The following is a 71,470-nucleotide window of genomic DNA, read 5'->3' on the forward strand; positions in this document are numbered from 1 at the left end:
TTTTTATTTCAGATTGCAATTACTACTTACAATCATCCATATTACTTGTATTTCACTATCTCTTCGCCGAACTAGTGCACCTATACATCTGATAAGTGTATTAGGTGTGTTGGGGACACAAGAGACTTCTTGTATCTTAATTGCAGGGTTGCTTGAGAGGACTATCTTTGACCTCTACCTCCCTGAGTTCGATAAACCTTGGGTGATTCACTTAAGGGAAACTTGCTGCTGTTCTACAAACCTCTGCTCTTGGAGGCCCAACACTGTCTACAGGAATAGAAGCGTGCGTAGACATCAGGCGTCAATTACACCCAAGTAGCTGACGCAGCACGGATCAAGCAAACTGAGCAATGGGACAAGAGAAGAAAATGTGGTTCACATCCCCTAACACCCCACAGAGGGTGCAAGCACCATTCGAAGGGCAATGACAGATTACGGCCTGCTGGCTCTAATGGAACTTGTCAAGCGCTAGATGCCAAGAGAAGATTTTAATCTTCAAAGGAACTTTTGTTTCCCACATGTCTTCAAATTGAGCTACCTTCGCGCCTTGTGAAAGATTAGAGTACATTGACTTGAGAGAGAATCTGCTCGAAGATTCCAAGTGCCAGGAAGTGTTATCACGCCCAGGACAAAGCTCCACATTGTTGACAAGATCCAACAAACCTCGCCACTGGAACATGCCCTCCTGGTCTAGCGAGCGATAGAAGCGGGTCTCCAGCTCAGAGTTATGCCAAGCGTTGGCCACCGAAATAGAATGGTTGTCACAAACAACAAAGAGGGGGGTAGGTGTCCTTGAGGGGGGCATTACTCAGCCACCAGTCCAGCCAAAAATTGGTACGTGCTCCATCCCTCACCTCATGCTTAGCCCCAACTTTAAAAAGGTGTTTAATCTTGTGAAGACTTTTCCAGAATTGGGAGCCCCCTTGACCAGTACCCGCAAACAGGTCAGAGGCGTTAGCTTTGTGATCACTTCTCCTTCTGAAGTGGGTGTGGAGGCTCTACCAAGACGAAGATAGCCACCTCGTTTTGGGCCCGAGCCTTCCCAGTAAAACTTTAATCTGTGGGCATCGAATATCGCATGAATCTCATCATGCAAGAGAAATAGCCCCATAGAAAACATCGGAAAGATGTCGAGGCAGGCACTAGAGAGAATAAGTCTTCCACCCGAGGATAATAATCTCCCGAGGCAGGGTTCTATCTTTTCTGCAAGTTTCCTCACCAAGAAAAACCACTGCTCAAGGGATAGATTTCTGTCCGAGATAGGCAAGCCCAGGTATATGAAGGGGAAGTCACCCAGCTTGCAGTTTAACTTGCTAGCTATCCGGATTTTAGCGGAGCTAGGCTAACCAAAAACAATGATCTCGCTTTTGTGGTAGTTGATTTTTAGTCCGAAGCACATAAGCACGAATTTCAGATTAGCAATGTCCATGAATGTGGGACTAGCCCATGAATGTGGCCCGCGGACGCATCAGCCGAAAGAGAGAGCCTCTCCAAAAAAACATTGAAACAGGGTAGGGTGCATAGCACCCTAAATTTTCTTTCAGCTCATAAACATTGTACAAATAGTATTACAGTTCCTGGTAGATGCAACCGTTGAACAACAATAGCTATTAGACATGCTAAGTTGCTATGAGTTGTGTTCCTACAAGAACAGATATGCAATGTTCGCGATGAATGCATTGCATGTTGTGCACATGCATTGCCTCTCCAATAAAATTGAAGAATAGAGGAGAGAGCGAGTCCCCTTGTCGGGTCCCCTTGTCTCACTCCTCGCTTGTTCCTAAAGATAGTCCAACTTCCCCATTTATCGAAATCGCAGTCTGGCCACCCGAGACCAGCTGCATAATGTGATGAATGTATCCTTCCTCAAAACCTTTGCAGCGGAGCACTTCAGCGAGGAAGTCCCAGTTCATTGTGTGCACTATCGTGGAAAAAGAACTATCTAAAGCTTGCAAATCGATACGAACCACCTCTCTGTGTTAGAATGGCGCGCTATTAATAGCCCGTTCCCATGAAGGGAGTAAAATTACATGATCCATGCATGTACTTATGTTTCTAAAACCACCCCTAATTAATTGTTTTTGGGTTGTACCAAGTCTGAAATCGAGTGGATTTATTTTTTGTCCCATATTTTTCTATTCTATTTTTTATTGGGAATCAGAATTAATCTTAGATAAATCTAAAGGTTATTTAGATTTCCTTATTTGTTTACTATATTTAGTGTAATTGTTATATGACACATGTTTTTTATGGGGAAACTATGTCCTCGAGCCGAGGTTTGAATTTTTTCATAATAGTACTCCTACTGACTTCGGCTTTAGTAATGAATAAATTTGCTTTGTTGAAATTCCTATAATGAGTAGAATTCGCTGATGCCGAGTAAACCAACTTTAAGATAGGATAAGATGCTCGATAAGGCATGAGATTCAGTATCATAACAATTTTCTCGTAGTAGTATCGCCAGCGATCTCATCAAGAACTCTTTATGCTTTGAAAACAAACATATTTATACGTTTTTGTGCTTTGAAAATTCGCTCAAACTTAGGTAAACGATCGGTTGGAATTTTCCTTACGAGTTTCCTTAGCCCACTTTTCTTCTTCTTTATCTTAGGGATATACTTTACTAGTTTGAAACTTGTCATAAAAAAGGTTATTTCCTGCCTATCTTTACATTGTTTCGAATCCTTTGTTTATTCAAAATCGGTATCTACATAAAACTAAGACATAAAGCGACTGAAAGAAAGGTTAGAAGATCTTGAGAAAAGGGATTTCCTGGGAAATCAAGAAGAAATCAGGAATGTTTCTTCCCAACTAGATGAGCTTCTGCTCAGGGAGGAAGTGATGTGGAAACAACGCTCGAGAGTACAGTGGCTTAGGGAGGGTGACAAGAACACAAAATTCTTTCACCGCAAAGCATCTGCCAGACACAAAAAGAATAGAATTCTGAGACTGAAAAGACCAGATGACTCTTTTGCTATTGATGAAGAGGAAATTCTATTCAGAACCCATTGTTTCTTTGAGAACCTATACTCGAAGGACCAGGAGATAGATCCAGAATCTCTACTCCAGTTTGTCGAACCAATGGTCACAGAAGACATGAATAGGCATCTTACTGCAGATTTCTCGGATGAGGAGATTGGCGATGCCCTGTTCCAAATTGGCCCGCTCAAAGCGCCTGGCCTTGATGGCCTTCCTGCTAGGTTCTTCCAAAGAAACTGGGCCCTTCTGAAAGCTGAAACATGTAGTGCGATCAAGAAGTTCTTCCAAGATGGTGTTTTGCCCGAGGGAATTAATATGACAAAAATTGTGCTCATTCCAAAGTCAAATGAAGCAGAGGACCTCAAAGAGTACAGGCCAATTTCTCTTTGCAATGTTATCTACAAGATCATCTCCAAGTGTCTGGTAAATAGACTGAGACCTTACCTACAACATCTCATCGATGAAACACAAAGCGCCTTTATTCCAGGGAGACTGATATCTGATAATGCTCTGATTGCCTTCGAGTGCTTCCATGCCATCCAGAGAAATAAGAAGCCTGGTGACTCTTATTGTGCTTATAAGATGGATCTCTCCAAAGCTTATGACAGAGTCGATTGGGGTTTTTTGAAAGGCCTTTTAACAAAGTGGGGTTTCGAGGACAGATGGGTGAGGTGGATCATGACCTGTGTCACAACAGTCAAGCTTTGTGTACAGGTGAATGGCAACCTGACCGATGAGATCACTCCTACCAGAGGACTGAGACAGGGGGACCCCCTCTCCCCCTATTTATTTCTGTTCATCGCTGATAGCCTCTCTAAAATGATCCGGAAGGCTGTGCACGATCAGAAACTGAAAGATCTCAAAATCTGCAGTATGTCCCCAAGGATTTCGCATCTTCTTTTCGCTGATGACTGTATGCTCTTCTTCAAAGCCGAGACTGAACAAGCTAAGACCATCAAATCAATTCTCACTTATTTTGAAAAGGGATCTGGCCAAGTACTGAGTGCAAATAAGTGCTCTATCTTGTTTGGTGAAAGCTGTCAAGAAAAAATCCAAGAAGAGGTGAGATTTGCTCTCCAAGTACAACGTACTGATTTTGAGGATAAGTACCTGGGTCTGCCTACTCCTGAAGGACGTATGAAAAAGGGGAAGTTTGAACCGTCAAAAGAGAGACTAAGAAAGAAGGTAAATAACTGGGCAGAGAAATAGATGTCTATGGGCGCCAAAGAAGAACTGATAAAATCAGTGGCGCAGGCTATCCCAAACCACGTGATGGGAGTTTTTAAGTTACCAGCAGGTTTCCATGACGACTACACTCGCTTGATAAGGAACTTCTGGTGGGGAGAGGATGAGAACAGAAGAAAAGTTCATTGGGAATCTTGGGATGTTCTAACCAAACCTAAGAACTTTGGCGGTGTAGGCTTCAGGGACCTCAAAATCCTCAACCAAGCTATGTTAGCCAGGCAATGTTGGAGGATCATAAAAAACCCAGAAAGCCTATGTGCCAGGCTGCTAAAGTCTATTTACTATCCAAGAGGAAACTTCCTGGACACTGTGTTTAGACAGGAAGCTTCTCCCTCATGGCGTGGTATCGAATTTGGGTTGGAACTGATCAAAGAGGGTCTAATCATGAGGATAGGCAATGGTGAGAAAACAAATTTGTGGCGAGATAATTGGCTACCAAGAGACTACAAGCTAAAAGCGAGGGCTGGTAGAACCAAGGATAGAATCAGAAAGGTTAGCCAACTCCTTATCCCAGGAACCAACATGTGGGATGAGGTGAAGGTTAGGAAGTGCTGCTACCCAGAGGACGCCGCTCTGATTCTGGACATAAATCTCCCAATCACAAATGTGATGATTTCCCAGCTTGGCACTACGAGAAAAACGGTATTTTCTCTGTTAAAAGTGCATATAAATTAGCCTACAACATCCATTATGATGTTAGGTGGCATGCTGGCTCAAGTGCAGCCACAGATAACTCAAGAAAGGTCTGGAAATCCATCTGGTCGACCCCGGTGCCCAACAAAATTAAAATCTTCGTGTGGAGAGCGGCACGGGATAACCTGGCAACTAGGAGAAACAAATTCAGAAGAACTTTGGAGCTTCAAAGTACATGCACTATATGTGGTATGGATGAGGAATCCAGCTACCATGCCACGATCGCCTGTACGAAGGCTAGAGCGTTGAGAGATAAGATGAGAGAGCACTGGGACTTGCCAAAGGAATTTTTATTCAGACCTACTGGTAAAGAGTGGCTGCTGGTTTTGTTGGATAACTGCAACATAAACCAAAGAACTCAAGTTCTGCTGTTGTTGTGGCGGGCCTAGCACCTCAGGTGTGATATTGTTCACAGGGAAGGAAATGAAAGTATTATGGGGTCTGCCTCCTTTCTCCTGAACTATGATTATCTTTTGTCAGACCAAAGTGGAATAGCAACAAATAACAAAGGTAAAGCAATCAGTAACCCTTTTGTGTTGACTAACCAGATTTACTCTACTATTCCCAGCAAAAGAGAAGAGAGTAGCAGGAAGTCCTGGATCCCTCCATCTGAAAATTCTATAAAGATCAGTGTTGATGCTGCGTTCGAGAAAGAGACGGGGGAAGCGGCCATTGGAGTAGCTGCTCGGGATCATAGTGGGGCTCTAGTCGCCGCGCTGAGCCAAACCACGAGCCGCTGCCAATCGGTGGAAGAAGCTGAAGCTAAGGCCTTGCTTGCTGGTCTACAGATGGGTATCGACCTCAACCTGAATGTGTCTGCCCTGGAGTCTGACTGTTTAGCTGTAGTTTCCGCAGTCAACGATCCTTCTCCCAACCGTTCTATTATTTGGAGCATCTACAAAGATATAAGCTCTGCTAGATCGATGATGTCTGGATGTCTAGTTTGTCACACTAGGAGAGAGTTTAATATGGTGGCCCATGAGCTTGCTAAAGCCGCTGCCATTTCTGGGGTTTGTAAGTTTTGGCTGGCAGATTTTCCGCCTGGTCTGGCTGAACTCGCCAAGTGCGATGCTGTAAACATTATACATGCTTAATATAAGAGCTTTCCCCCTCAAAAAAAAAAAAAAAAAAACTAAGACACCTATTTTTAGATGGTGGAAGTATCCTCACCCTCGTTGCTTGGTTATCCTTAATTCTATTCTCCCAATTTCTAATTGTTGCGTGAGCACGCTTTGGTCTTACAGGGTGCTCCCCTCTCTTGGCCGTCGGATCGCGATGGAGCGGTTCGAACGAAGCAGTGCAAGCCTCCAAATCAACGAGACTGCTTTTTCGTGTCCTTTCCCCTTTCATCGTTCTCAACAACCCCCCACCTCTCTTTCATCTGAGTCAACTTCCTCTCACTCCCTCGCTGATCTCCCCACTAAATCAGCCTCAGTGGCGGCGAGCGGATTGCCGGAAATCTACGGGGCGGAGCAGCCTCGCTGTCGCGGTCTGCCGTGAAGTTCCGGGGCGTTCCTCCTGGTGGGTAAATCGGCGGTGGGCTCCCGCATGATTCTCTTCGTCGGATGCGAAGATCTGCAGCTGCATCAAGCGGGGAGGCGGAGGAAGGGGTAGCTGGATTTGAGTTTGGCGCGATGGTGGTGAATCGGCGGCGGGGTTCGATCTGGTGGCGCGGTCGGTGCGTCTCTGCCCGCAAACTCCGGCCGTTGGGTCTCCTTTGAGGTACTAGCTTCAGCTTGTGTTCTTCAGCCGATTCAATTTGTTAAATCCCCCTGACCTTTACAGTTCCGGCACAACATCTAGGTCCCACTCGCCTCTGGTCAGCTCAGCTGGTCACTCCCTTACCTGCCTCTGGTTATGCCCGTGGTGTTTAGATTGGTACAATGCGGTACCATGCTGTGCGCAAGGACTAGGTTCTCAGGGCAATTTGATGGCATGTAGGACGTACCTAATTTTGTGGACGATTTTGAATCAAAACTAAGTAGTGCTCTTTAGGATCTGTGGAATCATATACTGAAATAAACTATTGACACTGGCTGTAGGATTCAGACTGCAAATTCCGCGTCGGATTCATGCACATGATACTTAGGGCATCTCCAGCGGCGCGGCGCAAACGGATGATGAGCGACCGTTTTCGTCCGCCGTGACCGGAAATGCGTCTGGGGCCTCTTCCAGCGGGGCGACGCAAAGTGACCGGACCGTCCGCGGAGACGCAAACCTGGCCCAAATATGCGCCTCGGATGCGTCTCCGCGGACGTCCGGAAACGTCCGCTCGTGTCTGGCGGACGTTTCGGCTGGCCCGCCTAGCAGCGACCCTGCGTCGATGTGTCTTCTCAAACGCGCCAGCGACTGCAAAGCTGCGTCGCTTCGGCACTCTGCGCCACGTTAATGGCGACGATGCCTCGGCTGCCAAGCGGCCGCCCACCTTCGCCAACCACGTTAATGGCGACGCCACGCGTCCCGCGGCCACCGCATGCCGCCGGCCTATATAAAGGGGGCGCGCCTTCTTCTTCCGCATCCAGACCTCCAAAGAAACCCTAGCCGCCACAAAGCTCGAGCGTAGCGTCGCCTAGGTGTTCCTGCGACGCAGCCAAGCCCGCGAGGAAGTCCATGGCCGGTCCTGGTGGCCGGCGAGGCGGTCGAGGCCGCGGCCCTGGGCGCCCCCGTGGCCGGGGCAAGGGCCGCCGTGGTGGAGCAGCTACGGCCCCACGCTCGCCGTCGTCTGCGCCCTCCTCGTCCTCGCAGGAGGAGCGCTGCTTCCAGTTCCTCCTCCGCATCGACGACGACCCACTCGCCATCAAGCGGCTACCGGACAAGTTCGTCGACGGCGTCGAGCCGGCGCACTTGCAGCTACGGGAGGCCAGCTGCAAGTTCTGCCGCTGGACCGTGGAGGTCTGATACGTCTCCGACGTATCGATAATTTCTTATGTTCCATGCCACATTATTGATGTTATCTACATGTTTTATGCACACTTTATGTCATATTCGTGCATTTTCTGGAACTAACCTATTAACAAGATGCCGAAGTGCCGATTCTTTGTTTCTGCTGTTTTTGGTTTCAGAAATCCTAGTAAGGAAATATTCTCGGAATTGGACGAAATCAAAGCCCAGGGGCCTATTTTTCCACGGAGCTTCCAGAAGACCGAAGAACACACGAAGTGGGGCCACGAGGTGGCGACACCACGTGGCGGCGCGGCCCGGGGGCCCGCGCCGCCTATGGTGTGGCCCCTCGTCGGCCCCCGACTCTGCCCTTCCGCCTACAAATAGCCTCCGTGACGAAACCCCAAGATCGAGAACCACGATACGGAAAACCTTCCGAGACGCCGCCGCCGCCGATCCCATCTCGGGGGATCCAGGAGATCGCCTCCGGCACCCTGCCGGAGAGGGGAATCATCTCCCGGAGGACTCTACGCCGCCATGGTCGCCTCCGGTGTGATGTGTGAGTAGTCTACCCCTGGACTATGGGTCCATAGCAGTAGCTAGATGGTTGTCTTCTCCCCATTGTGCTATCATTGTCGGATCTTGTGAGCTGCCTAACATGATCAAGATCATCTATCTGTAATTCTATATGTTGCGTTTGTTGGGATCCGATGAATAGAGAATACTTGTTATGTTGATTATCAAAGTTATGCTTATGTGTTGTTTATGATCTTGCATGCTCTCCGTTACTAGTAGATGCTCTGGCCAAGTAGATGCTTGTAACTCCAAGAGGGAGTACTTATGCTCGATAGTGGGTTCATGCCTGCATTGACACAGGACGGTGACGAAAGTTCTAAGGTTGTGTTGTCTTGTTGCCACTAGGGATAAAACATTGATGCTATGTCTAAGGATGTAGTTGTTGATTACATTACGCACCATACTTAATGCAATTGTCTGTTGCTTGCAACTTAATCTTTGGAGGGTTCGGATGATAACTTTGAAGGTGGACTTTTTAGGCATAGATGCGGTTGGATGCCGGTCTATGTACTTTGTCGTAATGCCCAATTAAATCTCACTATACTCATCATGATATGTATGTGCATTGTCATGCTCTCTTTATTTGTCAATTGCCCAACTGTAATTTGTTCACCCAACATGCTGTTCGTCTTATGGGAGAGACACCTCTAGTGAGCTGTGGACCCCGGTCCAATTCTCTTTCTTGAAATACAATCTACTGCAATACTTGTTCTACTGTTTTCTGCAAACAATCATCTTCCACACAATACGGTTAACTCTTTGTTACAGCAAGCCGGTGAGATTGACAACCTCACTGTTTCGTTGGGGCAAAGTACTTTGGTTGTGTTGTGCAGGTTCCACGTTGGCGCCGGAATCCCTGGTGTTGCGCCGCACTACATCTCGCCGCCATCAACCTTCAACGTGCTTCTTGGCTCCTCCTGGTTCGATAAACCTTGGTTTCTTTCTGAGGGAAAACTTGCTGCTGTGCGCATCATACCTTCCTCTTGGGGTTGCCCAACGAACGTGTGAAATACACGCCATCAAGCTCTTTTAAGGCGCCGTTGCCGGGGAACGAAGAAAAGTTACACCGCAAAGATTTTCAACTCCCACGTCAACAGCTCTTTTTCTGGCGCCGTTGCCGTGGAGATCAAGACACGCTGCAAGGGGAGTCTCCACTTCTCAATCTCTTTACTTTGTTTTTGTCTTGCTTAGTTTTATTTACTACTTTGTTTGCTGCACTAAATCAAAATACAAAAAAATTAGTTGCTAGTTTTACTTTACTTGCTATCTTGTTTGCTATATTGAAAACACAAAAAAAAATTAGTTTACTTGCATTTACTTTATCTAGTTTGCTTTATTTACTGTTGCTAAAATGGCCAACGCTGAAAATACTAAGTTGTGTGACTTCACAACCACAAATAATAATGATTTCTTATGCACACCTATTGCTCCACCTGCTACTACAGCAGAATTCTTTGAAATTAAACCTGCTTTACTTAATCTTGTTATGAACAATCAATTTTCTGGTGTTAGTTCTGATGATGCTGCTGCCCATCTTAATAATTTTGTTGAACTATGTGAAATGCAAAAATATAAAGATGTAGATGGTGATATTATTAAACTAAAATTGTTCCCTTTCTCATTAAGAGGAAGAGCTAAAGATTGGTTGCTATCTCTGCCTAAGAATAGTATTGATTCATGGACTAAATGCAAGGATGCTTTTATTGGTAGATATTATCCCCCTGCTAAAATTATATCTTTGAGGAGTAGCATAATGAATTTTAAACAATTAGATACTGAACATGTTGCTCAAGCTTGGGAAAGAATGAAATCTCTGGTTAAAAATTGCCCAACCCATGGACTGACTACTTGGATGATCATCCAAACCTTCTATGCAGGACTAAATTTTTCTTCACGGAATTTATTGGATTCAGCTGCTGGAGGTACCTTTATGTCCATCACTCTTGGTGAAGCAACAAAGCTTCTTGATAATATGATGATCAACTACTCTGAATGGCACACGGAGAGAGCTCCACAAGGTAAGAAGGTAAATTCAGAGAAGAAACCTCTTCCTTGAGTGATAAGATTGATGCTATTATGTCTATGCTTGTGAATGATAGGACTAATATTGATCCTAATAATGTTCCATTAGCTTCATTGGTTGCACAAGAAGAACATGTTGATGTAAACTTCATTAAAAATAATAATTTCAACAACAATGCTTACGGAACAATTCTAGTAACAACTATAGGCCATATCCTTATAATAATGGCAACGGCTATGGTAATTCTTATGGAAATTCTTACAACAATAATAGGAGCTCACCCCCTGGACTTGAAGCCATGCTTAAAGAATTTATTAGTACACAAACTGCTTTTAACAAATCTGTTGAAGAAAAGCTTGGGAAAATTGATATACTTGCTTCTAAAGTTGATAGTCTTGCTGCTGATGTTGATCTTTTGAAATCAAAAGTTTTGCCTAATGAGAATCATCATAATAAAATTGTTACTACAGCAAATGCCATTCAAGTTAGAATTAATGAGAATATAAGATTAATGGCTGAACTGCGTGCTAGGTGGGATAGAGAAGAAAATGAAAAACTAGCTAAAGAGAAGAATATAGCTAAAGTTTGGACTATTACCACCACTAGTAATGCTAATGCTACACATGTTGCTGCACCTTCTACTCATACTAATAAAAGAATTGGTGTTAGCAATGTTTCCACTTCTAATGCAAAGCGCGAAAAACTGCTGAAAGCTGCTAAAGCTACTGAAACTGCGTGATAAAGCTGCTGAAATTTTTTCCAACATTGGGGATGATGATCCCATTGCTTTAGATTATAATGGTTTGAATTTTGATGATTGCCACATCTCTGAAGTTATAAAGTTCTTGCAAAAACTTGCTAAAAGTCCTAATGCTAGTGCTATAAATTTGGCTTTCACGCATCATATTACAAATGCTCTCATAAAAGCTAGAGAAGAGAAACTAGAGCGTGAAGCCTCTATTCCTAAAAAGCTAGAGGATGGTTGGGAACCCATCATTAAGATGAAAGTTAAAGATTTTGATTGTAATGCTTTATGTGATCTTGGTGCAAGTATTTCTGTTATGCCTAAGAAAATTTATAATATGCTTGACTTGCCACCGCGAAAAATTGTTATTTGGATGTTAATCTTGCTGATCATTCTACAAAGAAACCTTTGGGTAAAGTTGATAATGTTCGCATTACCGTTAACAATAACCTTGTTCCTGTTGATTTTGTTGTCTTGGATATTGAATGCAATGCATCTTGTCCCATTATATTGGGAAGACCTTTTCTTGAACTGTTGGTGCTACCATTGATATGAAGGAAGGTAATATAAAATATCAATTTCCTCTCAAGAAAGGTATGGAACACTTCCCTAGAAAGAGAATGAAGGTACCTTTTGATTCTATTATGAGAACAAATTATGATGTTGACACTTCATCTCTTGATAATACTTGATACACACTTTCTGCGCCTAGCTGAAAGGCGTTAAAAAGCGCTTATGGGAGACAACCCATGTTTTTACCTACAGTACTTTGTTTTTATTTTGTGTCTTGGAAGTTGTTTACTACTTTAGCAACCTCTCCTTATCTTAGTTTTGTGTTTTGTTGTGCCAAGTTAAGCCGTTGATAGAAAAGTAAGTACTAGATTTGGATTACTGCACAGTTCCAGATTTCTTTGCTGTCACGAATCTGGGTCCACCTCCCTGTAGGTAGCTCAGAAAATTAAGCCAATTTACGTGCATGATCCTCAGATATGTATGCAACTTTCATTCAATTTGAGCATTTTCATTTGAGCAAGTCTGGTGCCATTTTAAAATTCGTCAATACGAACTGTTCTGTTTTGACAGATTCTGCCTTTTATTTCGCATTGCCTCTTTCGCTATGTTGGATGAATTTCTTTGATCCATTAATGTCCAGTAGCATTATGCAATGTCCAGAAGTGTTAAGAATGATTGTGTCACCTCTGAATATGTCAATTTATAATGTGCACTAACCCTCTAATGAGTTGTTTCGAGTTTGGTGTGGAGGAAGTTTTCAAGGATCAAGAGAGGAGTATGATGCAACATGATCAAGGAGAGTGAAAGCTCTAAGCTTGGGGATGCACCCGGTGGTTCACCCCTGCATATATCAAGAAGACTCAAGCGTCTAAGCTTGGGGATGCCCAAGGCATCCCCTTCTTCATCGACAACATTATCAGGTTCCTCCCCTGAAACTATATTTTTATTCCATCACATCTTATGTGCTTTTTCTTGGAGCGTCGGTTTGTTTTTGTTTTTGTTTTATTTGAATAAAATGGATCCTAGCATTCACTTTATGGGAGAGATACACGCTCCGCTGTAGCATATGGACAAGTATGTCCTTGGTTTCTACTCATAGTATTCATGGCGAAGTTTCTCCTTCGTTAAATTGTTATATGGTTGGAATTGGAAAATGATACATGTAGTAATTGCTATAAATGTCTTGGGTAATGTGATACTTGGCAATTGTTGTGCTCATGATTAAGCTCTTGCATCATATACTTTGCACCCATTAATGAAGAAATACATAGAGCATGCTAAAATTGGTTTGCATATTTGGTTTCTCTAAGGTCTAGATAATTTCTAGTATTGAGTTTGAACAACAAGGAAGACGGTGTAGAGTCTTATAATGTTTTCAATATGTCTTTTATGTGAGTTTTGCTGCACCGGTTCATCCTTGTGTTTGTTTCAAATAAGCCTTGCTAGCCTAAACCTTGTATCGAGAGGGAATACTTCTCATGCATCCAAAATACTTGAGCCAACCACTATGCCATTTGTGTCCACCATACCTACCTACTACATGGTATTTTCCAGCCATTCCAAAGTAAATTGCTTGAGTGCTACCTTTAAAATTCCATCATTCACCTATGCAATATATAGCTCATGGGACAAATAGCTTAAAAACTATTGTGGCATTGAATATGTAATTATGTACTTTATCTCTTATTAAGTTGCTTGTTGTGCGATAACCATGTTTACTGGGGAACGCCATCAACTCATTGTTGAATTTCATGTGAGTTGCTATGCATGTTCGTCTTGTCTGAAGTAAGGGCGATCTACTCTGAGTTGAATGGTTTGAGCATGCATATTGTGAGAGAAGAACATTGGGCCGCTAACTAAAGCCATGTTCCATGGTGGAAGTTTCAGTTTTGGACAAACATCCTCAAATCTCTAATGAGAAAAGAATTAATTGTTGTTGAATGCTTAAAGCATTAAAAGAGGAGTCCATTATCTGTTGTCTATGTTGTCCCGGTATGGATGTCTAAGTTGAGAATAATCAAAAGCGAGAAATCCAAATGCGAGCTTTCTCCTTAGACCTTTGTACAGGCGGCATAGAGGTACCCCTTTGTGATACTTGGTTAAAGCATATGTATTGCGGTGATAATCCAGGTAGTCCAAGCTAATTAGGACAAGGTGCGGGCACTATTAGTACACTATGCATGAGGCTTGCAACTTATAAGATATAATTTACATGATGCATATGCTTTATTACTACCGTTGACAAAATTGTTTCATGTTTTCAAAATCAAAGCTCTAGCACAAATATAGCAATCGATGCTTTTCCTCTATGAGGACCATTCTTTTACTTTCAATGTTGAGTCAGTTCACCTATTTCTCTCCACCTCAAGAAGCAAACACTTGTGTGAACTATGCATTGATTCCTACATACTTGCTTATTGCACTTATTATATTACTCTATGTTGACAATATCCATGAGATATACATGTTACAAGTTGAAAGCAACCGCTGAAACTTAATCTTCTTTTGTGTTGCTTCAATGCCTTTACTTTGAATTATTGCTTTATGAGTTAACTCTTATGCAAGACTTATTGATGCTTGTCTTGAAGTGCTATTCATGAAAAGTCTTTGCTATATGATTCACTTGTTTACTCATGTCATACACATTGTTTTGATCGCTGCATTCACTACATATGCTTTACAAATAGTATGATCAAGATTATGATGGCATGTCACTCCAGAAATTATCTGTGTTATCGTTTTACGCTTTCGGACGACGAGAACTAAGCTTGGGGATGCTGATACGTCTCGACGTATCGATAATTTCTTATGTTCCATGCCACATTATTGATGTTATCTACATGTTTTATGCACACTTTATGTCATATTCGTGCATTTTCGGAACTAACCTATTAACAAGATGCCGAAGTGCCGATTCTTTGTTTCTGCTGTTTTTGGTTTCAGAAATCCTAGTAAGGAAATATTCTCGGAATTGGACGAAATCAAAGCCCAGGGGCCTATTTTTCCACGGAGCTTCCAGAAGACCAAAGAACACACGAAGTGGGGCCACGAGGTGGCGACACCACGTGGCGGCGCGGCCCAGGGGGCCCGCGCCGCCCTATGGTGTGGCCCCTCGTGCGGCCCCGACTCGCCCTTCCGCCTACAAATAGCCTCCGTGACGAAAACCCCGCACCGAGAACCACGATACGGAAAACCTTCCCGAGAGACGCCGCCGCCGCCGATCCCATCTCGGGGGATCCAGGAGATCGCCTCCGGCACCCTGCCGGAGAGGGGAATCATCTCCGGAGGACTCTACGCCGCCATGGTCGCCTCCGGTGTGATGTGTGAGTAGTCTACCCCTGGACTATGGGTCCATAGCGTAGCTAGATGGTTGTCTTCTCCCCATTGTGCTATCATTGTCGGATCTTGTGAGCTGCCTAACATGATCAAGATCATCTATCTGTAATTCTATATGTTGCGTTTGTTGGGATCCGATGAATAGAGAATACTTGTTATGTTGATTATCAAAGTTATGCTTATGTGTTGTTTATGATCTTGCATGCTCTCCGTTACTAGTAGATGCTCTGGCCAAGTAGATGCTTGTAACTCCAAGAGGGAGTACTTATGCTCGATAGTGGGTTCATGCCTGCATTGACACAGGGACGATGTGAGAAAGTTCTAAGGTTGTGTTGTCTTGTTGCCACTAGGGATAAAACATTGATGCTATGTCTAAGGATGTAGTTGTTGATTACATTACGCACCATACTTAATGCAATTGTGCGTTGCTTGCAACTTAATATTTGGAGGGTTCGGATGATAACCTGAAGGTGGACTTTTTAGGCATAGATGCAGTTGGATGGCGGTCTATGTACTTTGTCGTAATGCCCAATTAAATCTCACTATACTCATCATGATATGTATGTGCATTGTCATGCTCTCTTTATTTGTCAATTGCCCAACTGTAATTTGTTCACCCAACATGCTGTTCGTCTTATGGGAGAGACACCTCTAGTGAACTGTGGACCCCGGTCCAATTCTCTTTACTGAAATACAATCTACTGCAATACTTGTTCTCTTGTTTTACGCAAACAATCATCTTCCACACAATACGGTTAACTCTTTGTTACAGCAAGCCGGTGAGATTGACAACCTCACTGTTTCGTTGGGGCAAAGTACTTTGGTTGTGTTGTGCAGGTTCCACGTTGGCGCCGGAATCCCTGGTGTTGCGCCGCACTACATCTCGCCGCCATCAACCTTCAACGTGCTTCTTGGCTCCTCCTGGTTCGATAAACCTTGGTTTCTTTCTGAGGGAAAACTTGCTGCTGTGCGCATCATACCTTCCTCTTGGGGTTGCCCAACGAACGTGTGAAATACACGCCATCAAGGTCCTGTTCGACGGGCAGGGCAAGATGTACCTGCACACGGGGTGGGACAAGTTCGCCCGCGACCTCGCGCTCGAGCCCGGCTGCCAGCTCACCTTCCTCTACGAGGGGGACGGCGAGATGATCGTCAAGGTGTTCGACGACACAACCTGCCACAGGCACTACCACACCGACGACTCCGGCTCCGACACCGATAGTTAGAACGTCGAGTGTTCTTTCTTTGCAGCGAATCTGGCTACCGGCCAGACGAAACCAGTAGTCGAGGTTTCTGTCTGTTCGCCTCATCGGTAGAACCAACAAGGGCACCATCTCCTCCCGCTGGATTTTCTAGTTTGGGTGATTGGGTGCCCTTGAATGTTCTTTCTTGGCAGCGAACATACGGAAATCAATACAACTGGCTTCTATTTTTAAATTTTTTATATTTGTATCGACCATGGTTCAAACTATGTGTTAGTTTGTGTAAACCATGTTCCTAACTATGTGTTAGTTTGTGTAAAATCATGTTTCAAAATGTAATGTAATACTTTGAAACTATGTTTAATTGAGAAAAGGGAAAAAAAGAAAGAAAAAATGCGTCGCCCCGCTGGAGCAGACCCCAGACGCAAACGGACGCGCGGGCAAAAACGGTCATTTTAGCGTCAGCAGCGCGACGCAAACGGACGCTCGCGGACATTAAAATGCGTCGCGCCGCTGGAGATGCCCTTATTACTACTTGATCTACTCTATTGCATATTGGTGATGTAGTTTTTTACTTCCAGATTAATAGAAGGGTCTAAATTTTGTTCCGTGGATGTAATTTTTGCAGACTAACTTTCCCCTCTTAATTTTTTTATTACTTTCAGATCAGTAGAAGGATGTATATTCTGTCCCTTAGATATAACTTTTTGCAGACTAATTATTGCCTCTTAAAATTTTCACTTCCAATTAGTAGAATGTAACTATGTTAATTTCTTCCTGTACTTTGGATGTAATTTTTCTCATTTTTTACATCCAGAACGTTCAGTTGATCAAGATGTAAAATACTAGTATATTTGTGATCTAAGTTTTTGTGATTTTGGATGCAATTTTTACGTTTTTCTTACATTCATCGCTGCAATTTTTACATCCTTAATTAGATCATAAAATAAGAGTATTAGTTTTTATTTACCAGGGATGTATTTTTTTGGAAAAAATACGTAGATGAAGTTTTGCATCTAACTCTCACGCGTTGGAACAGTTCGTGTTGTGCATAGTGTGCTTCGATTGCATGGGTTTGATTTGTCCCCACTTGCGAGCTGGAAATGTATCCCCGGGTCACGTTTCCTCTTCGAGTAATATGCCGCTTTCAGGGCTAGGACCATTTTCCTTTTCTAGATATAAATGCGTTCAAATAAGGAGGGCACTCCGTAAGACAATCTGGTGGTTGGGCACCGTGTAGCAGGATCCTTATATTCACAGAGGGCAAATTAAATATTTACCATCTACAGCCGCACCTAACCTCATCCACGCCTTGTTTTTTGAAGGAGGCAGTGTGTATTATAGCTTGCGACTCAATGCACGCTACTAGAAAATAGCTACACATGGCGCATACATTTTTACTACCCGTGGAGGAGCACCACTGATGCGCCACGACTAGTGCGCCACTTATAATTATTATTCGCCATGGGTACTATACATATTCATGGCGCACCATGTATATTTTCAAAATTTAAATTTTGGCAAAAAAAAAAGTTGATGTTTGAGCGAGCGGGCGACATGCTGTGTCCGGAGAGGAGGGAGTGCAGCGGCGAACAGTGAGGCCGAGTTCGAGTGGACCTCTCTGCACTCGATGCCGAGTTCTCCGAGGATGAAGGCTGGGCCGCGATCCGCTCCATGCCAGCTGACAAGTCTCTTGGGACAGACGGCTTCCCTTGGGCCTTCTATCAATCTTGATAGCCCGAGGTGAATCTCGGTCTGAACAGTAAAAGGTACGCCACTCTGAGCGTGTACCGAACCTGTAACCGCCATTGATGGCGTATTTGTTGCATCTGCATGCCCGAGGTGAATCATATCGCGTACGTGCACAGAGAGTGGTGCACAGTGTGACAAACCACGAAAGATCCAACGGCGAGAAACTTCTCCCAATCTCTCCACAAAAATCTAAGCCAAAAACTGTTGAAAGATCACAATCGCACGTGATCTGAGAATCATCAGCCCATTGTCTGATTTCAATTCAATCTTCATGTCCGATTAATCAGAAGGAATGATCTAATCCCCCACGATGTTGATGAACCCATGACCACGAGTGAGATGTACGCAAGGGCACGGGAGAAATACACCGCCCTTCGCTGCAGAGGAGAAAGTGTACCACACACCGGTGGTAATGGCAGCAGCGGTGGTGGTGGATCGGTAGAGTTTCCCTTCGCGGGTGATATCATCCACCGTGAGTGTGTACTATGTAGCCAAGTGATTGATGTTCTGATTGATTAAGAAGCAGATTCTTGTTCTTATTGATTGAGAAACGAGAATTTCTAAGTTTCCTTAGGCTTAGGACGAGTAAGGTTCAGATCCGATTGAGTTTTGTGCGGCGACTTAGTTGAAGAACTGTTAGAACTAGAGGTTCCAAATCAAAAAAAAAAAAAAATTGAAACTACCGTCTGCGAGGATTGGAGCATCGCCCCCCCCCCCCCCCCTCCCCACTGATGTGGTTCATTCATCTTCTAATCTCCACTGTTTGCGGCGATCTATCATTGCGGCGCTTCAACGAGGCTTGGTCCTCTATGGATCTGAGCACATGAACCAGCGACTGGCCATGTCATCTTTGTTTTCCTTCCTTGGACGTTGACTTTTCGATGAAGATAGAGTAGAGGAAGTAGTTGTTATCCTTCTGGATGTTACTACCCATATTGTTTTCCTAATCTAATAAAAATCAGATATTGCGTAAAAAAAGGAGTTCGTTGGATGAGGTGTTTTGGCACCCGGGAGCATATGCTCCTTGTTTTTAAAGTATCTTTTAAACACAGTTGAAAATGTTACGAACAAAAGATTAACATGTACATCTCGATATCATATGTGCTTAGAAAGTCGTTTCTCAGAAAAAGCGACAGTTTGTGTGTCGTCTTGAAAAAGAGAAAATTTGGTGTTTTCACTAGACATTTTTTTTTATCTTTTTTACATCAGACATAAAGAATATTAGTTTTCCGCAAAACTTGGCATGCATACATATAATGTTGATATATACGGGTCAATTTTTTAGTTAGATTTTTTTAGCAATGTTTTTCTACGTAGCAGGGCATATGCTCTCACTTTCAAAAGTAGATTTCCGGAGTTCGTGCTGCTTCAACCTGTTGCGGTAAAACCGCGTTCAATCACATAACTATATTCTACTATTCTCTGGCGCAGTGCAAGCTTTGACCCAGATTTAGGTTCCGTGGGACGCAAGGACATGCTCTCCAAATCGCGTTGCGAAGCCATTTTAAATAGTTATTAATGAATGCTCACTGAATCGCCTATAAGACCTATACTACGTCTTCAGAGGATTTACATTCCCATAAATCAAGAAGCTTTCCCGGAGCTGCGTGTCAATGGCGGGCCGCGGGCGACGACGGCGCAGCAACAAGCTCAAGACAGCGTCGACGAAGAGGAAGAGCGACATACTGCCGCCTGGGCCAACGAGCGTCCACCACATTCCCGATCACCTCCTCGAGCTGCTCCTCCTCCGCTTGGATTCTTCCCTCACCATCCTCCGCGCCGCCTTCACCTGCAAGCGCTGGCGCCGCATCGTCGCGGACACCGCTTTCCTGACCCGGTTCCGCTCCCTCCACGCGGCTCACGTCCCCGGCCACTACCACGTCGTCGACCCCTACCGCGAGAAGCTCACGCCCGATGAAAACAACCACGTCTTCGTGCCAAACCCCTCCACGGCCGGTGCCATCGACAGACGCCACTTCTCCCTCGATTTTCTCCCGGAACTCGTCGACTCCTCGTCCTGGGAGCTCGCCGACAGCCGCGGGGGGCTCCTCCTCCTCTACCGTTCGAGAAGAAACCGATCCTGGCGGTTCCGCTTCCCCGACCTCGTCGTCTGCGAGCCGCTCTCTCGGCGGTACCAGGGGATCGCCTACCCGCCGGAGATGCGCCTCCACCTCTGCTTCGGCGCGTTCCTGCTCGACGGCGCTTCCGTCGATGACACGGGTGGCTGCATCGGCATGTCCAACTTTCGCGTGATCGTCGCGGTCTACGAGTACGTCAATTATGTCCGTGGCGCTCCCCGCGCGTGCGTCTTCTCTTCCGGCGTCGACGGCGGCTGGAGCCTGGGGCAGAGCGCGGCCAGCGTCCCCCTCCCGGCGTTTGGCGTGCTCAACTTCGTTGGGCGCACTCGCTGGTCCTTCTACTGGGCGATGGAGCGCGACGGCGTCGTGCTCGCTCTGGACGATACCACCGCGGAGTTCTCGCTCGTCGCGTTCCCGGACGACGTCGTGGGGATGACGCACGAGTGGTCAACCTTCTGGGTCGTCGGCGGCGAAGACGGCGCGGTGCGGGTCGTCCGCGTGATCGACAGAGACCTCGTGGTCTTTGCGCGTCTCCAGGGCAGCGACGAGTGGGTGAAGGAGAAGCTTGTGAGGCTGCTCGAGGCGGCCTCGGGGCTGCCGGGACGCGACGAGACTGACTTCCAGCAGCCAGCCGTGATTGTTGCGGCGAACGACACGTCCGTCCTCCTGACACCGAGAGGGGAGACCTGGCTTTTCTCCGTCGAGCTCGACACGCAGGAGGCGGAGCGCACGCACGAGAGGAACAAGAACGCGGGACCGGCGTACCCGTACGAGCTTCCATGGCCACCGGCCTTGCACGCTTGCCCTGCTGCCGATCACCGGCGCCCAAGGAGATGCCGCTGATGTAGTGGTATTAAAATTTGTCCATGCAATGCATGTGTGCAGCTTGCTATTTTCGAAAAGCTGTTCGTTGCCATGTTACTTGCATGTGTCAAATCAAATAAAATAAATAAAATCCAGGGTGTTGGACTCATTGGCGGACCTAGGATTTTGATGATAAGGTACCACAAGAAATTTTGGTTCATACCAATTCAGCAAATAACTTCAAAATTTGCATTGCAAATCGGTATACACAATAAATAACATGTAATTGAAAGATTAAGTCGAAAACTAGTGTAAGAACATCTCCAGCCGCGTCCTTCAAAGCCTCTGCCAAAGGTTTTTGGGGCGCGCTGAACATTCTTTTCCGTTTCCAGCCGTGCGCTCCAAAGCCTCCTTCCGTCCAGCCCGGTCTAATACGGTGTCCAACCCCCCGAGCCCGTCCCCGGTCCACGGGGGACGCTCCGGGCACGCCGGATACAACAAAACGCGAGGTGGGGAGTGGCAGGCCCGACGTGTCATTGACACATTCAAGTTTAACCTGACCGTCGCCTACCTCGCGACGGAAGTTATTTGCGTGCAGTAATGGCGCAGTTTCCGCAGAGGCGCAGTGATGTGTCTTGTCGCGCTTATCTCTCTGTGCCGGCGTTAATGAGCTCCACCCCTCCCTCCGTCCTATAAAAAGGGGCGCTCTCGCATCATCCCTCACACATAAACCCTAGCGCCTCTATCTCCAACTCTAGCCATCACCATCTCAAAAGTCGAGAGCCTTTCCATGGCTGATAGAGGAAAAGGCCGTTGGCGATGGATCAAAATTCTGAGTGAGCGAGGATCCAATCGGTTGAGCAGGCAGAAAAAAGGAGTTGAGATTCCAGATTTAATCGGAAAAAAGAGACGTGCACGGCCTGTTAGAATTAATCTTTATTAGGTTACTCATTAGTCTACATACAGAAGCACAACTCGTCTCTGAGTGATGTTTCATTCGTATTAGAGCTACCAGTACTAGATGCTGAAAAATACTCCATGAGCTAGCTCGGTCTATGCCTATTGTGAGCCAAATACTGCATAAGCTAGCAGATTAGAGCTAGAGTGCATGAGCTAGCACAAGCAAGTGAGCTGGCCTCCGGGTATGCCATGGCATATACGGCAATACCCCGTAGGTTGGCTACTGTCAAGAAAGTAGATAACCAAATCAAACGGTTTCCGAAAAATCTCATCGTACAAATGAAAATACAACGGGTTCTACAAGGGAAATACTAGATATATATATCCTTTCTATTTTAAAATCTTCTTTTTCAAACTTTTCTTTCACGGGCATGTACTTGAGGAAAAAAGTCTATTTTAAACACTGAATTTGTAGATGTTCGGCAAATCTAACTTTCAACTCGAAATCTCTGTGGATTGTACCCTGAACTATACATGGCCATGGGAATCCCGGCCCGACCTGGCTCGGCCCGAATTTTGCATTCCTAAGCCAGCCCGAGCATGCCTATTGATCGGGTCTAGGCCGGAGATCTTGCCTAGATGGCTAGGACGGGACTGGGCCAGAGATCTTGGCTCGATGGCTAGGACGAACCTGAGCTTAAAATGTGCAATTAGGGAAGAGGCCTGATTGGAGGCCCAACGGGCTTTTGAAGTGATGGGACAGGTTTGGGCCTAAAAGTTAGGTCTGAATGAAATCCTGGAACTATTTGGGACACCGGAAAAGCATAAATCCTGACCAAGATTAGAGGCTACTCTCACTGACAATGGGGCACATGCACTTTGATAAGCTGGACGTGGATCCCACACATGTCATTTTCTTCCCCCTCTTTCTTCTTCCTCCGCGGTGCCCCTGCCTCTCCCGTATTGGCCCAAGCAACCTCGCGCGGTCGCTGATATGTGCATTTTACATCATCAATATTGCTACATATATGTTTAATTTTCATTGATGTTTGCCATCATACATTATTATTTATGCATTTCTAGTTAATTTCCGGAACTTTTTGTACAAAGTCCTTTTCATTGGTATTTAATTTATGGGAGGCAGGAAACCTCATTTTCGTATTTTATTATCAGAGACCTTCTGGAGACCTAAAAATCGAAGGAAAATACCTGATCATTTTTTCGTATTTTATTATTTTTGCATTGTTCTCCATGAATTCCATGCACATGCCCTCAACCTTTCTAGTCAATTAAACCGTAGCCCTACGCCTCAATCAGCGCTAACCATATTCATCATCGTGATATCATCACAAGCAAGCGTCCTCTCATCATTGGTCCATGCCATCCAGATGAATTCCGATGTCCCAAAATGTAGGATCAAAGATAGAAAGCAATGGGGAAAAAATCCCCTAATCCCTAACCCTAGATTCCATATTACACCACGGGGAACAAATTTTCGTGCAAACATCGCCGCTGTCACCGTCGAATGCCGCGATAGCCACAACTCATCTAGATCATCGATGCCGATATCGCCGTAGGTGCCACCTCCTCCACTAGCATAATCAGCAACACCACTCCCAACGCCGTGGCCTCCGCCTCCGCCGGGATCCGATGGCTCTTCCATCTCCGGAAACGAGCGGGAATTTTTGGGGGAGGTGGTGAAATGTGAGCGGTGCGGGTGGTTCGGACCGGCTATGTCTTAACCATCTGGATTGTAACGGAGGGGCAACGGCCGTTAGGCTGCGTGGCATCTGATAGTGGGGGCATTGCTGTTAAAATTGGATCGGTCGCCCGGTTTGCGCTATGTGTTGCTAGTTTCTCCAGAAGTGCTAGTTTTATTTTGTAAATATTAGGCAGCTAAATAAAAAAGGTAATAACTAACTAGTTACCTTAGCTTGAGATGTGGTAATTTTCTATGATTTAATTGTGTTTAACTGCCGCAGGTGTTAGGTAAGTATAGGTGGCACCACGTTCCGGCCGTAGCCATGCTTGAAGACGCAGCTCGCCTGCTCTACCCGGCGGCCGCGCCCACGCAACCAGAACACCGACGGCACCGAAAACCTGAATCTCACCGAAGCCGACGCAAAACCCCGGTATTGTCTCCGGTTTGAGGTCAATACCGGAGCGGCCCGGGAGGCGGGCGCGCGGGGCCCTGGCCTGACCACGACGGCCGCTGTTCCGGGCGGCGTCACCTCCCGGCGCATACGTGCCCCTCCTGCCTCCCATGACGTGTCAACGGCTACCGGCCGGGTGAAAGGGTCGGGCAAAAAAATCTCGTCCCACGCCCGAGGCGGCCCCACACGAGCCCCTCGCGCGGCACGTAGCAGTAGGTGGCCCCTCGCCGGCGAGCAACCCACGGAAACCGAGCGCGACGTGTCACGCTACCCAGGTTTACTTGGATACAAAAACAAAACAAAATGGCGACGCGAGGTCAAACTGCGTACGAGTCGTCGCCCGCTCTCCGCCCTGGGGGGCCAGGCCGCGGCACACGGCCGACAGCCAATGGGATCGCGGCACGCAGCACAGGTTCACCTTCGGAATCCGACGGCGTCGAGTCACACCCGACGGACGGACCCCCCGAGTTGGACCGGCAGCAGCACCAGAGAATTTTCCGCGAATTCCTTCCATCCGCCTAAACGGGACACGTCGCGGCGCGAGGGCCCGGTCGCTGTCGCGCATCGGTGCCCCGCCATTATTCAAACAAATCCGGCTCGTTCGGCGCGATTAGACTTTGATTGTCGGATTAGTTTACTGGTAACAAGGATTAGTGAGGTGCTACAGCGGCCGCTCGTCACGTGTCCCTTTGGGCGGGCGCGGGCGAGTGGGTGCACGTGTCGTGGTGCGCGCCGCGTGCCGCGCGCGACTCGTGGACGGCCAGGATGCAGCATCGGGCGGCATGTGTCGCGTGCGCCTGAGAGATGGCGACGCGCGCCATGGGCCATGGCGCCACGACACCTGCCCTTCATGGAGGAGACTCGGGAGGGGGAGGACTTTAAAATGAGGCAGCGCGCCCCACTTTCCTCCATTCCGATTCATCTTCTCTCGTAGTAGCTCACATCCAACAAGCAGCAGCGGCGGCAGTTTCAGAAGGAGGAGGTTTCTTGGTGTTGATGTCGATGGCGCAGGTGTGCTGCGACTCGGCCACGTCCGCGGTCGTGGTCGGGGCGGAGGCGGAGGCCAGGGCCAGGGCGCGGGCCGGGAGGCGCCGCCGAGCCGGAGACTCGGCCGCGAGGTGGAAGATCGCGTCCAAGGCTCCGGAAGGCGGGGAGGAGGCCACGCGGAAGCGGCGCGCGGCCGGGGGCGAGGTGGTGGCCGCCAAGCGCCACGGGTTCGCGTCGGTCGTCGGGCGGAGGCGGGAGATGGAGGACGCGGTCTCCGTGCGCGAGGCCTTCGCCGCGGCACCGGCCGCGGAGGACAAAGAGTCCGCCCAGCCGCGCGACTTCTACGGGGTGTTCGACGGGCACGGCTGCTCGCACGTGGCCGACGCGTGCCGGGACCGGATGCACGAGCTGGTGGCCGCGGACCTGCCCACCACCACCTCCGCCGACCCCTCCCCCTGGGCGGCCGCCATGGAGCGGAGCTTCGCGCGGATGGACGCGGAGGTAACCACCGCGGCCGCGCGCGCCGCCACCGCCAGCCCCAGCTGCCGCTGCGAGGCCAACAAGTGCGACCACGTGGGCTCCACGGCCGTGGTGGCCGTCGTCGAAGACCACCACATCATCCTCGCCAACTGCGGCGACTCGCGCGCCGTGCTCTGCCGCGACGGCGGCAAGCCCGTGCCGCTCTCCTCCGACCACAAGCCCGACCGGCCCGACGAGCTGGCCCGCATCGAGGCGGCCGGCGGGCGCGTCATCTTCTGGGAGGGCGCGCGGGTGCTCGGCGTGCTCGCCATGTCGCGCGCCATCGGGGACGGCTACCTCAAGCCCTTCGTGAACGCGATCCCCGAGGTGACGGTCACCGAGAGATCAGACGGCGACGAGTGCCTCATACTGGCAAGCGACGGGCTGTGGGACGTGGTCAGCAACGAGACCGCGTGCGAGGTGGCCGCGGCGTGCCTGCGCAGGGGCAGGGACCGCTGGTGCGCAGAGGCGGCAGCCATGCTCACCAAGCTGGCCCTCACCAAGAACAGCTCCGACAACATCTCCGTTGTCGTCGTCGATCTCAGGCGCAGGAATCACTCGTAGCGAGGGTCACTAAGCTCATGTGATCTCCATAGCAGAACAGTACTAGTAACAGTAGGATGAATCAAAATTAGCTCTAGCGATTCTACTGATTAATTTGTTTCCTCTTTACATTCTTTTCTTGTTTCCCCGCAACAAATTCTCCCTGAATCAACTTCAGTGGAGTACATAGATTATATAGGAGACTATTATGCTTTGCCTTCTGGAAAGAACTACAAAATCTTGGTGTAACCATAGTTGGATCATTGAAATCGAAATCGCAAGTTCATCAAAATTCAGACAAGTACTAGAGCCAGTCTGCCGATGCTTCAGTTCAGATCTACACTCTGTACTAGCATCGATTTGCATCAGATATTTTCTCACTTGGGAATGAAGGGATGATAGGTTCGAACAATTTGAGATCTCCAGCAGATCTGGTTAGCAGGATTCCATGTCTAGGACTATAGTAGCTAGGGAAACTAGGAGTTCTTGGTGTAACCGGAGCACCGAACATTCGAATACGGGCTTCAATATAAAATGAAGCGGAATCAAAGATATTTTTGACCAGAAGAAAAGGAGGCGAAGATCAAGAGGACAGATCCGGGACGGCTGCTTCGATTCCTCCCTCCCTACCCTTGCGTGAAGAAGAAAGGAGAAGGAAACGAGCATGGGATATTTCTTCTTCGCTTCATCTGGAAGCTCGACACCTGCCTGCCCAGCTGCGTCAAAACACACAACCCAGGACACCCTGCGCTGCGGTCCAGCCATTGTGTCCAGCTGGGGGGTTCTCGTCCCTCCCGGCAATGGACACCTCGACAAATTCTCTTTCAAAAGAAGAAAGAGTTTGTCGCTCACTGATTGAGGTGATCGATCGGAGCTGGCATAGAAAAATCGCCCACTCCAAACATCCGGTGCCGCGATTTTCGTCTCTTTTCTGCTTTATCATCGCTAATGGTGACAGCGGAGCAAGATGGAAGGAACCCGCTGCCAGCCCCCACCACCGTTCAACGTTTGGTGGGATATGTTCCACCTTCTTCCTCGTCCAGGTGTTCGTCCCAGAGGCATAACGTTTGGTGGCGCTGCGAGCGGTAGACAGACACAGCGGCAGGTTCGACACGCATCGGCTCTCCAGAAGGAAGGAGGATTGAGCGGTGTTGCTGCTGGTGGGCTGGTGGCGGGTGTGATCGGCCAACAGATCACCGAGATCTGGTCGTGGCCAGTATAGGAAAATTCCAACTTTCGACCTGGTTTTTGTTGTCCCCTTTTGGCTCTATGAGATTTCGCGGCAAAACACTTTCCGCGTCAGCTCTGCATGAAAAGTTTGTAGCTCCTCGATATGGCAAGACACGAGCGATCCAGAAAATGTGAATTCTGGACATCTTGAGACAGACGTGAAGAGAAAGGAAAACAAAACAAAAATGTGCGTTTGTACTATACGAAAAAACAAAACAAAAAGATGATGTCTGATCCCAGGTTCGAACTGGGGACCTTTAGTGTGTGAGACTAACGTGATAACCAACTACACCAACCAGACGTTTTGTTAGAATACGCAAAGAAAAGATAATTATACAATTTAACCTAGAACATTTAAGTGAGTTAACCCTTACGTGTCGTCCCGAATCCAGCCTTGCGCATTTCCACATATCCATTGTTCGACATGAGCTGTCCACGATGAGAAGCTGAGGTCCAGGTTCCTTTTTTTAATAGAACAAAGGGTACTCAGGGATGAGAAGGTCTACTTAAGATTGACTTGAACAAAAAATAAGCTGAGTATGAGTATGGGTGCCCTAATTGCTCGAGTGGTCAGTAGTTTTTTTTTTTTGAGACAGTGGATTTAGCTCGATAGCTTGAAAAACATTATTATGCTATATCTTAAAAGAAAATACGATATTGTTTTAATTTATATGTTTTTATGAGGTTTATTCCTTCTATATTATGCACGTGATTTAATTATGAAAAATACTGAAGGTTTTAATTTATTCCATTGCTATGCCATAGATGGGATTTTTCTTCCTTTTACATGCAAAACATATTGATTTTTTTGTATTTATCTTCGCTCATAATTTGCTCGAAATGGTTATGAGCTGAGCATGAACTATATTTTTACAGCTCAACCTTTAACTCGACTTGGTGTAAGTTTACTCGAATTAAAGTATGAGCTGAGCTAAGACTAGTCTAACTTGCTTGAACTCGGCTCTTTTGCGAGACATCCCCGATTTTATTAATAAAATCACATGCTACAAAGTTCAACCAACCCCGCAAAAAAAAAGTTGAACCAAGACACGCAGCCACCACAGGCATGAAAAAATAGTACTGCATGCCAAGCAGGCAATAGCAACCAAAATCCCGTTCACACCGAGAGAAAAAAGGAGAAACAAAAGGAAGAAACAGAAGTGGAAAAAAATGAAACTAAGGAAACTAACTAACTAAGCTTCGGCCTTCTCCTTTTGCCTGCACACTTTCTTCTTTTTCTTTCTTCACTTTTTCTTCCTAGACCCAGCGAAGAAGAGAGGTCTTTCTCCAAATGCCTTCAACTTCTTCTTTTTCCTATTTTCCTTTTTCCCTTCTCTTTTTTCCCTTTTCTTAAATTGTCCCAGCCTAGGAATCCACGGCGCCTAGTTTCTCTTGGCGTTGAACACCCATTGTTATTTTTTCCCAAGAGCTTAGCGTAGAGAATGAGCTGGTCCTTTGCATCCCGTGTCACTTGCAGAAAACTCCCACCACTGAAACAAATAGTAAATTCTGAAGATCGCATAGCAAGGCTCATCAGGCCATTTATTTTGGAAACAAGCTAGGTTCCTAGCTTTCCACTAGTGAGTGCACACGTGCACGGAAGATTCATAATTAACTGATTTATTTAAAATGCCACAAATTTCAGCACCTCTCATTTTCTTCTAAACCCTCTGAGCTAGATAGATATGCTTTGTTCAGTAGATTCAAATTGCTAGTTAATACCAAACGTGCAACTAACAACATTACAGATATATCTGTCAAGAGGGCATAAGCTGTGATATCATTTCATTGTTCCCATAGAACAAACATTTTGATACACATTTCCCCACTCTATGAAGTAAAACATCTCTAGTTAAAATTCTTTTCTTGAGCACCAATCAGATAAAGGTTTGGACTCTGAGTTGGATTTTTATTTCCCACATGAACTTATAAGGAACAATTCTTCGGTGCCACCAAGCTCTGCATATAAGGCCCAATTCTTTGGTGCCACCAACACCCAATGAACAAGATGGTTTGGAAAATTTGGGCCCCGCCAAAGATTAAATTATTCGCTTAGTTGGCTATTCAAAATAGGCTTTGCACGGCGGATAGGCTTGAGAGAAGGGGGCAGACAAATCTCAAGAAATGGCACCACACATGTTCTCACATTGTCGCCACACAAAAAGGCTTTGGGGTATGATCAAAGGTTGGATTGGGATTGAGTCTATCGACATCAACTCGTGGATGTCAGATCTTTCCATTCAAGCTTGGTGGGCAAGCATGTCGACCCATAACTCTCCAAACCGCAAGGCCATGGCCTCCATCACTATGCTCACTTCTTGGACTATTTGGAATGAAAGGAACGTGAGGGTCTTCCGAAATAAATCCGCCCCAACAACGATACTTCTTAAGGCAATCAAGGATGATGCAAGTCTTTGGGTGGCCGCGGGCGCCAAGCACTTGAGTGTTGTAACTTTGGGGGAGTAGTTGGCATTGTAAACCTTTTATCTTTGCTTTTGTCTTGTCAAGATACTTCTCCTTGTTTAATAAATGGTGACAAATCTTTTGTCCCGCTTTCTCTCTTTAAAAAATGGATTAGTCCTGCTACACTGCATTGCTAGGACAAAAGATTTAACATGGACTTTTACAAAGCTAGTTAATTCATAAACTAGTCTATCGGGCTTTTCAATTTCAGCCACCACACTCTTAAAGTTCCAACCATGTCTCTCCTAAACCTGAGTAGATTCACCCCGATTTTCAACCACATCCCCGACAGTAATTTTTTATTCATTGACACATTAAACAACCTTGGGACTTCTTTTTTAGCCAAATTTTTTTCTTAAAGAATCTTGGCAACACGAAGATTCAACAAACAAGTGATTACCTCAAAAATCCTATTTTCTTACCTTGATCCATGTTGGCATTAAATATGATGTCTTTATTCCTTTCTCTACCTCTTAATGCTTCTCCAGCGGCTCGATGCAAATAGACATAAAGTGACCGTTTGTGTTCGTGATACGTCCAAAACGTATCTACTTTCCCGAACACTTTTGCTATTGTTTTGCCTCTAATTTGTGTATTTTGGATGCAACTAACACGGACTAACGCTGTTTTCAGCAGAACTGTTCTGGTGTCTCGTTTTTGTGCAGAAATCCAACTTTCGGGAAAATCCTCGGAATTTATGCAGAAGACCCTATTTTCCCAGAATACTGACGGAGCCAGAAGGTCAAGTAAGGTGGAGGCCCGAGGGCCCCACACCATAAGGCGGCGCGGCCTAGGGGGGGCCGCGCGGCCCTATGGTGTGGCCCCCTCGGCCGGCCTCCGACGCCCTCCTTCGGACTATTTATCGGCCTCGACCTAAAAACGCACGGGGAGAAGTCGAAGTCGCCAGAAACCCTCCAGAACGCCGCCACATCGCGAAACTCCGTCGCGGGAGCCAGAAGTCTCCGTTCTGGCACTCCGCCGGGACGGGGAATTGGAGGAGATCATCGCCACCATCACCGCCAACGCCTCTACATCAACCAGCCATGTTTCCCCCATCCATGTGTGAGTAATTCCCCCGCTGTAGGCCGAAGGGGATGGTAGGGATTGGATGAGATTGGTCATGTAGTAGCATAAGATTGTTAGGGCATAGTGCCTAGTATCCGTAATTGGTACTTTGATGATATTGTTGCAACTTGTTATGCTTAATGCTTGTCACTAGGGCCCGAGTGCCATGATCTCAGATCTGAACATGTTATTATTTCATCATGATATTCATTATTTATTGATCTTACCTGCAAGTTGTATACACATGTCGCTGTCCGGAACCGATGGCCCCGAAGTGACAGAAATCGGGACAACCGGAGGGAATGGTAGCGATGTGAGGATCACATGTGTTCACGGAGTGTTAATGCTTTGCTCCGGTACTCTATTAAAAGGAGTACCTTAATATCCAGTAGTTTCCCTTGAGGCCTGGCTGCCACCAGCTGGTAGGACAAAAGATGTTGTGCAAGTTTCTCATTGCGAGCACGTACGACTATATATGGAACACATGCCTATTGATTGCTTTGTACTTGGACACCGTTTTATTATTATCTGCAAATGCCCTGCTATGATTGTTACATGAGTTTCTCTCATCCATGCAACGCCCGTTCATCCGTCCCCGTGCCTACAGTATTTTAATCCTGCTGTTTACTAAAATCACTACTGCTGTCTTTGTTACTCTGCTGCTGTTATTTCACTACTGCTACTGCTATAAAACTGTTACTACTGATAAACTCTTGCGAGCAAGTCTGTTTCCAGGTGCAGCTGAATTGACAACTCTGTTGTTAAGGCTTCCAAGTGTTCTTTGTCTCCCCTTGTGTCGAATCAATAAATTGGGTTATACTACCCGCGAAGACTGTTGCGATCCCCTATACTTGTGGGTCATCAAGACTATTTTTAAGGCGCCGTTCTTGCCGGGAGCATAGCTTTATTTGGAAGTTCACTTGGATTGATATTGTTCGCTGCAAATTCTCCATCATGGGTAAACCTCGCGATACTAAGGTCGCCATATTACCATCCACTACAAGAAAAGGTACAACTCTGAGTACCTCTGCTGCTCTTGATTCACCATCTGTGATTGATAAACTTGTTTCACCGCCACATGCTTCACATGCGGGTACTTCTGCTGAATCTGAAAACTCTCATAATATTGATAATATTTCTGCTGTGCTTGATGACAGTGGTTCATTGGGATCTTTTCTAGATGCTACAATTGCTAGGTCTAGACAAATTGAAAATACTGAAACTCCTAATGAAAATGCTACTACACCTGTTAATTCACCTGAACTTGATTATTTTAGTGATGATCCTGATGAAGATTATGTGGAGCTTAATGATGATTTTATTGAAAAATGCAATGCTACTACTGATGCAAGGAAAATTAAAAAGTTGCTTGCAGAACATGCTGTTAGATATAAACTGTCTCCTGATCCTAAGTTTGCCACCTCTCCTATAAACATTAAGGATAAAGATTATGATTTTTCTCTTGATCTATCTCATATAGCTATTGTTGAGAAAACACCCTTTTGTGGTACTGAAAAAGAAATTGCTGTTGAACACATGATTGAGTTATCTACTCTAAGTAGCTTATTTTTTGATGATGTCAAGATGCGTACTTACTTTGTTGCTAAAATCTTTCCATTCTCATTAAAGGATGACGCTAAAACTTGGTATAATAGTTTGCCACCTGATTCTATTAAAAGTCCAAAAGAATTGCTTGATGTTTTCTTCCGTAAATACTTTCCTGCTAGTGCTCAACATATTGCTTTGCAGAGAATTTATAATTTTGACCAGGAAGATGGAGAGAAATTGCCTGAGGCTTGGGCGAGATTTTGCTCTCTTATTAGAGCTCGGCCTGATCATGATTTGGAAAAGCATGATTTACTTGATATATTTTATAGTGGACTAACCATTGAGTCTAGGGCATACCTGGATAGTTGTGCTGGTTGTGTTTTCAGGAAAAGAACTCCAGACGACGCTGAAGAGTTATTGGCTAAAATAGGCCGGAATCATGATGATTGGACTACGCCTGAACCAACTCCAACGCCAATATTAAAGAAGAGGGGTATGATTAAATTAAATGATGAATATATGAGTGACATAGGCATCCCAAATGGGCCTGCCGAAGATGGTACCCGGGGTTTACTGGAGGCCCAATACCCGAAGAATAAGAAGATTCGGGAGCCCAAGATTTACTAAGGAAAGATAGAGTTGTAATAGGAAGTGTTGTTTGTAATCTGGCGGGACGAGTTAGAAAACGTCCCGGACTCTGTAAACTTGTATAGCACGAATCCCTCGGCTTCACCTCATATATAAGGGGGAGTCGAGGGACAAAAGAAAAAACCGAATCATTGTCTGCAAATCCTAGTTTTCACAATCGTCGAGTACTTTTCGGCTGAAACCTTCGAGATCTACTTACCCTCTACTTCTAACTAAACCCTAGCCTACAATCCATAGGCATTGACAAGTTAATCCCTTGTCAATTGGCGCCGTCTGTGGGAATTAGAGGCGTAAGGAGCTGATCTCGATGGCACGCTCAAGATCTTCGACATCGTCAACCGCAAGCAACACAATGGATCGAGGTAAACAGATCGCTACTGGTCTTGTCGATTTTGTTCCTCACCCACCCTCCCGTTTGGATGCATATGCGTATCTGGCGGAGCCCATGGAGATGACGTTCGGAAGGTTCCACTTTCGCGTCGAGAAGGAAGGATCGTATCGTGTCGAAATTCCGATTTCGTCGGGATCATCAGTGGCCGATTCCGATTTTTCAAGTTATGCATCGTCAAACGAGTCAGGAGAAGAAGAAACCTCGGCGACACGCTACGTCAGTATCAGAGCAAGAGAGAAACTCGCCAAGATCTTCAACGACATATCGTTTGAGTCATCTGCGGACTCGTATATAAGCGATGGCTCAAGCGATGTCGACGATCATGACTTCATCGACAAATCTCTCACAGTGGGCAAGGTCTTCATCAATCTCAACGATGATGTCACCAAACCCAACATAGATCTGAGTACAAGGTATCATCAGATTTACGCCATTGAAGGTCAAGAGGAGACATACGAGGCTTTCGACGGTTTGGGAAATCCATACGTCGATCCCTCCAATCTGCGACAAGGCTTGGGCAACAAATACGTCGGGCCGAGCCGCGAGATAGAGTTCAACTTTCACAAGCAGCGTGGGACGAGCTGCGAGAGCTATGAACGGCACGAACCAATGGCTACCACAGCCACACCGGAAGAATTGCAAGCATATCAATATAGGCTCGCACGAGCTGCCAGGGAATTGGAAAAACAGACGGCTGAGTTGAACAGGAGAAAGGAGGCAGCTTACGCATCCGGCGGAGAAGGGCAGATCTAAGTCGACAATCTAGAACTACGGGTGATAGCCATCGGGAGGCGCGGAACAGAGCAAGATCAAGGCTGCAACACATACCCGAGGCGAGAAAGAGAACACTTGGTTCAAAACCTCGACATGTCCTTTATGTCGATAGATACAAGAGGAAACATCATCCCTAAGACACCAGAGGCTGGGTATATGGCGACACATGCTTTTATCCTTGCATCTAAACCACCTCCGGGTGACCCAAGGGAAACACTGTACAATATGGCGGTAGCAGGAGTTGGAGCTATGGGGACAGCGTTTATATCAACGCCTCCCGAAGGAGTGGCAAGGCAAAATAGTCCGCGACCCGCAGACAACAGCGGCGGCTTTGAAGGGCCAAGTGGAGCAAGAGACACGGCAGCACAAGCAAGAGTCGACAGAGCGCGGCAAAGCAGAAGGGATCATCGGCAATCCCCAGAACTTAACGACGAAGATATGTGCGGCTTACCATGCTTCACGAGGAGAGTCCGAAACGCGAGTCCCCTCGGGATTCAAGTTACCCGATAATTTCAAGAAATTCGACGGCCTTCAAGATCCGGAGGATTGGCTAGTCGACTATCTGGAGACGGTGAAGGCGACAGAGGAACTAGGGCAACAGCCATGCAAAGCATCCAGTGCACACGAGTGGTGCCGCACGATCATGGATAAAGAAACTCGCTCCAGGATCCATCGACAGTGGGAAAGTTTCGAGGACGTGTTCGTCAAGAACTTCAGATCCACGTGCAAAAACCCGCATCGTTAGAGGAGTTGAGAGCGTGTCGACAAAAGCCGGATGAGCCAATGAGAAAGTACATCCAGAGGTGGAATATCATCAAAAACTCGGCAGAAAACATATCTGACGAGAGAGCAATAGATGCGTTTGTCGCAGGAGTCAGGCGTGGAGACTTTGTCGAGGATTTGGGAAGGACCAATCCAAGGACAGTATCCGCGTTGATGGAGATAGCAAATAAATGGGCAGATGGAGAAGACGCTGTCCACAACAAACGACACAGGTCGCCAGAGGAGGACCGTGGTCGAAACTATCAACCGAGGCGAAGATTTCCTCGGACGTACCAGAACTACGACGCCCAGGGACAAATTTCGGCAGGTTTTCGGACAAATACAGGAGGCAACGAGAGATGATTACCGGAGAAGCGGTGAACGAGCGAGGTGATAATAGGGATGATTCACGCAACAGGCAAAATAGTGGGCCGAGGTTTCCAAGACCTTTCGTGTCCCCCGAGGAAATGCTGAACGGACCGTGCCGGATGCACTTCTTCCTCGACGACAACGGGAAAAGACGGTCGGGGCACTGCAGAAAGACTGTCGAAATTTTCAGGCAATGTTCGGATACGCGAGAAAATGCTCACGCTCGAGCAGCACGAGAGAAACCCTCGGGAGCCTAGGAGCGAGATTCATCTACCGCCACCTCCCGCGATTACAGAGGACAATCGACACCAGCTAAGAATAGCGGCAGCACCTGCACCACCACCCTATGTTGATCCTAACTCCAACGGAGCAGTGTTGATGATTCAGAAGGGAAGGCCGTCCAATAGAGCTCAAAAAGTAATCTCACGACAGGTGTTTATGGCAGAGAAAATGCCTCCACCAACAATTGAGTACCTTAATTGGTCGGGACAAGATATCGGCTTCACAATAGCAGATCATCCGCAGCAAGTTCCTCGACCAGGGGTGGCCAGCACTTATTCTCGCCAAAGAAGCATTATCGCAGGATTTGATGTCTCTCGAGTGTTCATAGACGGCGGCAGCAGCTTGAACCTCATGTATGCAGATACATTGAGGAAGATGAACATATCCTTAGCAAACTTGAAACCAACAGACACAAGGTTCCACGGCATCACACCAGAGAAACCAAGTTATCCATTGGGAAAAATCAATCTCGATGTTCAATTTGGGACCCGAGAAAATTATAGAATCGAGAAGCTCGAATTTGAAGTCGTGGATTTTCCATCACAATACCACGCTGTTGGGACGACCAGCATATGCTAGATTTATGGCAGTACCACACTATACATACCTGTTGTGGAGGTTGCCCGGACCAAGAGGACCAATCACAGTCAAGGGAAGCTTTGCCTTAGCCGATAAGTGCGACAAGGATTTTCACGAGTTGGCGTAAACTTTCGGGATGCAAGCCGAGTACTTGGCGTCAAAAAGCATGACTGATTACGACGTATTGCCAGACGTTGGAAGGGCAAATAAAGAATCAACTTTCAACACAGAGAAAAATTCTAAGGAGGTGCAGATTCACCCGACAGATCCAAAAAGACGACATCTATCGCAAACGATATGGATATCGCATAGGAAAGCGCGCTCGTCAAGTTCCTCCGTGAGAAGCTGGAAAATCTTTGCATGGTGTCCACCGACATGCCAGAGTACCCAGGGAACTTGCCGAGCACCACCTAAATTTGGATCCAACAGTGAAACCAATCGAGACAACCTTTGCGGCGTTTTTGAACCAAACCGCAAAGCCATGCTTTCGAGAAATAAATCGACTCGAAGAAGCTGGTTTTATCAGAGAAATATCTCTGAAGCCACATGGGTAGCTAACCCAGTGATGGTGCCGAAGAAAAACACGACAGTCCTTCGCATGTGCGTCGACTTTACGTGTCTCAATAAACATTGTCCTAAGGATCACTTTCCCCTCCCAAGGATCGATCAAATTATCGACTCCACGGCAGGTTGCGAACGTCTTTCCTTCTTGGATGCATACTCTGGTTATAACCAGATCAGATTAAAAGAAGATGATGAAGCCAAGACAGCGTTTATTACACCTTACGGCGTGTTTTGCTACAAGACAATGCCCTTTGGTCTAAAAATGCGGGAGCAACATATCGAGAGGATGATGCGAAGTGTTTAGCAACACGGATCGGGAAAAACGTGCAAGTATACATCGATGATGTCGTCATAACATCAAAAAAGGGGACAACGTTGATCGAGGATCTCAAAGAAACTTTTGACAACCTCGACAAATTCTGCCTCAAACTGAACCCGACGAAGTGTTCTTTTGGCGTCCCGGGAGAACTTACGGGGTTTCTAGTTTCGGCAAGAGGGATTGAAGCAAATCCCGACAAAATACAAGCCATAGTAACAATGAGAAAGCCAACAAAGTTGAAAGAAATACAGCAGCTAATCGGGCGAGTCGCAGCTTTGAGCAGGTTCGTCGCCGAGGTTAGGAGAAAAAGCGTTACCATTTTATGCGCTGATAAAACAAGGAGATAAATTCCGGTGGAACGAAGAGGCCGACAGAGCTTTCGAGGATCTGAAGCGAAAAATCTCGACACCACCAATCTGGTGGCTCCAAAGGAAAAGGAACCTCTCCTGTTATATATCGCAGCCACGCCCCAAGTGGTTAGCACGGTATTAGTTGTCGAAAGAGAAGAAGAAGGGAAAATCCATGGAGTGCGGCGGCCGGTATACTTCGTGAGCGAAGTCTTGTCACCTTCAAAACAAAGGTACCCTCGGTACCAAAAACTAGCATATGGAGTGTTCACGACAACACGAAAATTGCGCCACTATTTTTCGGCACACCCGATCATAGTGGTCAATGAAGCTCCCTTATCAAATATCTTGAATAACCCGAAGCTACGGGTCGTGTCTCCCTTTGGGGAATAGAACTTTCCCTCGGGACATCACGTATGAAAAAGAAAAGCAATAAAGTCGCAAATCTTTGCCGGACTTCATCGCAGAATGGATGGAGTTGCAAAATACGGGACCTCCAGATTTATCGAGAACTTGGACCATGAACTTTGATGGGTCCAAGAGACTAGAAGGAGCTGGCGCAGGAGTAGTACTCACATCACCTGAAGGCGACAAATTAAAGTACATCCTCCGGATGACGTTCCTTAACGCATCTAACAATGAAGCAGAATATGAGGCTCTCATACACGGGATGAAGATGGCAAAAGCCTGCGGAGCAACTCGATTAAAAATCTTTGGCGACTCACGAGTTGGTGGCTCAGCAAGTTATGAACCAATGTGATGCAATCAATGATAGCATGATGGCATACAAGGAGGTGTACAACGAGCTTGAGAAGTTATTCGATGGATGCGAAGTAAATCATATTAGCAGGTTGAGCAACGACGAAGCCGACGTTCTTGCAAACATCGGGTCACGGTGCCTTCCAATCCCGCCGGTGTATTACGGGAAGAGATAACGAGAGAGATCCACTAAGCCAACAAAGTCAAAAAAGAAGGAGAAGAAACCCTCGGGGGCTGCCAAGGAAAAACAAGAGGACGAAGAAGAAGATCAGGACTTGGTCATGGTGATACAGATACCGTGGATGCAGCCGTACATATCATACATCATGAGGAAAGAAATACCCGATGATCCAGTTGAAGCAAGGCGAGTAATTCGACGCTCCAAAGCTTTTACGGTGGTCAAGGGGGAATTGTATAAGCGAAGTATTTCAGGCGTTTTGCAAAGGTGCGTTACACCCGAAGAAGGAAGAATAATCTGAAGGATGTACACGAAGGAATATGTGGCCACCACGCAAGTAGTCGAGCTATCGCAGCCAAGGTTTTTCGGGCAGGATTCTACTGGTTGACAGCAATCGAGGACGCCAAGGACATAGTAAGAACTTGCGACGCATGTCAAAGGTTCGCCGCAAAACCTCACTCTCCAGCAGCAGAGCTAGCACCAATACCATTGTCTTGGCCCTTTGCTCAATGGGGACTTGATATGGTGGGTAAGTTACACAAATCCTGGCCAGGAGGAAAGGAGTACATGCTAGTAGTGTCGATAAGTTTACAAAGTGGATAGAAGCGGCCGATAAATTCACCGGATGGAGCATCCGCGATAAAATTCGTAAAAGGCCTCGTCTTCAGATTTGGAGTGCCCCACGGCATCGTCACGTACAACGGCGATAACTTCACATCCCATGAATTCAAAGATTATTGCGAAGAGGTGGGTATCAAGCTGAACTTTGCGTCAATTGCACATCCTCAAACCAATGGGCAAGTCGAGAAAGCCAATGGCATCATCTGCAATGGTATCAAGAAGCGCTTGTTAGGACCACTGGAAAAAGCTCGACATACCTGGCCAGAAGAACTACCAAGCGTGTTGTGGAGCATCCGAACAACACCAAAAACAGCAACGCAGAAACTCCGTTTTCCTGGTTCATGGAGCAGAGGCAGTACTACCAATCGAGATAGAGCACAACTCTCCACGTGTCGCTGAATATGATGAAGAAACGTCGAGAAGAGTGCTAGAAGACGACGTCGACGCACTTGATGAAGCTCGAGATGAAGTATTATCTCGGGTAACCAAATATCAACAGGACTTGAAGAATTACCACAGTCGACGTTTGCGGCCAAGATCTTTTCAGGTGGGAGACCTAGTTCTTCGGCTCACGCAAAAAAGTCATGAAAAACTCGAGTCACCATGGCTTGGCCCTTACATTGTCACGGAAGTAATTGGAGGAGGAGCATACAGAATAAAGGACAAGAAGACAGGGGTGGAGGAGCCAAACCCCTGGAACGTGGCGCAACTTAGGCGTTTCTACGCCTAGAGTCAAAATATAGTCTTTGTAAAGCTTCAATGTACTGAAACGCCCGCGAGTTTTCAGACGCACTCTTTTCCTTTTTCGGGGCACCGAGTGGGGCCGGAGAAGGTTTTTAATGAGGCGGGCTCGCGGTGCTGCAATATAATAAAGATAGTGACAATATAACTTTTCTTCTTTATCGACATGACCAAAGTCTTCGCTCCGACGAATTTCAATATAGTTCATCGACAAAAGGAAAAACTTGCCTTGGTATTCAAATACCTCGTGAGTCAACAAAAATACAAAATAGTACTCAATAAAAAGCTTGGGGCTCATATTCGCCTTAAATATATAAATGCCTTGGTTCAAAACCTCGCAAGTATACAAATATAGTAAAGAGTCACCGAAACACTCGGGGGCTAAACAAACAGAGAAATATAATGATTGCTTTACAATATAGTCATGGATTGCAAAGAAAAAATATCTACAAGAAGAAAATAACTAGTCTTGATTCAATATGTCATCAAGAGTAACCCTGTTTTCCTCAGGAGCAGCACCAAGAAAATCGGCATAATGGCCATCGGCAAAAAAGTCGGCATCCATCCGAAGTAGGTCCTCAATCATTTCTTCGGCTATAGGCGTAACCTTCGTGTTAATCCTGTCAACACCAACTCTCCGACGTTTTACTTTTTGGTGAACCTTTTCGACAACCTGGGTAAGGTCAAGCTCGAGTGGCAGATTCGGAGCATGATAAGAGCAACCGCGCCAGCTACCAGTTGAGCTCTGACAAAATCATGGATACTGCGAGCATCCCTGAACCTTTCCATCAAGTCAGGAAGAGTTTTTGGCTGGACGTTCCGAGGAAACATGGAGTTGTAAACCATGGACAAAGTCTTGGTGCAGAAGTCAAGAAAATCGCGAGTTTGAGAGGCGCGATCTTGAAATCTGACAATTTGGCGGGTCCTCTCTGGGGTAGCCCAAAACAAAGAACCATGGTCCAGGGAAAGATTAACAAGGAGGGTTGTCCTAGCATTTACCCTCTCCTCCTCGGCAGCAGCATCAGTAAAGGCACCTATCAAAACAAAGAAGTGGAAACCTCTAAGAAACAATAGCATGAAGATAAAGAATATCAGCGGATGAAACAGGCATACCCGACATATCTGCACTGGCTTCATTCATTAATTCGAGCATGAAATTTTCTCGGGTAGTTGCCTTTTCAGCCTCGGAAGCGGCAATTTCCTTAGCAGCCACGGCTTCGTGAGATTGTTGAAGAGCAATTTTTTCGGCTTCAGATGACTTACGAGATTGCTCCATCATCACAAGTGTTTGCTTCTTCGCATACCGAAGTTCTTGCCGAAGTTCATCCAGTTCTTGCGACAAGGTATCGTCGGCAGTGCGATATCGACAAAAGCTCTCCTCGCACGAGAAGAAGGCGATACATTGGAAGGAGCGGAAGTTGGAGTATAGTTATCAAATATCAACTGAAATTTAGACAAGACAACATCAAATGACAGATAGAGTTTTTCATTAATTTCTTGGAATAATTACAAGGGCACTACAGTGGAGCTAAGGAAATGAATGTCGCCAAAACAACTACTTTGGCAACAAAAGCAAAAGAAACAGAAAAAGAAACAAGGAGGCATGCAACTAGACCTCCGGCCTCGAGGAGCTAGGAGTCGAAGCTGGCTTGATCCCCAGATACGCCAAGATCTTCTTCGTGTTGGGCTTGGCTGCCTTGATCAGCGACCTCCATCTCGAATGCTCTACCTGGCTGGTGTCGCCAACCTTCATCCAATCAAGCGTTTGTTGGCTGTCAGCAACCAGGGCAACAAGATTTCGACAAAGAACCTTCATATTCTCTCGACGCATCTTCAATCCCAGGTCTTCCGACGAATTGAAAAGCTTGGCAAGGGCAAGGAAAGTCGAAGGTTCCTCTTTCTTCGGGAAGAAGTAGGGGAATAACGCCGACAAACTCGCACTGGCATTGGCCACGCCTTCACGAATTTCGCGCCCATGGAACTCCAGAAGAGAAAGTGCATCAAGGAGAGGGTCATTGACGGGATTCTCCAGATCAAAATCTTGGTTTGTTTGGGCTGCCACACAAAACAAAGAACCATTAGTCAAAAACCAAGAAACAGGAAGTACAATAGAAGGGGTTGATGATATTACTCAGCGTACGTCGACTTTGCGACTTCAGACGCTTGATGATCTCTTGTTCACGCACAGTTTGTGCAGTTTTCTGCTCATCTAAGGCAGATTCGGCATCTTTGAGCCTTCTCTGCAGTTCCTCGACACTAGCAGCTTTCACCTTGGCTTCATCAACCTCGGCCTTGGCTTTGCTAGCAGCAAGTTCAGCTTTCTTGCGAGCCGCCTCACTTTGCTCGAGTTTTTGAGCAAATGCGTCGATACGTTCGTTGGCCTCTGAAAGTTTTTCTGTCGAGATATGAAAAAGAAAGAAAAGAAAGATCAAAAAATAGCGACGAGCAACAGGAATAGAAAGTCAGTGCAAAATAGCAAGTATAAAAGTCGTTACCTTCGGCTCTGGCGGCATATTCACGGTACCCAATAAATTGGGACCCGATGCGGAGAAGATCCTTGATCATAGGCTGTTCAGCGTGAACACAGTAAGAGAAACATCGGCATGAAAAAGAGAAAAGGTGTGGAAAAATAAAATAAGGAAAATATAGATGTCGACAGACTTACATCATCTAAAAGCAGAGTCGACGAACTGCCCAACTGAGGGGCAGAATCAACAATCTTTTCAACCCTTGCCCTTTTTGGTGAAGGGACACGGGGGCTTGATGGCGGAGTAGTGGTGACGACGTCTTGTTGAGGAGGCGACGTTTCTTCTCCTTCAACTAGCGTGTCTGAGGCAAGTACAGTACGTGATGTGCTTGTTCGAGGAGCCACGTCAGTAACTGGTACTTCTTCCTCCTCATCACTGATTGATCAAAAAATCAGCAGTATAAAAAGCACGACAAGATAAATATTTCGAGTACAAAAATATAGCGAGATAGGTGACTTACGAGCTGATGAGGGATTCAACATAAGGATCGTAAGCTGCCCTCGGATTAGAAGGACCAGCTTCTTCAGCCTTAGAAGTGCCAGAATCCTCGGCATCATGCCTTTTCCTTTTGTTCTTTGGGGAAAGCGCAGGAGGAAGGGATTGCGTCGATTCACTGGCCTCAGATTCAACTTCCTTTTCATGGGAAGCCGCAGATTTGTGGGAACCCGCGACTTCACTTTCAGGAATAGAAGAACCTGGGGTATCTTCGGCAACGATGCCCCGTTCTTCGACTTCTCCATCCTCAGGAAGAGGAGGAAGGGAAGTCATAGTAGGATGGTTCTGCAAGAAAACAGCGACAAAAGAAAAATTAGAGTAACACAAATACAATGAGATGCAGGGCAAATTCGGAACAAGATAGAAACTCGAGAAGGCAAAATACCTCGGGGAGAGGATTGGCGGAGCTGTATGGTTCCACGCGACAAGCGGAAGGAATAGGATCCTTTTTTGCCAAGCGGGAAACTCTTCGGATCAACTTCTCCAAGTCCTTTGCAGAAAGATCGTCGGAGATTCTATTGGCGTCGTTTTCACCAGAATACGTCCAGAGGGGATTTTTGCGAGCCTGAAGAGGCTGCACCCTAATCCTAAGGAAGTAGGCAGTGATTTGAACACCAGACAGTTCTTTGCCTCGAGTGTTTTGCAGCTGATGGATACGAGACATGAGTGCCTCTGTCGCCTTTTTCTCTTCTTCAGAAACTTCGGCATCCCAGGAGCGGCGGCGTTGGATTCTGGCACTTCCGTCGAAAGGAACTATGTTGTGTTCAACGGAGTTGGCGCTTTCTTCGTGAATGTAGAGCCACTTTTTGCGCCATCCTTGGACAGAATCAGGAAATTTGACGTCGAAATAATCGACATCAGTACGAACACAGATAACAACGCCACCTATGTTATAAGTGACGTTGTGGGAGCCATTGCGGCGGAGGCAGAAAATGCGTTTCCACAGAACCCAATTGGGAGGGATTCCGAGGAAACATTCGCAAAGCGTGATGAAAATAGAAATGTGAAGGATGGAATTAGGGGTCAACTGATGCAGTTGAATCCCATAAACGAAAAGAAGGCCGCGGAGGAAATCGTGGATTGGGGTCGAAAGGCCGCGGATTAAGTGATCAACAAAACTAACCCGATACTCCATTGGAGGCTTGGGGTAGCTTTCTTCGCTGGGGAAGCGGATGGCGTCCTCCTTCTTCATGAGGCCAAGCCTCTTCAGCATGTTGGTGTCCTGGTTGGAGATTTTGGATCTCTCCCACTCAAGATCCTCGGCAGCCATCTTGGATTCCGGAGTGCTGTGGCGAGTGAGTCGCGTGCGCGGTGGCATCAACGGCAATGGGCAGAGTAAGGTCTGTGAGTGCGGAAGCTTGGAGAGATTCGGGCGCAGGAGAAGTTTTGCGAAGGGGAACAGATGAGCGGCGCAAGCGAGGGGATGAACGGAGGTTGAAGAAAGGTTTATATAAGAATCGGGTGAAGCAGCGTGCCGTTGGATGGAGAAATCGTGTGGTGAGAATAGATTTTCTAGAAACAAGGGTAAAAAGGTATTTTTACTGAGATAGGCGTTACCGTACGTGCGCCAGAAAAAGTGGAGGACGTGTGTCCCCCACTTGCACGACGTGTCAACGTGGTGGGAGCAATGGACCCACAGGGCAGAAAAATCATGACTACTCGTCAAGGATGAAGTAAATTTGATTAAGGGAAGAATGTCGACAAGAAAAATAAAAAGAAGATTGGCGACAGCAAGAATTATTCAATAATTCGGGAGCTTTTGATCAAAAACAAGTTTTTGCCCAAACGCTCGGGGGCTACTTCGGACAAAAGTAAATTTCCGAGTATGACAAATATAGAAATTATGGGAGCCTACAACCTAGCACAAAGTCCTTGGCTGTAGCCTCGGGGCTACTTCCCATCGGAGCGCTGTTCGCGCACCCGAGAGATAAAAAAAAAGAGAGAAGAAGAAAGAGATCATATTGGGAAGTAATGAAAATATAGCGACAAGGTGGACTAAAATGTTGAGCCTACAACCAAGCACAAGTTCTTGGTTGAAGCCTCGGGGGCTACTCCCATCGGGAACGCTGTTCGCGTGCCCGATGAAATTAACAAAAATAGAAAAACAAGAGAGTATATTTCGAGTTATAATTAACTCTACATATACTCCCATCGGGAGAACAATATAAGTCATATGTGACTCGATAAAATGTGCCATTCCAACAGCCGGAAAAGCACTCGACAATATATTCTCAGAACGCCGAAGTTGCGATCAATTTCTGAATGCCGCAAATTTGCGAAGGTAAGACCCCAGATCCGTTCACTGGGCGTGGCATCGCCAAAGATCTGCGTCACATTTTTATCCGTATCAACAGATACGAAGAAAATCCTAACGGACGCGTTAGGTACCCGATAAATTTGACTCGGGACTCGACTGTAATGGTAAGACCTTAAGCGGCACCTGTCGACGTTTACACCAGTATCCCGAGATCATGTCCGGGGACGTGATTTTGAAGTAGGTTTTTGCGGATTGCCACTAGAGCAGTTAACTAGTACCTGATCCGTCAGATGAACTAGCCCCAATTACCAGTATCCCTGTACAATATAGAATTTTATGTGAGGAAATATAAAAGGTTAAAGCTTTCGAGTAAAAATAAACAATGGAGATTTTCCCTGACTCTACGATTCAAGCAAAATCTCGGGGGCTACTGACATAGGCATCCCAAATGGGCCTGCCGAAGATGGTACCCGGGGTTTACTGGAGGCCCAATACCCGAAGAATAAGAAGATTCGGGAGCCCAAGATTTACTAAGGAAAGATAGAGTTGTAATAGGAAGTGTTGTTTGTAATCTGGCGGGACGAGTTAGAAAACGTCCCGGACTCTGTAAACTTGTATAGCACGAATCCCTCGGCTTCACCTCATATATAAGGGGGAGTCGAGGGACAAAAGAAAAAACCGAATCATTGTCTGCAAATCCTAGTTTTCACAATCGTCGAGTACTTTTCGGCTGAAACCTTCGAGATCTACTTACCCTCTACTTCTAACTAAACCCTAGCCTACAATCCATAGGCATTGACAAGTTAATCCCTTGTCAATGAGGGAAGCCAAGAAGTCTCTCAAGGAGAAAGGTATTAAATCTGAAGATGTGAAGAATCTTCCTCCTATAGAAGATATATGTGAGATAATTCCCCCTTCATCCATGATTGAGGTAAACTCCCTTCAACGCTTTACTAGGGAAGATATTCCGTATTCGAAACCTCCTGCACAATGCTTAGATGAGTTTGATAATTATATTGTTAAGCAAGAAAATTTTTAATATGAGAGTAGAGAATCATTTAATGGAAAATTCTCGAGCTATTAGTGAATTGCATGATATTGTAGAGAGAACCTCCAATGATGTTAAGATGCTTGTTAAACATTTTCATATGGTTCAACCTCAAATTGATCAACTCACTAAAGTGCAAAATGACTTGTTGGGGAATAATTGTAAAGAGAAACATACTTATGAAGTAACAACTAGAGGTGGTGTTTCTACCCAGGATCCTCTATATCCTGAAGGGCATCCCAAAAGAATTGAACAAGATTCTCAACGCATTGAACCTAGTGCTCCTTCTAAGAAGAAAAAGAAGAAGAAACATAAAAATGTTGTAGAATCCTCTGAACCTGCTAATGATCCTAATAGTATTTCTATTTCTGATGCTGAAACTGAAAGTGGTAATGAACATGATAAAGATAATGATAAGAATGATGCTTCTGATAAAGAAGATGTTGAAGAAGAACCTGAAAAGCATGCTAAAAACAAAAAGTATACTAAAGAAGATTTTATTGCTGAGAAACATGGTAATGAAAGAGAACCTTGGGTTCAAAAGCAAATGCCCTTTCCTGCTAAGAAACTAAAATCAAAGGAAGAAGAACACTATAATAAATTTTGCGATTGGATGAAACCTTTATTCTTGCAAATCCCTTTGACTGATGCTATTAAATTGCCTCCTTATTCAAAGTATATGAAGGATATTGTTACTAACAAAAGGAAAATCCCCAATGAGGAAATTTCCACTATGCTTGCTAATTACTCATTCAATGGCAAAGTGCCAAAGAAATTGGGTGACCCAGGTATACCTACAATTCCTTGTTCTATTAAGAATAATTATGTTAAAACTGCTCTATGTGACTTGGGAGCCGGTGTTAGTGTTATGCCTTTTTCTCTTTATAAGAGACTTTACTTAGATAAGTTGATACCTACTGATATATCTTTGCAAATGGCTGATAAATCTACTGCTATTCCTGTTGGTATATGTGAGGATGTTCCTGTTCAAGTTACTACTAACTGCTTGATATTAACTGATTTTGTTGTGTTGGAAATGCCTGAAGATGATAATATGTCTATTATTCTTGGGAGACCTTTTCTTAACACCGCAGGGGCTGTTATTGATTGCAATAAAGGAAAGGTTACTTTTAATGTTGATGATAAGGAGCATACCGTCTATTTCCCCAAGAAGATTGATAAAGTATGTGGAGTCAATACTATTTTTAATGTGAGAACTATCAAAGTGGGAACTATTGATTGTCCTATATATGAGCCTAAAGAAGAATATCAAACTCTCGTGATTGGATCCATATCAATACGATTCAAGGTAACATGATTGATTTGAGGTTTATTTCTTCTTATGCTATGTAAAATTTATTTGGTGGCAAGACTTGATCAACCTTGTTAACAAATACCTTTTATATGCATAGAGGAGGTAAACAACATATCTTTCTTCCTCCACTTGCTCTAGTTGCTGTAGCATTTTTAATTTGCAAAGTTCCTTAGTTAATTGGAGATTTCAAAAAATTTCCTGGCCAGTAATAATAAACTTAATACCCAGAAATGTGCATTTTTCAAAGTTTTCAAAAATTTACAAAAATTATACCGTTGGTCCTATTTTTCGAAGAGGCACCTGGGAGCACCAGAGGATGACCTGTGGGGCACCCCAGGGTGCCACACCACAGGCCGGCGCGGCCAAGGAGGGGGGCGCGCCACCCTGTGGTGTGGGCCCCTCCTTGCCCCACTATCTCATCCCTTTCTCCTAGCATCTTCTCTCTCCCGAAAAAACTCGAACCAGGTTCCTCTCACTCGCGTTTTTGCTCAAGAGCTCAGGATTTTTCGATCTCTTTGCTCAGCCCAGATTTCTGTCTGAAATTTGGCACATTTGCTCTCCGGTATGTGACTCCTCCGCCTATCCAAGTAGAATTTTGTTTGGTTGAGTATATCTTGAATATTTTGCTGCTGTAGGTAACATGTTTAGTGAGCTTGCATGCTTGTTCTAAGTTGTATAAACTAGTTTTGATGCATGATTAGTACTCTAGCAAGTTCCTATAGTAGTTCCCCTTGATTATATGTCACCAAATCAAATTTTTATATTGTTTGTTGAAAATTTCAGAAAAGAGATGAAGAAGTTCAACTTTGGAGAGTTGTTCAAGAAAGGAACAACCAGCACCGGGAGGCCTTCTAGGGCCGCCACCCGGCTTAGGCGATCGTACAATGAGGATGTCATCGCGCCTAGCTTCGCGCCCGAAGAAGACAGTGGGGCTCCTAATGCTTCATCTTTTCCATGCTATGATTTTCTCAGAAATGCAGGGATATTGGATGATTTCTTCACCCTTGTCAATAGGGCGGGCTTAACCACCTACGTGGAAGACGAAAGGGAGCAATACTATATGCTCACCAAAATTTTCGTCGAGAGCTTCAGGTTCAACAACACGCAATACGAGCCGACAGTTGCATTCAAGATCTATGGTAATCCTGTTACTATGGAATTGGAAGATTTTTGTCGTGCATTGGATATTGCCCCTGTAGGTACATCAAGTAGGATTGATGACAACCCCCGGGACTTGTTGGAGCTCTATCGAGGGATCACCGATGATGATTGTCGCACCATTCAGCGTGGCAAGATAAGGAACATTCAACTCCCCGCCATTAAGTATTTTGCATATTACATTGCTACTAGCATTCTTGGTAGGGAGAACACTAGCAATATTTCTAGTTACCATCTTGCTTTCTTGAATATTGCACTTACTGGTCGGACATCTTATCACCTTGGTTCTCTTATTGCTCGCCGCCTGACTAATAGGGGGCCTATTTTTGGAGGAACTATTGCACTGCGCGTTTTAACATATTTAAGACTTCCTCTTGATCCTAATGATGTGCCATTGACCCCTAGGAGACTCGATATTGCTGCTATGAAGAGTCATCATTTTGTTACCGCTGATTCTACTTTAGATAATATGGTCTATAGAATGTTGTTTGCTGACGGGGATGAGAAGGAAATCCCTCTTCCCCAACCAGGTTTGTTCAGTATTGACAGGCAATCATGGTCGTGCACTAAGGAGGAGGTGGATGAACATATGAAGATACAAGACTTCCACCAGCAGCATGACTCCGAGGACGCCGAGGCCTCCCACGACTACACCGTCACGTATCCGGGTGCTTCTTCTAGCACATACCCGGAATATGATCCATCTTCGTCATACTACGGAGATACTACCTCATGATCTCGATGGGATTGAACTCCACTTAGGCCAAAAGCCTAAGTTTGGGGGGAGGTATACCGGCATCACTCATTCTTTGCATATTATGATTGCTGGATACTTGTACATATTTGTTTTGTTCGTTTGAGTGGTTTTCTAATGAGAGGGAGATGATATTTGGGGAAGTGCTGCCTGAAAACAGATTCTGGACTGTTACTATAAAAATTCGTGCGCACAGCCAGAACGTTATTTTGAGCTGCCAATTTTTGTGCAGGTTCCCCAGGTTATTATCTAACTTTCATTAGTTGAACACTTTTCGAGCTGAGCAACGTAAGATTTTTGTAAAAATCGATTTCTGTACTGTTGTCAGGTTTTGGCAGATTTCTGCCATCTCGCTTTTCTGTGATTCTTTTAGTTTGCTATTTCTTGTTTTTGCTTTGTTTCTCTCCTAAAACATAAAAAGACCAAAAATATTTCTGTTATTTCTCTTCACCATTTGTTTGCTTTGGTTTCTTGCATTTGTTTCGCTTTATTTGCTATTGCCAGTTTGCTATAAGAAAACCCAAAAAGATTTTGCTTTGTTTGTTTGTTTCCTTTTGTTCTTGTTTGTAATTCGAAAACACCAAAAATATTTGCTGTTCTTCTTTGGTTTGTAAAGTTCATTATGAGTTCAATGGTCTTCGGTGGCTGGAGCGTGGTTTTCATTTCATATTATCCAAGCTACACAAGTGAAAAGGCAATAATGACGATCTACGACAATCTGATTGTGGTGAGAGGCTGGTATGAACTCTATTTGTTTTCATTTTTGTACATATACTCATCCATGTGAGCATGCTTAGTTGGTTCATGTGAAGTATATGTTACTTGAGAAAGTCTAGTAGTTCATGATCTCTCATGTTTAGCTCCAATTTATTAATATGAGTAGCATGTCATGGATGTTTGCTTGCATTGTTTTACTCATAAGTAAGTATGGCATTGTGGTATCCTCCTCTGAATAATTCATTTATATCGACTTGGCACATGCTCACGCATGCATATGACTGAACCAAAGTCAATTAAGCCTCGATGATTTATATTGCTTCAGAGTTCTTGTATCACTTTTATGCCTCCGTTAATTTATTTTGCCGCAAGCATGATTATGACGATTCTTTGCTCTCTTGATTTGTCGCTCCCTAGTCTTTTGCTAGCCTTCACTTGTACTGAGCGGGAACGCTGCTCGTGCTTCCAAACACCTGAAAACCAAGTTGTTCCAAAGTGTCCACCATAAATACCTATGCATGGCATTTCAAACCATTCCAAGTAAATTCTCATGCGCTACCTTTAAAATCTTCAAAATGCTTCTCAGTTTGTGTTTATGTTTCATAGCTCATGAGGAAGTATGTGGTGTTTAGCTTTCAACCTTGTCATTTACTTTTGACGGACTCTCATATGGACTAGTGGCACATCCGCTTGTCCAATAACTTTGCAAAAAGAGCTGGCAATGGGATTCCCAGTCCCAAATTAATTAACTTAAATAGACACTCCCCCATGGTTTGTGATTGTTGGACGGCACCCGAAGGATTCGGTTAGCCATGGCTTGTGTAAGCAAAGGTTGGGGGGAGTGTCATCATCATAATAAAACTAAAATAAAAAGGCACTCCTTCATGGTATGAGATTGTTGGCAGGCACCCGAGGATTCGGTTAGCCATGGTTTGTGTAAGAAAGGTTGGAAGGAGTGCCACATAAACATGCAAATAATTCATGGGAGCCGCTCTTGAAAGTCCGGTTGGCAAGGTAGTTAGTGTACCCATTACCATTCGTTGACAACGACAAACACCTCTCAAAATGATTTTACTCCTGATTTCAAAAATGAAAAGCTCTAGCGCATGTTAATCCCTGCTTCCCTCTGCGAAGGGTCAACCTTTTACTTTTATGTTGTGTCTCCATTATTTCTTTGAGCACTATCTTGAGATCACAACTGTCATTCTTAGTATAATATGCTTGTCTCAAAATATGATTGATTGTGGTATAACTTTGATGCTTTTATCTTTGACAATCACTACTTCTAGTCTTTCTATGAACTCCAGAGGTGCCTGGGCATTTATGTTTTGCCAATCAAATACGGGCAAGCGAGATACCACTTTATCATGCTCTCTTATGAACATTGCAATCCTGCTTATATACATGATTCATGATGCTTATTATTAATCGTTGGTACCTCTTCATGATTGACATAGCTGTTAGATGATCTTATTTGCATGTATCTCATTATGAACTGCTTAAGTATTAGTCATAGCATGAGAATATATACATCATATGAGCAAATGTGTTCGTGAAAGTTCTTTTATCGCTCAGTTGTTAACTGAATTGCTTGAGGAAAAGCAATAAGCTAAGCTTGGGGGGAGTTGATACGTCCAAAACGTATCTACTTTCCCGAACACTTTTGCTATTGTTTTGCCTCTAATTTGTGTATTTTGGATGCAACTAACACGGACTAACGCTGTTTTCAGCAGAATCGTTCAGTGTCTCGTTTTTGTGCAGAAATCCAACTTTCGGGAAAATCCTCGGAATTTATGCAGAAGGCCCTATTTTCCCAGAATACTGACGGAGCCAGAAGGTCAAGTAAGGTGGAGGCCCGAGGGCCCCACACCATAAGGCGGCGCGGCCTAGGGGGGGTCCGCACGGCCCTATGGTGTGGCCCCCTCGGCCGGCCTCCGACGCCCTCCTTCGGACTATTTATCGGCCTCGACCTAAAAACGCACGGGGAGAAGTCGAAGTCGCCAGAAACCCTCCAGAACGCCGCCACATCGCGAAACTCCGTCGCGGGAGCCAGAAGTCTCCGTTCTGGCACTCCGCCGGGACGGGGAATTGGAGGAGATCATCGCCACCATCACCGCCAACGCCTCTACATCAACCAGCCATGTTTCCCCCATCCATGTGTGAGTAATTCCCCCGCTGTAGGCCGAAGGGGATGGTAGGGAGTGGATGAGATTGGTCATGTAATAGCATAAGATTGTTAGGGCATAGTGCCTAGTGTCCGTAATTGGTACTTTGATGATATTGTTGCAACTTGTTATGCTTAATGCTTGTCACTAGGGCCCGAGTGCCATGATCTCAGATCTGAACATGTTATTATTTCATCTTGATATTCATTATTTATTGATCTTACCTGCAAGTTGTATACACATGTCGCTGTCCGGAACCGATGGCCCCGAAGTGACAGAAATCGGGACAACCGGAGGGAATGGTAGCGATGTGAGGATCACATGTGTTCACGGAGTGTTAATGCTTTGCTCCGGTACTCTATTAAAAGGAGTACCTTAATATCCAGTAGTTTCCCTTGAGGCCCGGCTGCCACCGGCTGGTAGGACAAAAGATGTTGTGCAAGTTTCTCATTGCGAGCACGTACGACTATACATGGAACACATGCCTATTGATTGCTTTGTACTTGGACACCGTTTTATTATTATCTGCAAATGCCCTGCTATGATTGTTACATGAGTTTCTCTCATCCATGCAACGCCCGTTCATCCGTCCCCGTGCCTACAGTATTTTAATCCTGCTGTTTACTAAGATCACTACTGCTGTCTTTGTTACTCTGCTGCTGTTATTTCACTACTGCTACTTCTATAAAACTGTTACTACTGATAAACTCTTGCGAGCAAGTCTGTTTCCAGGTGCAGCTGAATTGACAACTCCGTTGTTAAGGCTTCCAAGTGTTCTTTGTCTCCCCTTGTGTCGAATCAATAAATTGGGTTATACTACCCGCGAAGACTGTTGCGATCCCCTATACTTGTGGGTCATCAGTTCGCGTGGTTAAAAAACTGGTCTACCCGTCAGTCCAGCGGTTCGATGAAAACTGACCGGCATGTCCGTAGGGATGCAAACGGGACTCAAATTTGCGTCGTGAATGTGTCATCGCAGACGCTGAGTGTATATTGCGCTTGACCTTGTATTCCTAGCCGGCCGGCACGGCAGCGACAACAAAATCGAACAACCTTCATTTGTGTCCCCTCCCCTTCTTTGTAGACCCAGGGCGACGCCAGCACAACACCGCCGCTATGCCACACCGCCGTAGTAGCACAGGTCTATTCGTGCCACGCCTCGCCGGAGTATAGGCTTAGAGCTTGATGTCTACGGGTGCTTCTATTCTTGTAGACAGTGTTGGGCCTCCAAGAGCAGAGGTTTGTAGAACAGCAGCAAGTTTCCCTTAAGTGGATCACCCAAGGTTTATCGAACTCAGGGAGGAAGAGGTCAAAGATATCCCTCTCATGCAACCCTGCAACCACAAAGCAAGAAGTCTCTTGTGTCCCCAACACACCTAATAGGTGCACTAGTTCGGCGAAGAGATAGTGAAATACAAGTGGTATGAATGAATATGAGCAGTAGTAACGGCGCCAGAAAAGTGCTTGCTGGCGTGCAGTTGATGGTAGTAATATTGCAGGCAGTATAAATGCAGTAAAACAAGAAACAAGCAGCGATAGCGATTTAGGAACAAGGCCTAGGGATCATACTTTCACTAGTGGACACTCTCAACATTGATCACATAACAGAATAAATAAATAGATGCTAGACTCTACACCCTCTTGTTGGATGATGAACACCACTAACTGTGTAGGATTACACGAACCCTCAATGCCGGAGTTAACAAGCTCAACAATATTCAATGTTCATATTTAAATAACCTTAGAGTGCATAACAGATCAACATAACCAAACCAAGTACTAACATAGCATGCACACTGTCACCTTCACACTACGAAAGGAGGAATAGATCACATCAATACTATCATAGCAATAGTTAACTTCATAATCTACAAGAGATCACAATCATAGCCTACGCCAAGTACTACACGATGCACACACTGCCACCATTACACCGTGCAAGAGGAATAAACTACTTTAATAACATCACTAGAGTAGCACACAGATAAATTGTGATACAAAACACATTGCAATCATAAAGAGATATAAATAAGCACTTCACTATGCCATTCATAACAGTGAATAAGTATTCTGTGAAATATATCCTAAGAGACCCACACGGTGCACACACTGTCACCTTTACACACGTGGGACAAGGAGTCTCCGGAGATCACATAAGTAAAACCCACTTGACTAGCATAATGACATCTAGATTACAAGCATCATCATATGAATCTCAATCATGTAAGGCAGCTCATGAGATTATTGTATTGAAGCACATAGGAGAGAGATTAACCACATAGCTACCGGTACAGCCCCGAGCCTCGATGGAGAACTACTCCCTCCTCATGGGAGACAACAGCGTTGATGAAGATGGCGGTGGTGTTGATGGAGAAGCCTTCCGGGGGCACTTCCCCGTCCCGGCGGCGTGTCGGAACAGAGACTCCTGTCCCCCAGATCTTGGCTTCGCGATGGCGGCGGCTCTGGAAGGTTTCTCGTACCGTGGCTCTTCCGTCTCGAGGTTTTAGGTCAGGGACCTTTATATAGGCGAAGAGGCGGAGTCGGAAGGCTGACGGGGTGGTGACACAGTAGGGGGGCGCGGCCCAGGCCCTGGCCGCACCGCCCTATCATCTGGGCCCACCAGGGCTCCCCTCTGGTGGCTCTCAGGTGTTCTGGAAGCTTCGTGGAAAAATAGGATGCTGGGCATTGATTTCGTCCGATTCCGAGAATATTTCCTTACTAGGATTTCTGGAACCAAAAACAGCAGAAAACAGGAACTGGCCCTTCGGCATCTCGTCAATAGGTTAGTTCCGGAAAACGCATAAATATGACATAAAGTATGCATAAAACATGTAGATATCATCAATAATGTGGCATGGAACATAAGAAATTATCGATACGTCGGAGACGTATCAGCATCCCCAAGCTTAGTTCCTGCTCGTCCCGAGCAGGTAAACGATAACAAAGATAATTTCTGGAGTGACATGACATCATAACCTTGATCATACTATTGTAAGCATATGTAATGAATGCAGCGATCAAAACAATGGTAATGACATGAGTAAACAAATGAATCATAAAGCAAAGACTTTTCATGAATAGTACTTTCAAGATAAGCATCAATAAGTCTTGCATAACAGTTAACTCATAAGCAATAAATTCTTAGTAGAAGGCATTGAAGCAACACACAGGATGATTAAGTTTCAGCAATTGCTTTCAACTTGTAACATGTATATCTCATGGATAATTGTCAACATAGAGTAATATAACAAATGCAATATGCAAGTATGTAGGAATCAATGCACAGTTCACACAAGTGTTTGCTTCTTGAGATGGAGAGAAATAGGTGAACTGACTCAACATAAAAGTAAAAGAAAGGTCCTTCAAAGAGGAAAGCATCGATTGCTATATTTGTGCTAGAGCTTTTATTTTGAAAACATGAAACAATTTTGTCAACGGTAGTAATAAAGCATATGTATTATGTAAATTATATCTTACAAGTTGCAAGCCTCATGCATAGTATACTAGTAGTACCCGCACCTTGTCCCAATTAGCTTGGGTTAACACGGATTATCATTGCATAACATATGTTTCAACCAAGTGTCACAAAGGGGTACCTCTATGCCGCCTGTACAAGGGTCTAAGGAGAAAGTTCGCATTTGGATTTCTCGCTTTTGATCATTCTTCAACTTAGACACCCATACCGGGACAACATAGACAACAGATAATGGACTCCTCTTTTAATGCTTAAGCATTCAACAACAGATAATATTCTCATAAGAGATTGAGGTTTTATGTCCAAACTGAAACTTCCACCATGATTCATGGCTTTAGTTAGCGGCCCAATGTTCTTCTCTAACAGTATGCATACTCAAACCATTTGATTGTGAAAACCGCCCTTACTTCAGACAAGACGAACATGCATAGAAACTCACATGATATTCAACAAAGGTAAAAAGTTGATGGCGTCCCCAGGAACATGGTTATCGCACAACAAGCAACTTAATAAGAGATAAAGTGCATAAGTACATATTCAATACCACAATAGTTTTTAAGGCTATTTTGTCCCATGAGCTATATATTGCAAAGGCGAATGATGGAAATTTAAACGTAGCACTCAAGCAATTTACTTTGGAATGGCGGAGAAATACCATGTAGTAGGTAGGTATGGTGGACACAAATGGCATAGTGGTTGGCTCAAGGATTTTGGATGCATGAGAAGTATTCCCTCTCGATACAAGGTTTAGGCTAGCAAGGTTATTTGAAACAAACACAAGGATGAACCGGTGCAGCAAAACTCACATAAAAGACATATTGTAAACATTATAAGACTCTACACCGTCTTCCTTGTTGTTCAAAACTCAATACTAGAAATTATCTAGACCTTAGAGAGACCAATTATGCAAACCAAATTTTAGCAAGCTCTATGTATTTCTTCATTAATAGGTGCAAAGTATATGATGCAAGGGCTTAAACATGAGCACAAAAATTGCCAAGTATCACATTATCCAAGACATTTTACCAATTACTACATGTAGCATTTTCCGTTTCCAACCATATAACAATGAACGAAGCAGTTTCAACCTTCGCCATGAACATTAAAAGCTAAGAACACATGTGTTCATACGAACCAGCGGAGCGTGTCTCTCTCCCACACAAGCATTTATTCAAACAAAAACACAAACAAAAGCACACAGACGCTCCAAGTAAAGTACATAAGATGTGACTGAATAAAAATATAGTTTCAAGAAAAGAAACCTGATAAGTTGTCGATGAAGAAGGGGATGCCTTGGGCATCCCCAAGCTTAGATGCTTGGGTCTTCTTGAAATATGCAGGGATGAACCACCGGGGCATCCCCAAGCTTAGACTCTTCACTCTTCTTGATCATAGTATATCATCCTCCTCTCTTGACCCTTGAAAACTTCCTCCGCCCCAAACTTGAAACAAACTCATTAGAGGGTTAGTGCATAATCAAAAATTCACATGTTCAGAGGTGACACAATCATTCTTAACACTTCTGGACATTGCCCAAAGCTACTGGAGGTTAACGGAACAAAGAAATCCATCCAACACAGCAAAAGAGGCAATGCGAAATAAAAGGCAGAATCTATCAAAACAGAACAGTCCATAAAGACGAATTTTAAAGTGGCACCAGACTTGCTCAGATGAAAATGCCCAAATTGAATGAAAGTTGCGTACATATCTGAGGATCACGCACGTAAATTGGCAGATTTTTCTGAGTTACCTACAGAGAATTCTGCCCAGATTCATGACAGACAGAAATCTGTTTCTGCACAGTAATCCAAATCTAGTATGAACCTTGCTATCAAAGACTTTACTTGGCACAAAAATGCAATAAAATAAGATAAGGAGAGGTTCCTACAGTAGTAACAACTTCCAAGACTCAAATATAAAACAAAGTACTGTAGTAAAAAAACACATGGGTTATCTCCCAAGAAGTTCTTTCTTTATAGCCATTAAGATGGGCTCAGTAATTTCAATGATGCACTCTCAAGAAATAGTAGTTGAAGCAAAAGAGAGCATCAAGAAGCAAATTCAAAACACATTTAAGTCTAACATGCTTCCTATGCATAGGAATCTTGTAAATAAACAAGTTCATGAAGAGCAAAGTAACAAGCATAGGAAGATAAAACCAGTGTAACTTCAAAAATTTCAGCATATAGAGAGGTGTTTTAGTAACATGAAAATTTCTACAACCATATTTTCCTCTCTCATAATAACTTTCAGTAGCAACATGAGCAAACTCAACAATAAAACTATCACATAAAGCATTCTTATCATGAGTCTCATGCATAAAATTATTACTCTCCACATAGGCATAATCAACTTTATTAGTTGTAGTGGGAGCAAATTCAACAAAGTAGCTATCATTATTATTCTCATCATCAAATATAGGAGGCATATTGTAATCATAATCAAATTTATCCTCCATAACAGGCGGTACTAAAAGACCAATATCATTATAATCATCATAAATAGGAGGCAAAGTATCATCAAAGTAAATTTTCTCCTCAATGCTTGGGGGACTAAAAATATCATGCTCATCAAAGCCAGCTTCCCCAAGCTTAGAATTTTCCATATCATTAGCAACAATGGTGTTCAAAGCGTTCATACTAATATGTTCCATAGGTTTTTTAATTTTCGCATCAAACCATCCATGCCTTAAATCAGGAAATAGAATAAGAAGCTCATTGTTGTCCATTATGCCTAACTAGTGTAAACAAGAAACAAAAAGATGCAATTGCAGGCTCTAAAGGAAATAGCTTCGAGCACACACACAACGGCAACAGAAAAGTACTTAGTTACCTGGGACCAGAGTATGAGTGCCTTTTACCTTTCCTCCCCGGCAACGGCGCCAGAAAATAGCTTGATGTCTACGGGTGCTTCTATTCTTGTAGACAGTGTTGGGCCTTCAAGAGCAGAGGTTTGTAGAACAGCAGCAAGTTTCCCTTAAGTGGATCACCCAAGATTTATCGAACTCAGGGAGGAAGAGGTCAAAGATATCCCTCTCATGCAACCCTGCAATCACAAAGCAAGAAGTCTCTTGTGTCCCCAACACACCTAATAGGTGCACTAGTTCGGCGAAGAGATAGTGAAATACAAGTGGTATGAATGAATATGAGCAGTAGTAACAGCGCTAGAAAAGTGCTTGCTGGCGTGCAGTTGATGGTAGTAATATTGCAGGCAGTATAAATGCAGTAAAACAGTAAACAAGCAGCGATAGCAGTATTTAGAAACAAGGCCTAGGGATCATACTTTCACTAGTGGACACTCTCAACATTGATCACACAACAGAATAAATAAATAGATGCTAGACTCTACACCCTCTTGTTGGATGATGAACACCACTAACTGTGTAGGATTACACGAACCCTCAATGCCGGAGTTAACAAGCTCCACAATATTCAATGTTCATATTTAAATAACCTTAGAGTGCATAACAGATCAACATAACCAAACCAAGTACTAACATAGCATGCACACTGTCACCTTCACACTACGAAAGGAGGAATAGATCACATCAATACTATCATAGCAATAGTTAACTTCATAATCTACAAGAGATCACAATCATAGCCTACGCCAAGTACTACACGATGCACACACTGTCACCATTACACCGTGCAGGAGGAATAAACTACTTTAATAACATCACTAGAGTAGCACACAGATAAATTGTGATACAAAACACATTGCAATCATAAAGAGATATAAATAAGCACTTCACTATGCCATTCATAACAGTGAATAAGTATTCTGTGAAATATAGCCTAAGAGACCCACACGGTGCACACACTGTCACCTTTACACACGTGGGACAAGGAGTCTCCGGAGATCACATAAGTAAAACCCACTTGACTAGCATAATGACATCTAGATTACAAGCATCATCATATGAATCTCAATCATGTAAGGCAGCTCATGAGATTATTGTATTGAAGCACATAGGAGAGAGATTAACCACATAGCTACCGGTACAGCCCCGAGCCTCGATGGAGAAATACTCCCTCCTCATGGGAGACAACAGCGTTGATGAAGATGGCGGTGGTGTTGATGGAGAAGCCTTCCGGGGGCACTTCCCCGTCCCGGCGGCGTGTCGGAACAGAGACTCCTGTCCCCCAGATCTTGGCTTCGCGATGGCGGCGGCTCTGGAAGGTTTCTCGTACCGTGGCTCTTCCGTCTCGAGGTTTTAGGTCAGGGACCTTTATATAGGCGAAGAGGCGGAGTCGGAAGGCTGACGGGGTGGTGACACAGTAGGGGGGCGTGGCCCAGGCCCTGGCCGCGCCGCCCTATCATCTGGGCCCACCAGGGCTCCCCTCTGGTGGCTCTCAGGTGTTCTGGAAGCTTCGTGGAAAAATAGGATGCTGGGCATTGATTTCGTCCGATTCCGAGAATATTTCCTTACTAGGATTTCTGGAACCAAAAACAGCAGAAAACAGGAACTGGCCCTTCGGCATCTCGTCAATAGGTTAGTTCCGGAAAACGCATAAATATGACATAAAGTATGCATAAAACATGTAGATATCATCAATAATGTGGCATGGAACATAAGAAATTATCGATACGTCGGAGACGTATCAGAGCTAAGGTAGTGGAGAGGACTTTCCCGCATCACTAGCGTCCTTGTTCGGCCAATTGCGTGGTACGATCTCGACAAACTTTTCGGATGCCATTTCCGGCCATTTTGCGCCAATTTGATTTTCGATTGATCCATTGTTGGTTCCCTACATATGGACATCGGTTCGTCGCTCGAGAGGCTCCAGCGAATGCATTGACACCTCTTCTGACATGGAGTCCGATGTGACATCACAACTCATGGTTGTTGCAGCCTCCATCCTCCACGAGCACCATGCCAAGCAGATACGGTGTAACGGGGCTCGACTAAGGGCTGCAAGCCGCTCGGCCAATATACCGCGTAATCGAGTCGATGGGCATGCCCGACTCTACAAAGACTACTTCCACCTTACCGATCCGGTGTACAAGGAGCACATGTTCTGGTGGCGCTACTGGATGTCAAGAGACCTATTCATGGTAATTCTACGGGACATAAGAGACAATGACCCCTACTTCCAATGCAGGCTTTTGCTTGATAGTATTTAGTGTTTCCATCTCCATCAATGAGTTCCAATTCTCTTTCTCTTTTGCAACCACTTAGTTTCTTCCTCTTTGATAATTTTACCTAGTTGGTTTTAAAATACATCATGAGCAGTTCTATCCTCTACATCAAGTGCAAATTATTCCCTTTCTTGTCTATATTATCAAGCTTTTGTGCAATCTCTTTCCTTTCATCTTGTATTCTCCTTCTACATTATTTTCTAACCTTTAAGTGTGCTTCTCAGGCACTTGGACCTTCTTTTCCATTGATCTATTTTGAGTAACCCTCTGAAGATTTCGCTCAATTATTTTTAAAATTAAATCGGGTAAACCACCTCTTTGAAACTAGCAGCTTTCAAATCTAAAAACCTATGGCAAAAGAGGTTTCTCTCGATTTTAATTAAAAGTGGAGCATGATTTGAGACCTCACTTCGCGGTGTTGTCACACAAACATGAGGGGAATGTTCCTCGGGGGAGGGTGATACCAGCACCCTATCTAGTAAGTAAAAGGTAGGTTCTACATGGTTGTTGCATCAAGTGAACTTCCTATCAATGAGAGCACTCTCCAATCTCCATTACAACGTTCTACAAAGGATACTATCTACTGTAAACCTACGTTTATTTTTATCACTCTCTCTTCTCTAGTCATATTAAAATCACCAACAATTAAGGTAGGGTGTGATGATTTCCTAATAATATTGACAAATTCAATGAGAAACTTGGCATTGCCATCATTTTGTGCATCACCACATACCACACTACTAAATTCCAGGTAAAGTTATCCTCCTTACTAGTTATCATGAACATCATCGTCTATTCCCCCCAAAAAAATCCAACACATCAGATGTGTTATTATTTATTCCAACACGAATTCCTCCACATCTGCATCTTGCCGGGGTCATCCCAGGGAAAGTAAAAATTTCCCACCGGTACTACTTAAGAACTCAGTTGGACAATCTTGCCTCACTGTTTCTTGGATCCCACAAAATCAAGTTTATATTCAGATATGCTATCTTTGATGAACCTACGATTCCAAAATAAATAGGCATGCGCCAGAAAAAGCGCCTGTGCATGCTTACGCCGCAACAACCTGTGGGATACCACAACGGCTTCCATGGCCGCCGAGTGCCGCAAATCCGGTGTTGCATGTTCACTCAACGCATGGTGCTTAGATACATCTCTTATGCAGAGATTGTGGATGAAAGCATTACTTCCTCATTTCTCCAATTCAATTTTTAAAAACGGGCATACGAGTTAGGGCCCTTTTGTTTGAGTTTTCTGTGGCTTTTCACCAAAATAAGCAGGGAATGTGAAACAAAAGGCTGGCTGTGGCTTTGGGCTTTTACCAAAGCAGGTCCGACTCCTGTATACCAGAAAAAGCACGCCCCCCCCCCTCCCCCCCGAGGTGCTTCCCGGGCTTCTCCATCTCAAGCCGAAGGGGTATTCTGCTTTGCCCATTTCGTTTGACCTATTTACAGGAGAATTGCCACCGCATGGCCTCACTCGCACTGGACGCAAACAAAACAAATCGATCGTACTGCTGTTGGATCCTTTCTTTTGCTTGTCCACGACGCACGCATGCTTGTGAGTTGTGATTGCAGGATCGATTGTACTATCTCGTTCGAAGCTGGATGCATGTATGCTAGCTGCCAGAGTTAATTAATGTTTTTTACACATGTAATGGTGACGCTGCCGTGATACAGATTGCTGACAATGGGCTGTGATGCTCGTATAGGTAGCTCCAATTTCTTATGTATACTTGAAGATTAACTGACCGGCCGGATGGAAAACACCGAGAACCATGAACTCAGTCAGACATGTATTTTGGACAAAGCGACATTCAAAATAGATTTTTTTGGATAAATCAATATTCGCCATGGATATAAATTTGATGAATTATTTTTTGTGTATTCATGGTACCATACTCCGGGTGCAAATACATGTTCTGATGATTTTAAGGTTATTTTAGATTTTTTTTAGTTTACAGCCAGACAGCCAGCCAGACATCCAAAGAGTAAGACTCTTTTGTTTATTACACGCAAATCAGCAAAATATAAACATTCCCATTAATTTGAGGGTATTTCAGACAATTTCCCAGTTTACAGCCAGCCAGACAGCCAAAGACTAATACTCAAAACAGTAGCTTTTCCTAGACAAAGACTTTTTCTACACATACCTAGCCAATAAATACCACATACCCCAAACAAAAGGGCCCTTAGTTGCCATGAAAACCTAAAGATACACACATACTACTTTGTAAGATACTCCATTCGATCATTATTATAAGACTTATTTTTGGAAATACATATATCTAGACGCGTTTGAGTGTGTAAGTTTATTCATTTCGATCTATATCTAGTTTACACTGAAATACCTAAAATATCTTATTATAGTGAACGGAAGAAGTAACATTCTTACTTGTATTTTTAACATTCCATTAAATTTTCATATTTGTAACGTTTGTTAGATCTCAAATTGAATTGGATGGGGGCAGCCGCAGCTAGTTCTCCATGATACCACGCTCCACAGCTCCCAGGCGAGGTGATTTTTTGAATCATCCAAACAGGGACGGAGCTGCTTGAGAGGCGTTTTGGTCAGCTGACCCCAATGGAAACAACCTAAACCTTCATTACTTAACACTAGCAAACCATTATTTACAGAAGATGACACCAGTCAAATAGAGTGAGTGTGTGCATGACACCGGACATATTTTTTCCTAGCTTTGTCCCCTGCATCCGACCCTTTTTATTATTTCATATTAGTGGAATGCAGATGCCCTCAGGTGGATCGATGGACCAAACATGTCATCTTACATGCAGTGATAATACTAAACGTGTCAGGTCATGTGCTTCCATGTTGGACAGTCTGTCTTTCATTCACAAATGTGGCCTTTAAAATCCCTGCCACACTCAGCCTTTATTTCCCAGACGATATGGCTATATTTTCCCAGGTTTTCCTCATGCATTGTCCCGATAGCCAAAATCAAGCTTTCCTGGACTATTAGTGCTCTAATGTCCCCAGATCAGCTATAACAGCATATTGCACATTAACAACCAATGCACACCCATGAAGTCACCAGTATCAGAATCCGCCAGCATCAACGTTGAGCTTCGCCACTCTCGGCAGGTTCGACATGCATTACCTGTCCACAAGAAAGATTGAGCGGTGTTGATGGTGGCGGGTGTAATCAGCCAACATATCACGGAGATCTGGCCATGGCTAGTAGAGGAAAACCGAACTTTCAAGCTGGCTTTTGTTTTCCTTGTTTTGTGGTAAAATGATTCAAGGGGAAAAACCTTTTGCCCCAGCTCGACATGGCAAGATAATGAGTGACATAGTTAGAAAATGGGAAATGTGAGACGACCTTAGCAAAAGAAGAAAAAAAAACGTGCGTTAGTACAATACGAACAAACAAAACAAAAAGGTGATGTCTGATCCCAGGTTCGAACTGGGGACCTTTAGTGTGTGAGACTAACGTGATAACCAACTACACCAACCAGACGTTTTGTTATGTTCCGTTAAATATCAGGTAATTATAGAATACAACATAGCACAAACTAATCCCAATTTGACATGGGCTCTCCACGATGAGAAGCTGGACCAGGCTCTACGGTTCCAGAATAAAAACTTGGCCTGCAACCAAAGCTACGAGGGCTTTTCGTGCGGGCCAATTAAGCGGCGAAGGCGGTCAAAAGAAGGCCCGTGAGCCCGTGACCAGGGTTGCTGGTGGCAAATGGGGGTTCGCACTCGCAGCAGCCGCCGCCGCCGCCGCAAGATTGCCCGGAGGGACACCGCACCGGCGGCCACGCACCGCCTGCCCGACGAGCTTCTCGAGTTAGTATTCCTGCGTCTCCCCTCGTCTCTCCAACTCATCCGTGCCGCCTGCACCTGCAAGCGCTGGCGCCGCGTCGTCGCCGACGGCGGCTTCCTCCGCCGCTTCCGCTCTCTGCACCCGCACGCCTCCGTGGTCGGCCACTACCGCGTCGAAGAATTCTCCCGCTTGTTTCCGCGTCCACCTGGCCGCAGACCCGTCTTCTTCCCCTCCTCGGCCTCTCCCTCATCGGACACCGTGGACGCGCGGCACTTCTCGCTCGACTTCCTCCCGGCCCGCGGTGGTGCCTACTGGGAGTGGGAGCTCGCCGACAGTCTTGGCGGCGTCCTCCTCTTCCTCAAAGAGCGCACAGACGCGCCGTCGTCCTTCTTCGCCTATCCCCCCGACCTCGTTGTCTGCGATCCCCTGACGCGGCGCCACAGTGCGCTAGCTATACCGGCAAAATTTCACGGCTGCTACTGCCTCGGCGCCTTTTTGCTCGACGGCGACGCCGACGAGACGGGCTGCCGCATCGGCATGTCCAACTTCAGGGTTCTATATGCCATCTTCTGCGAAGGCCTTGCCGGTACCTTGGTGTTCTCCTCCCGCAGTAGCCTCAATGGCGACGGCTGGACCCTCGTGCAGAGCACGGGGCACAGCGGCATGCCGGAACTCCCATTGTTGACCAGCATCCACTATGCGGGGCATGCCAGAGAGTCGGTCTACTGGATGACGGCAGAAGACACTGTCATTGTTCTCGACAAGGCCACCGCAGACTTCTCGTTTTCCTCTCTCCCGAATGACATGCCCTATGTGTCAGACAAGGCCACCAGGATCCGGGTCGTCGGCGGCGAGGATGGTCCAGTGCACATTGCCGTCCTGACCAGGAACTTCCTCAAGATCTTCGTGCAAGCGGAAGGCAACAGCCAATGGGTGATGAAGACAAGGATTGTATTGTGGCGGGCGATTCGTGACCTGTTTGGGGACAAGAAACCGCAACCGCACATCACCATGGACAAGCTGAAGGAGACTGTCTGGGTGGCAGAGAGGTCTGTTGTGTTGGGTACAGAGGAAGGTGAGGGGATCATCTCCATGGACCTTGCCACCATGGAGTTGAAGCGCGTGTCCGAGGGGATCAAGTACCATGGTCCGGCATACGAGTACCAGTTACCTTGGCCTCTGACAATCAGAGCTTGCTTACCTTTGTAGATGGCCTTTATGTTTCAGGTTCTTATTCTCCCGAGTACTTTCACTTTGTTGTTACTTCAGATTTCGGAACACCTTGTGTGAAAGGTATAAAGTGTAACACCATTAGTTTACTTAATGATTTACTACCGATAGTTATAGGAATTTGGTAAGCATGTTTTACTATTTCAGTTCACTTCGATTGGTAACACATTATCTGAATTGTTAGGAGGTGAGCATATTTCGTACAGTAGCTAGCAAACTCCGCTGCCCCTTGTCAGTCACGCTCCTTTTTTCGTATTTCAAATGCACTAAACTTGTCGAGCTTTTTCCCCGTCATGTAACCAGACATGAGCCGCATGAAACAAGATTTTCCTTGTCATGGGTTCTTCAGTTGTGTGGATGTCTCAGGGTTCTTATATATTCCCATTTTTCTCTTAAGACTATTCTGCTTTCAGCAACAATTTATGGCTTAGATGCATTTTTTTCTACAAACCTTTCAGCGTTCTGCTGTTTGTACTCTTGTCTACCAACTGGGGTTTAATAGTGCATATACCTCCTACTGATTCTCGAGAAAAAAATTGGCCTGACTGTTGGCGTGGACCATTTTGAATTGCATCCTTTTTATTCTCAGTTACACAACCCTACATCTTAAACTATGTTTTTGCTATTTTCCAGTTGCCACTTCATTTTTTTTCTGTTACTTTTTGACTAGCAATGATGATTCAGTAATGATAGTATTGCACCAGCGCTCACACCTCACTGGCTGCCGAGGAGACCAAATGTGCCGCAGCTCGTAGATGCGCCTTTTGTCCTGTGTGGTTCGTGGAAGGCATGAAGTTCTACAGATTTCATCATGGGTGTCATCTCAATGGGTCTATGCATTAAGATTCCTAATGTTCAGGGTACATGTTTCTCCTTCATAAAGTTTACAGTTCATATTACTTGCTGCGGAAAAAGATGAAAATTGGAGAGCATTACTATGTTTTTTCACTGTTACTTTCATATTACTTTGCACATGCCCCATTTGTGTGAAGAAAAAGAAACCAGGTCCATCCATCGGCATGCTCCATTTGCAAGAATTATTTGTATGATCTGGAAGTATCTACTTGGTTCACAACACAACATTTGCATGATGTTTTATTTCCTTCTTTTGGTATGCACTTGTACAAGATATAGCTTTGGATCATAAAGGGTAAAAGGCACATCCATGATCGTGAAGCCTGAGCAGCACAAAACCCAGAGAAAGCAACACAAAACAGGAAAGGCTAAACACTGAGCACGGATTTAGTAGTGCACAGACCTGCAACGGATTTTGACCATCATGGCTTTTACCCTTTTTTTCTACAAACCTTTTCAGGGTTTTGTTGTTTGTATTCTTGTTTAACAACTGGGGTTTTAGTAGTGCACAGACCTGCCACGGATCTTTGAGAAAAACATTTTGTCCTGAATGTAGGTAGGGATGCAAGAGGTGTGCCCGCAACAGTCCGCTTAGATGTTCTCACAGTACAAATTGTACTAATCACATCAAATAGAAAATACACTTTATTTGGCCAGCGGAACAATAAAGCGGGGTGATGAGAGGGAGTAAAAGCCATCGCATCATTTTCTTCTCAGTGACACAATCCTACACCCCAAACCATATTGCTGCTCTTTGCCTTTTGTTATTTCATTTTGTGTTGTGTTGCTTTTGACCATCATGATTCAGCTATGACAGTGTTGTGCTGGCACTCACATCTCATTGGCTGCCGAGTAGACTAAAATGTGCAGCAGCTTCGGCTCAGAAGAACCCAAATGGTTCGCCTTTTGTCGAGAGGAGATTCGTGGAGCCCAGAGACACTACAGGTTTCATCATGGATGTCATCTGTAGGGGTCCATGCATTAAGATTCCTAATGTTCAGGATACATATTTATTCTTCATGACATTTAGACTTCCCTAGGCTTGTGCACCTCAAAGAGATGAGAATTGAAGAGCTGAGTTATGTATTTTCACTGTTATTTTCTACTTTTGTACAAAGAATGAAAAGATATTCACTACCATACGCCTGCTCCATTTGTGTGAAGAAATAGAAATTCACTAACATTTCATTTCATCCTGCTCCATTTGTGTGAAGAAATAGAAATTGACTGTCATTTCATTTCATCATGGTGTCATCTTAATGGGTCCATGCATTAAAATTCCTATTGTTACACGGTACTGGTATCTCCTTCAGAGATGAAAAATAAAGAGCAGAGCAAAAAAATCACTTGGATCCGCCTGCGCCATTTGTGTGAAAAAAATAAAAGAAAACATGTGCGTACTCAATTTTTAAGAATAGGGTCTGGTCTAAAAGTATATTACACTTGGTTGACAACACATCATTTGCATGATGTTCTTTTCCTCCTTTTGGATACATGCTTGTGCAAGATAATTTTGGATGACTTACCCCCAATGGCCAATACTCCACCAAATCCGCATATGAGGTGCAAATCTTGGGTTTGATCAAGTCCTCTACCTATGCCACGGTTTGGGAGGCTTGGGCTCCACCTGGCTAAAACCAAGTTCTTTGCTTGACTCGTCACACAAAATAGAGTTTGGACGGCCGACCGGTTGGCCAAGCGAGGTTGTGGACTTTGCCCCCTTTGCAAGCAATGCGTTGAATCGGTTGCCCACCTTTTTGTGCACTGTCGATTCTCCAATCGGATTTGGAACCTCACCGTGAGTTGGCTTGGGATAGTTGGCGTCGACATCAACCTTTGGGCCGGTCTTACAATAAAAGAGTGGTGGATCAAGATGGCGGCCGGGGACCTTCCCAACCGCAAGGCTATGTCCTCTCTTGTTCTTCTCATAACTTGGGAAATATGGTGTGAGCGGAATGCAAGTCTTCCGTAACAAGCAAGCGCCCACACATGTCGTCTTCGATAGAATTATGAGTGAGGCTAGACTTTGGATTTTAGCGGGTGCGAAGCGTTCGGGAGATTTAATTCCGGGAGAGTAATTCGTTTTGTTTAACCTTGTTTTGGCTATGTAAGCTTGTCAAACTTGCTAAACTTCTCCTTAAATAATAGATCCGGGCAAAGCTTTTGCCCCCGTTTCGAAAAAAAAATGATCAAATGCACATCCATGATCGGAAAACCTGAGCAGTACAAAACCAAGAAATAATACTGAAGACACACACTCGACTTCATATCAGCTCATACAATGAGAAGTTGCAAGTTAGATTCACAGATCTAGGTACAACGGTGATACCAAAGATAGATGAACTACTGAACATGGGCTTCAGGACTGCATTCCAGCAAAGTTGTTGTCCTTGATAAATTTATGTACAGGTTACTTTACTTGTCCTGGCCTGATAAAAAAACAGCATGTTGCAAAGCTGGAAGAAGATAAAAGACTAGAGTCAGGTGAGATTTCTGATCGACGTAGGGACATATACCAGGACTAGAAAAGGGTGCAGCCAATGCGTGTGCAGCCTCTGTTTACCAGGAGAAAAGTGCACAAGCAAAAAAGGCAGCTAACAAAAAGAACAAATGGGGAAAACAGAGCCACTGAAATTCAATCGCCGCCACTACTACCGTCTGTTACTTAACATGGTTACATCGAGAAAACATTTCATATATGCACTAAGCACTGATGTTGATGTTGATGAGAACTCAATCATCATTCATACTGAGCTATCATAGCATACTTTAGATAGGACTTCCAGACCTCTACTCCCACTCATATTCACGAGTGCGTCAGCTCAGTAAGCGTGGGAGCATCTCCAGTTCTCCACAAGATGTTCCAAAGTATATTGAGATCTTGACGCTGAAAGGTGGGTAGCAACATAACAAATGCACTTTTTCAGGATCGATAATGGTAACCAAAGAGAAGTTGCAACCAGGAACAACAAAAGCATCAAGCATGCAAGGAACAGAGCTTTGTCACAGACAGTACGTTCACAGCAACTGCACATTTCATTCATTTCAGAGCGAGAGGTTAGACTCCAAGTTTCTAAGTTTACCAGGTACTAAAGGTTCAGACCTAGCTAGCTGCTATAACTGCTAATGGTATGAAGTACATGATCCAAGTAAAGCACAGATTAGCATTTATTCCTATCAATGGTTCTTCAGAGGATTCTGTTTTTGGCCCCAGATCAGAAGGCAGGGGCCTCCTCCTTCTTTGCCTTGGGCTTGTTCTGTCCCTGCACCTCCAGCAGCAACTTCACCACAGACCTCATCGGTGGCCGGTTGTTCGGGGACTTGTTGACACACAGTAGGCCGATGTTCAGAACCCTGCGCATCTCGTTCTTGAACTGGTCGACGAGCTTCTGATCAAGAACAGACTCCGCACCGTTTTGATCAATGCTGTCGCACACCCACGCCACCAGGTCCTTCTCGCCGATCTCTGGTGCCATAGGGCTCTTGCCGGTGACGAGCTCCAGAATGACCACGCCGAAGCTGAACACATCGCTCTTCTCGGTTACATGAAGGGTGTAGGCATACTCTGCAATGCACAAAGGAACAATCAGACACACAATCCATTATATATTTTTGGAAAAAAGATTATGCAGAACATGTCATGTAAATGTATCTTTCAGCTAGTACTAAAAGAGAACAAGCTGAAGCTAGGAGCTGTTCTGAATGTTGTCTAAACTCTAAACTGTATCTCAATAACAATTTTTTGCAGAGCATAGCAGTCAAATGTACTGAAACATTTTGAGGAGACCTGAAACATGGTAGAAACAAACCAGGCATCAAAGAACTCACCAGGAGCGATGTAACCGCAGGAGCCAGCGATGACGGACATGCTGGCTGGGTCATCTCCAAGAGTCTTGGCGACACCGAAATCCGCAACCTTGGCGCCGAACTCGGCATCGAGCAGGATGTTGTTGGACTTGACGTCACGGTGGACAATGGAGGGCACGCAGTCATGGTGCAGGTAGCAGAGGCCCTCGGCGGCATGGAGGGCGATCTTGAGCCTCACCGGCCAATCCAGGACGCCGGCCTTGGCGCCGTGGAGCAGGTCCCCGAGGCTGCCGTTGGGCATGTACTCGTAGACGAGCAGCCGGCAGGCCCTGCTGGTGACGGAGCAGAAGAGCTTGACGATGTTCTTGTGCCTTATCCTGCTCAGCGTGGCCACCTCGGCCTCGAAGGTGTCCTTGTCGTCCTTGCTGCTGGCCACGGTGACAGCACCGCCGGTGGTGGTGGTGGTCGCCCAGAGCTTCTTGACGGCGACGGCCTCGCTCCTCGGCCCGACGACGGAGCGGTACACCTTCCCCGCGGCGCCTTGGCCGATGACGTTGCTCTCGTCGAGGCTGTTGACGATGTCCCTCTCGTCGAAGTCCACCCTGTGGAATGACGTGAGCACCCAGGCCGCCTTCTCGCAGTCGATCTCGGCGGCGCGTTTCTTGTAGATTCTGTACTTGTAGGTGAACCACGCGAGAGCGATGAGCAGGATGATGGCCGCCGTGGAGAGGATGGTGGCGGCGAGGTTGATCCGGGCGCGCTGGATGGCGTCTGGATCGGCATTGCGTGTGCATAGCCCATAGCACAGGCCGGGGTTGCCCAGGAAGCTCTCTCGGTACCTGGAGGCGGTGAAGAAACGAGGCAGAGGTCCACCGAGGTTGTTGTAGGAGAGGTTGAAAGCACTGGGGTGAAGGTTCTGCAGTTGCGCGGGCACCCCACCGGAAAGCTCATTGTTGGACAAATCCAGCATGTCCATCCCACTGGTTTCGCCTATCTCTGGAGGGATGATTCCAGTGAGGAGGTTATGCGAAAGGTTCAGTCTTGTCAGCCTCTTGAACCGTCCAAAGTCCCCTGGGATCTCCCCAGAGAGTGAATTGTTACTCAAATCCAGCAGGAAAAGCTGGGAAAGCTGAACAAGCGAGGGAGGCACCCGACCGGAGAAGCTG

General features: G+C 45.3%; 5 protein-coding genes and 2 non-coding genes across 7 annotated transcripts in view; 3 read left to right on the forward strand and 4 right to left on the reverse strand.

Moving 5' to 3' along the window:
- Positions 1–19,508: 19,508 nt before the first annotated feature.
- On the forward strand, positions 19,509–20,865 carry LOC127298012 (uncharacterized). The gene has a single exon (XM_051328017.2). The coding sequence runs from the start codon at positions 19,558–19,560 to the stop codon at positions 20,863–20,865; it is 1,308 nt and encodes a 435-aa protein (XP_051183977.1). The 5' UTR covers positions 19,509–19,557.
- Positions 20,866–24,781: 3,916 nt separating this feature from the next.
- On the forward strand, positions 24,782–26,220 carry LOC127300670 (probable protein phosphatase 2C 68). Its single transcript, XM_051330822.2, has one exon. It carries the CDS (start codon positions 24,876–24,878, stop codon positions 25,947–25,949), a length of 1,074 nt encoding a protein of 357 aa, XP_051186782.1. The 5' UTR covers positions 24,782–24,875; the 3' UTR covers positions 25,950–26,220.
- A 1,165-nt stretch (positions 26,221–27,385) lies between these two features.
- Positions 27,386–27,459, reverse strand: TRNAV-CAC (transfer RNA valine (anticodon CAC)). The gene has a single exon. It is a non-coding gene; the product is annotated as a tRNA-Val (tRNA).
- Positions 27,460–41,325: 13,866 nt separating this feature from the next.
- LOC139831660 (uncharacterized) lies at positions 41,326–42,671 on the reverse strand. Its single transcript, XM_071820975.1, has 6 exons — positions 42,557–42,671; positions 42,234–42,471; positions 42,064–42,136; positions 41,709–41,963; positions 41,379–41,623; positions 41,326–41,340 (listed from the first exon to the last, which is right to left on the reverse strand). The coding sequence occupies exons 3-6, from the start codon at positions 42,131–42,133 to the stop codon at positions 41,326–41,328; spliced, it is 585 nt and encodes a 194-aa protein (XP_071677076.1). The 5' UTR covers positions 42,134–42,136; positions 42,234–42,471; positions 42,557–42,671.
- A 21,358-nt stretch (positions 42,672–64,029) lies between these two features.
- Positions 64,030–64,103, reverse strand: TRNAV-CAC (transfer RNA valine (anticodon CAC)). The gene has a single exon. It is a non-coding gene; the product is annotated as a tRNA-Val (tRNA).
- Positions 64,104–64,302: 199 nt separating this feature from the next.
- Positions 64,303–65,756, forward strand: LOC127300671 (uncharacterized). The gene has a single exon (XM_051330823.2). The coding sequence runs from the start codon at positions 64,335–64,337 to the stop codon at positions 65,619–65,621; it is 1,287 nt and encodes a 428-aa protein (XP_051186783.1). The 5' UTR covers positions 64,303–64,334; the 3' UTR covers positions 65,622–65,756.
- Positions 65,757–69,514: 3,758 nt separating this feature from the next.
- LOC127300672 (uncharacterized) overlaps positions 69,515–71,470 on the reverse strand; it is a 3,451-nt gene continuing 1,495 nt past the window's right edge. The window contains exons 1-2 of the mRNA XM_051330824.2: positions 70,326–71,470; positions 69,515–70,062 (exon numbers count right to left, since the gene is read on the reverse strand). The exon at positions 70,326–71,470 is cut by the window's right edge and continues 1,495 nt beyond it. Coding sequence (XP_051186784.1) covers positions 69,713–70,062; positions 70,326–71,470 — 1,495 coding nt within the window. The 3' untranslated portion in view covers positions 69,515–69,712. The remainder of the gene's footprint in view (positions 70,063–70,325) is intronic.

The sequence above is a fragment of the Lolium perenne genome, chromosome 5 (genome assembly GCF_019359855.2).
Source record: "Lolium perenne isolate Kyuss_39 chromosome 5, Kyuss_2.0, whole genome shotgun sequence".
NCBI classification, from domain to species: domain Eukaryota; kingdom Viridiplantae; phylum Streptophyta; class Magnoliopsida; order Poales; family Poaceae; genus Lolium; species Lolium perenne.

What these genes read in the sequence shown, in the direction of transcription:
- LOC127298012 (XM_051328017.2), top strand. Translation starts at nt 19,558, where the DNA reads ATGGCGGGCCGCGGGCGACGACGGCGCAGCAACAAGCTCAAGACAGCG.
- LOC127300670 (XM_051330822.2), top strand. Translation starts at nt 24,876, where the DNA reads ATGTCGATGGCGCAGGTGTGCTGCGACTCGGCCACGTCCGCGGTCGTG.
- LOC139831660 (XM_071820975.1), bottom strand. Translation starts at nt 42,133, where the DNA reads ATGATCAAGGATCTTCTCCGCATCGGGTCCCAATTTATTGGGTACCGT. An exon ending in ATATGCCGCCAGAGCCGAAG is followed by an intron (nt 41,964 to 42,063) that starts GTAACGACTTTT and finishes ATATCTCGACAG; the next exon opens with AAAAACTTTCAGAGGCCAAC. An exon ending in TCTGAAGTCGCAAAGTCGAC is followed by an intron (nt 41,624 to 41,708) that starts GTACGCTGAGTA and finishes TTTGTGTGGCAG; the next exon opens with CCCAAACAAACCAAGATTTT.
- LOC127300671 (XM_051330823.2), top strand. Translation starts at nt 64,335, where the DNA reads ATGGGGGTTCGCACTCGCAGCAGCCGCCGCCGCCGCCGCAAGATTGCC.